The sequence below is a fragment of the Mus musculus genome, chromosome 15 (genome assembly GCF_000001635.26).
Source record: "Mus musculus strain C57BL/6J chromosome 15, GRCm38.p6 C57BL/6J".
NCBI lineage: Eukaryota > Metazoa > Chordata > Mammalia > Rodentia > Muridae > Mus > Mus musculus.
Genome location: NC_000081.6, coordinates 43,243,819 through 43,315,907, shown reverse-complemented (window position 1 = coordinate 43,315,907; position 72,089 = coordinate 43,243,819). Strand labels below are relative to the sequence as shown.

The following is a 72,089-nucleotide window of genomic DNA, read 5'->3' as shown; positions in this document are numbered from 1 at the left end:
CCACAAGAAGAAAAGTAAACAGTGAGATTGTGATTTTTCAGAGTAGCTTAGGTTACTTGTCTCAAAAATGATTTAATTAAAGTAAATTTTAAAAAGAACTACAAGCAATCCCACTAAAATCAAGACAAGGCTGCCCACTCTCTTGATGGTCCAGTTAAAGCAATAAGACAACTAAAAGAGATCAAGAATATACAAATTGGGAAAGATGTTAAGGTATCACTATGTATGGATGATATGATAGTATATATAAGTGACACCCAAATCTCCTACCGGAGAATTCCCACAGCTGATAAATAACTTCAGCAAAGTAGCTGGGTATAAAATTAACTCAAATAAGTCAGTAGCTCTTCTTTATACAAAAGATAAAGGGACTGAGAAAGAAATTGTGGAAACAACACCCTTCAGAGTTGCCACAAATAATATAAAATATCTTAGTATAACGCTAATCAAGCAAGTGAAAGATCTGCATGACAAGAACTTTAAGTCCCTGAAGAAAGAAACTGTAGAAGATACCAGAAGATGGAAAGATTGGTAGGATTTACATAGTGAAAATAGCCATCTTACCAAAGAAATCTACAAATTTAATGCAATTTACATCAAAACTCCAACGCAATTATTTACAGGCCTTGAAAAAGCAATTCGTAACTCATATGGAAAACCAAAACACCAAGGAGAGCTAAAACAATCCTGAACACTAAAAGAACTTCTGGAGGAATCACCATCCCTGACCTCAAGCTATAGTATAAAACAATAGCAGTAAGAACTACATGGTAATGATACAGAAACAGGAACATTGATCAATGGAATTGAATCAAAGACCCAGAAATAAACCCACATAACTATGACATTTGGTTTTTGACAAAGAAATGAAAACCATACAATGTAAAAAAGAAAACATCTTCAACAAATGGCGCTGGTCTAACTGGATGTCTTTATGTAAAAGAATGCAAATAGATCCATATTACATTGTACAAGACTCAAGTCCAAGTAGGTCAAAGACCTCATCATAAAACTGGATACACTAAATCTAACACAAGAGAAAGTGGGAAATAGTCTTGAACAAATTGGTACAGGGGACAACTTTCTGAACAGAACACCCAGAGTTCAGGCACTAAGATCAATGGTTAATAAATGGGACCTCGTGAAACTGGAACATTTTCTGTAAGGCAAAAAACACTGTTAATAAAACAAAATAGTACCTTACAGATTGAGGAAAGATCTTCACTAACCCTATATCCAACAGAGGGCGAATATCCAAAATATATAAAGAACTCAAGAAGTTAGACTCCAACAAAACAAATGACCCATTTTAAAAATGGGTTACATAAAATAAAATAAAATAAATTAAAATAAAAATGAGTTACATAGCTAAACAAAGAATTCTCAACGGAGGAATCTTAAAAAGTCAAGAAGTACTTAAAGAAATATTCAACATCCTTTGTCATCAGAAAAATGCAAATCAAAATGACCCCGAGATTACATCTTACACCAATCATAATGACCAAGATCAAAAACTCAAGAGACAGCACATGCTCGCAAGGATGTGGAGAAAGAATACTCCTCCATTGCTGGTGGGTTGCAAACTTGTACAATCTTGAAATCAATCTGGTGGTTTCTCAAAGAATTGGAAACTGTTCTACCTGAAGACACAGCTATAACACTCCTGGGCATATACCCAAAAGATATATGGCTCCACCATACTACAAGGATGCATGCTCCACTATGTTTATAGCAACTTTATTCATAATAGCCAGAAACTGGATGCAGATGCCCCCAAACTAAAGAATGGATACAAGAAATGTGGCTCATTTACACAATGCAATACTATTCAGCTATTGAAAACAAGGACGTCATGAATTTTGCAGGCAAATGGAAAGAACTAGGAAACATCCTGAGTGAGGTAACCCATACCCAGAAGGACATGCATCATATATACTCACTGATAAGTGGATACTACCCATAAAATACAGCATACCAATGATACACCCTACAGACCCAAAGAAATTAAAGGAAGGCCCAAGTGTGTGATTGAATCTCACTTAGAAGTGGGGGTATAAAATAGTCATAGGAGGCAGAGGGAGAGAAGGAATTGAGTGAGGCAGGAGAGGAGGAGAGGAAATAGGGGGCAAGATCAGGTGTGGAAAGAGTGCCAGTGGGCCAAAAAATGAATGGAAATCTGTAGCTGCCTGGGGTGGGGGATAGGAGGATAGGACTTGTCTAGGAAGACCCAAAGACCTGAGATGGGGGAGGATCCCAGGACTCAATGAGGGAGAACTTAGATGAAATGCCTAACAGTGGAGACATGGACCCTGAAGAAGCCATCTCCTATAGTCAGATAGGACCCTCTGTGGAAGGATAAGGACTCCAGCCCACCCACAAATCTTTTGACACAAATTTTGTCCTGTCTAAAAGAAATGCAGTGACAAAGCAAGAACAGAGTTGGAGGGAATGGTCAACCAGTAACTGGCCCAACTTGAGACCTATCTCATGGGCAAGCACTAATCCCTGACACTATTAACAATACTCTGCTATGATAGCAAACTGGAGCCTAGTGTAACTGTCCTAGGAGAAGTTCCACCCAGCAGCTGTTGGAAGCAGATGCAGATACCCACAGCCAAACATGGGATGGAGATCAAGGATTCTTATGAAAGAGTTGGGGGAAGGTCCTGAAGAGGACAGTAACTCCACAGGAGAACAAACAGAGTCAACTAACCTGGGCCACTGGGAGTTCTCATAGACTGAGCCATCAACTAAAGAACATACACAGGCTGGACCAAAGACCCTGGCGTGTATGTAGCAGACTTGCAACCCAGTATCCATAGCTGCCTTGTCTGGTGTGTATGTAGCAGACTTGCAACCCAGTATCCATAGCTGCCTTGTCTGGTCTCAGTGGGAAAGGATGCACATAATCCTGCAGATAATCGATGCGCCAGATTCAGGGGATACTCAGGGTGTACCTCATCCTCTCAGAGCAGAAGAGGAAAGGGAAAGAAGGTAAGGACTCTGTGATGGAGGGACTGGGAGGTGGCAGCATTTGGGATGTAAACAAACAAACAAATAAATAGGACAATTCAAAAAATAAGAACTACTATATGGACTACCACTTCCACTTTAGGTTCTGTTGCAGGAAATATTAAAAATGAACTGCCAAGTTCCCGCGCTCCATCTAGCTACTCTCTGCCCACCAGCTCTCTGGCGGGGCTGGAGCTCCTGAGTTCCCTTTGCTGCCACACCAGCCCCAGTACAACCATCTACCCCTCAGTCAGCCTCCACAACACCGAGCAACCCAGTAGAAACAAAACTCTCAAAACTTATAATTAAGTCAGATTTATATATATATAAATTCTCAATACACAAGATGCCCACACAATAAATTCAGGGCCAATTGATAATAGTACAAGCTTCCCACCTAGATTAGACAAGTTATCCCAATTATTGTACCCTTTATGATATCATAAAACCTGTGGCTATTTAAATCTTCCTGTCCATCCTCCATCTTGCTTCTTTTTACTCTCTGTCACTCTCTGTCCCTGCAACTCCTAGCTCTGCCTCCCTTTCCCTGTCCAATCACAGGCCTCCTGCTGCACTAATATTTTAATGGAATTGAACAGGGAAAAATCCTGTGACAGGGTTCTGTGCCTCCAAAACTTGTAATCTGGATCCTCAAGAGATATTTGCACACAATTGTCCACTGTAACATTATTAACCATAGTGAAAGTGGAAGAGCACTTAACATTTATAAAATCTTGGGTTCAGTCTTAAGCAGAGAAAAAAACAAAGTAAAAACAATCCATTGGTCATTGACACTTGAATTGATATATATATATATTGATATATATGTAGTATATGTGTATGTATATATTTGTGGTATATAGTGATATATATAAGATATATATGTGATATATATGTATGTATATATGTAGTGTGTGTATATATATGTGATATATGTTATATATATACATATATGTGTATATGTATATATATAAACTGAATGTTATTCAGCCTTAAAGAGAAATTCTGGCACATAATATAATATGGTAAACCTTGAGAATAATATTCTAATTGAAACAAGGCAACCATAAAACCCAAAGACAAATGATAAATAATTCTACTTGCATGAAATACCTAAAGTAATCAAATTCACATAATCAACAAGTAGAATGATGGCTTCCAGTGATCGTGCAGGAAGAGAAATGGACTTTTTATCCAGTAGCTGTAGAGTTTCAGTTCTGTGAGGTGTGCAAAGATCTGGATATTTGCTACACGATAATTTGAATATAGGGTACCTTATTGAGCATCACTTAATGTTTTTTAAACTTGCCAAAATTTCTACACACACACACACACACACACACACACACACACAGAAACCACAATAAAGCTGTTCAAAAATATTTTGTTATCTGTGAGTTTAGCAAGTAATTAAAAAAATGCCAAGCCAGACTTCCTAGCTACTTTCCACTTTTCTGACTTAGGACTTATTATAAACTCTAGTCATTAGGCTTTGCTGTTACAGATTGGGAAAGGATCTTTACCTATCCCAAATCGGATAGGGGACTAATATCCAATATATATAAAGAACTCAAGAAGGTGGACTCCAGAAAATCAAATAACCCCATTAAAAAATGGGGCTCAGAGCTGAACAAAGAATTCTCACCTGAGGAATACCGAATGGCAGAGAAACACCTGAAAAAATGTTCAACATCCTTAATTATCAGGGAAATGCAAATCAAAACAACACTGAGATTCCACTTCACTCCAGTCAGAATGGCTAAGATCAAAAACTGAGGTGACAGCAGATGCTGGTGAGGATGTGGAGAAAGGGGAACACTCCTCCATTGTTGGTGGGATTGCAAGCTTGTACAACCACTCTGGAAATCAGTCTGGCGGTTCCTCAGAAAATTGGACATAGCACTACCGGAGGATCCCGCAATACCTCTCCTGGGCATATATCCAGAAGATGTCCCAACCGGTAAGAAGAACACATGCTCCACTATGTTCATAGCAGCCTTGTTTATAATAGCCAGAAGCTGGAAAGAACCCAGATGCCCCTCAACAGAGGAATGGATACAGAAAATGTGGTACATTTACACAATGGAATACTACTCAGCTATTAAAAAAAATGAATTTATGAAATTCCTAGTCAAATGGATGGACCTGGAGGGTATCATCCTGAGTGAAGTAACCCAATCACAAAGGAACTCGCACAATATGTACTCACTGATAAGTGGATATTAGCCCAGAAACATAGGATACCCAAGATATAAGATACAACTTGCCAAATGCATGAAATTCAAGAAGAACGAAGACCAAAGTGTGGACACTTTACCCTTTCTTAGAAATGGGAACAAAACACCCATAGAAGGAGTTACAGAGACAAAATTTGGAGCTGTGACGAAAGGATGGACCATCTAGTGACTGCCATATGCAGGGATCCATCCCATAATCAGCTTCCAAATGCTGACACCATTGCATACACTAGCAAGATTTTGCTGAAAGGACCCAGTTATAGCTCTCTCTTGTGAGACTATGCCGGGGCCTAGCAAACACAGAAGTGGATGATCACAGTCAGCTATTGGCTGGGTCACACGGCCCCTAATGGAGGAGCTAGAGAAATTACCCAAGGAGCTATAGGGAACTGCAACCCTATAGGTGGAACAACAATATGAACAAACCAGTACCCGGGAGCTCTTGTCTTTAGCTGCATATGTATCAAAAGATGGCCTAGTCGGCCATCACTGCAAAGAGAAGCCCATTGGACTTGCAAACTTTATATGCCCCAGTACAGGGGAACGCCAGGGCCAAAAAGGGGGAGTGGGTGGGTAGGGGATTGGGGGGGTGGGTATGGGGGACCTTTGGGATAGCATTGAAAATGTAAATGAGGAAAATACCTAATTAAAAAAAAAAGAAAAGAAAGTTTCTTAAAGATGTGGTTACCACTTTAAAAAAAAATAAAGTAGTTTCTAATGTTATTGTCTGGTTGGTCTAATCATAAAGCAGGATTTAGTCGATATGCTAAATAAATTAAATGCCCCCCCCCCCAGTCTCACTACTGATAAACCTCTGTACATGTATGGTAGTAGAGATGATGTGAAAGTGGCTATTTCACCCAAGATTTTAATTGTTTTCTTCCCAGTTTATCATTATCATTATTAGTATTATTATGCATATTTATGGTTTTGATGATAAAAGTATTATAAATTTTTAAATATGTATGAAGCAAGTCAGATACATAGTCTTGGAATGCTAAAATAATCTTTTTGATTAACTGTGAACCACTCATTATATTTTAGAAGTTCTAATGTTATTAATCTTAGTGTTTGTCTTGGGTTTTATTGCTGTGAACAGATACCACGACCAAGGCAAGTCTTATAAAGGACAGTGTTTAATTGGGGCTGGTTTACAGGTTCAGAGGTTCAGTCCATTATCATCAAGGTGGGAACAAGGCAGCATCCAGGCAGGCATGGTGCAGGCAGAGCTGACAGTACTATGTCTTCATCTGAAGGCTACTAGTGGAAGACTGACTTCCAGACTGCTAGGATGAGAGTCTTAAAGCCCCTCACTGACTTTGACACACCTACTCCAAAAAGGTCACACCTCCAAATGCTCCCTAGGTCAAGCATATTCAAACATCACAGTGGTAAAAAATGAAAATACTATTATGTATATAAAGGTAATGATTTATTAAACAGGAACTCACAGAGACTGAAGCTACAAACACAGACTCTACATGGGTCTGAGCAAGGTCCTCCGCATAAGGTTGTGTAGCTTCATGTTCTTGTGGGATCCCAAAGAAGGGGAAGGTTTGTGTCTGACATTTTTGCCTGCATTTCAGACCCATTTCCTCCTACTGGGTTGCCTCATCCAGCCTTGATATGAGGGTTTTTGTTTTGTTTTATTGTAACTTGTTAGGACATTCAGTGGAGCTCTCTGGAAGGCCTGCTTTTCTTTTTACAAGAAAATAGAAAAGTCATGGATCTAAGGGAAAGGGAAGATGGGGGAAGGAGTGGGTATGTAATATGTAAAAGAATAAAAGAAAAATAGTTTATAATAATAATTTGTAACTGTTTTATGAAAATTGCAATTTGTAAGCCCCTAAAATGATTGTGGCAATTAAACTCATTATAGGAAACATTTCATATATATAATGCAAATGTATGTGGTTATGAAATAAGCTACAATAACAACATTAGATGCAATACTGCAGAAGCATTTCATATAGCTACATTATTGCCTCATTATTTCTGCAACACTGCAAAGAACAATAGTATATTTGATGTTGGTCCTGTTATTTCCCCCTGGCAAGAATCAGTTCTGGCCTGCTCTATCTCTCATTACTGTGATGACGGCTGTGTCCAGATGCTAAACACTCAAGGGGCGCTCCAATGCAGTGTTCAAGAATGAACACTTCATCCCCCAAGAATGTAACATTCCGAGAGAAAACAGCCCTCCTTCTGACACTAATAAAATTGTGAAGGTGTGTGATAAATCAGAGATCAAAAGGAAAGGCTTGAAATTGTTAAAGGTATATTGCACCTCATAGGGAGTCTCTGTTTTTCTCTTTTCAATACATAAAGTCACACATTATAACTGTAATAACAAAGCTTGTAAGCACACGAGCACAAACAACGATAAAGTGTTTAAACATAAATCAGACAATTGCAGTAATGAATGATCTTAAGAAAGATCTATTCTTTCTTTTTTTCTTTCCTTCCTTCCTCCCTCCCTCCCTTCCTTCCTTTCAGAGCTGCTGAGGAACAAGCCAAGGGTCTAACATATACTTTACCATTAAGCTACATCCCCAGCTCCAATAAAGCTACTCAAATAAAGAGCCAAAAAAAATAAATACCTAGAGATATATCTACCTAAGGATCACTTATGAAGTGCCTTATTCTAAGATGAGCAGAAATGTTTTGTCCTTTAGACAGCGGGCTCTTCTATTTTCTGTTTCTATTGCTTTGTTTCTCCTTCCCACCCATTTTTCAGGATTTCTCATGTCTTCCTAGTTACAAAATGGAGAGTATAGCATTTGACAGTCTCATTTAGCTGAATAAACATTCTTTAAAAAAGAGAGAGAGAGAGAGAGAAAAGAAAATCTGAAGAAAAACAAACCTAAACTCTATTTATATAAAAGACAAAATAGCCTCCAAATAACTTTTTCTATATTCTGTTTTTTTCCACTGAACAATCAGAATAATTTAATCAAAAGTATGTGCCAAATATGCTTTCTAAAATGCCATGTCCATATTTGCTAACAGAATATGAATTATTATATATACACACATACAATACCTAATAGTATAAGCTAAAATGTACTAAATCAATGTACTTCTTTTTCTAAAACGTGTAATTCCTAACATTTTTCTTTTTTTTAAAAAAAAAAAAAATCTGTGTTGAGTGTATGCTACATGCATGCATGTACTCCTGGAGGCCAGGAGAGAGCATTAGATTCCCTGGAAGTGCAATTGCAGGAGAAGGAGAGCTGCCTGCCATGTGTAAGCCTCATGAGGCACAAGATCAGCCAAGGACTTCTCCTAAGTACCTGCAACCAACAGATTCCACCAACAGAACATTCTGACTGCCCCAAGGGCCAGCCACAGCCCCCCTCCCTACAGAGTAAAAACCCCAAGCTCTGCACTTCAAATCCCACTAACCCCCACCCCAGATAGTTCTGTCCTCCAAGAAATACCATGAAAACCCTACCTTCTGCTCAGTTCTCTGCTGCTTCTCTTGTGTCTCTTAGCATCCTCTTATGTGTCTCCCAATAAATCTCTTATATGAGGTTTATTGTACAGTGTGACTTAGAGGTATTCCTTGGCTCCAGACTGCCAGAACACCTTTCCTTTCAGAGATGTAACACTTTGGGAAAAAGGCTTCCTCTCCAGAGCAGAACTGTAATACTTGCAGTGGGGAAAGCTTTCCCCCTCAGAACTATAACCCTTTAGGGGAAACCTGTGCCCTCAGAACTGTAGTACTTACAACATGGGTATGGGAGTTGAACCTAGATCCTCTGAAAGAACAAGTATCCTTTTTTTTTGCCTTTCTGATTTTTTATTAGATATTTTCTTTATTTACATTTCAAATGCTATCCCAAAAGTCCCCTATCCCCTCCCCTCCCCCCGCCCACCCTGCTTCCCTACCCACCCACTCCCACTTCTTGGCCCTGGCATTCCCCTGTACTGGGGCATATAAAGTTTGCAAGACCAAGGGGCCTCTCTTCCCAGTGATGGCCGACTAGACCATCTTCTGCTTCATATGCAGCTAGAGACACGGGCTCCGGGGAACTGGATAGTTCATATTGCAACATGTATTCTTAACTCCTGAGGTAATGATATCTGTCCAGCCCCTTCTTTTTACTTTCCAATGAGATATAACTGTCATAAAGTAAACAAGTATACATCTTTCTTTGCTTGTTTTTTGAGACCAGATCTTCCTATATAGTACAGACTGACCTTGAACTTGCTATTGTCTTGCCTCCTGAAAGCTAGGCCAATAGATATTTACCACCATATCCAGCCCAAAGTATCATATCTTTATGATTTTTTTAAAAAAAGTTTGTAACCATCAAACAATTGAAATACAGAAAACTTCATAACTATGTAAAAGACTCCTGTGAGTTGTTTTTAAACATGCAGACACCTAGACTACATTCAAAGATTCAATAGTGAGTCTGTAATAGGCACTTGAGACATGGCACTTAAGAAGCACCTCTACCCTGAAATGCCTTAAGAAACTCTTGTTTGTTTGTTTGGGTTTTTTTTTGTTTTTTGGGTTTTTTGTTTTGTTTTGTTTTTCAAGAAAGGGTTTCTCTGTGTAGCCCTGGCTGTCCTGGAAGTCACTCTGTCAACCAGGCTGGCCTCAAAATCAGAAATCCACCTGCCTCTGCCTCCCGAGTGCTGGGATTAAAGACGTGGGCCAAAATGCCTAACTTGACTCCTGGCTCCAGATGTCCATTAATCTCCACTTTAAAAATATTAGAAAATTTAGGTATTTTCCCACTGAGCACTGATGTATATGAAATTTAATATTCCCAATTTTCTGAGAAACTGCCAGATTGTTTTCCAGAGTAGTTGTACAAGTTTGCAATCCCACCAGCATTAGAGTCGTGTTCCCCTTTCTCCACATCCTCACCAGCATGTGCTGTCACTTGAGTTATTCTAATGGGTGTACACTGGAGTCTCAGAGTTGTATTGATTTGCATTTCCCTGATGACTAAGGACTTTGAACATTTCTTTAAGTGCTTCTTGGTCATTAAAAATTTCTCTGTGGGACTCTGTGCCTCATTTTTAATTTGTGTGTTGGTGTTGAACTTATTGGGTTCTTTATATAATTCAAATGTTAACCCTTTTTCAGATGTAGGGTGGGTAACGATCTTTTCCCAATGTGCAGGCTGTCATTTTGTTCTATGAATGGTATCCTTTGCCTTAGAGAAGCTTTTAAGTTTCATGAGGTACCATTTATCAGTTGTTGATTTTACTACCTGAGCTCTCGATGTTCTGCTATTTCTGTAGGAATGTGTGCAACGCTATTCTTCACTTTCTCTTCTATTAGACTTATGTATATATCCAGTTTTATGTTGGAATCTTTGATGGGCTTTTTGAGACAGAGTTTTCCTGTATAGCCCTGGCAGTCCTGGAACTCACTCTGTAGACCAGGCTGGCCTCAAACTCAGAAATCTGCCTGACTCTACCTCCCAAGTGCTGGGATTAAAGGCGTGCGCCACCACTGCCCAGCTCTGCCATGTGTTCTTTACCATGATATTCTTATCCCATAACTAAAGCTGTCTTCTATTCTTTTATGATGTTAATTTCAAGTATTTTGTCATAATGATAGAAAGTTGACTAATACAATATAATCTTGAATGTCTAGTTTTTAATTAGTCAGGGTTGTCTAGAAAAACAGAATCAATCTGAAAAAGAGAGAGAGAGATTTATATTTGGTTTATAAGGTTTATCAGTTTGGTTCATACATAGGAACCTGACTAGCCCAACAACAGCTATCTTCATGCTTGGAACCAAAGAAGCTGGGAGATGCCCAGGTAATATAGATAGAAGCCTCAGAATAAGTGAGGCCAGTGATGCAGCTCCAGTCTGAGGGTGAAGATATGGAAGTCTCTAGACAGTCCGTGGAGTGATTCTACACTGAAAGAGAGAAGAAGCTGTTGTGTGATATCTGCAGGCAGTGGTGATGGCAATCAGTACGCTTACTCAAAGCCATGTTGCATAGATTTCTCTTTCTTTTAATGTCTTTTTTTTTTTAATCCACAGCCCTAGCTTAATGGACAGTACTGCCCATATTCAGGGTTGGTCTTTCAACTCAGCTTCTATGCTAGTGTTCCTAGGAAATAGATCCACCCATAGGTTACTCTCATAGTTATTTCTCAATCCAATTAAACAGACAAATAAACCAACTCAATGGTAAGAAACAATTGGTGTTCATGGACATATACTGTGAAAAATGGCTGTATGTATAAAGGTAGCATAAGTATAGGAGAGTTTGTTAAAAAACAAAACAAAACAAAACATCATTTATAGTTTATTGTAGTCCTAAACTGAAAACTTCAAATTTTATCAACTCTATAGAAGACTGTGAATTGTATACTAATTTCTGCAAACATAAACACACTACACACTCGATAACATAAGCAAGTCTTTTAAATATAATATGAACATAAAATATAAGTCATCTAAGGATGCAGTGTGATTTCAGTTACATTTAGCTTAAAATAAAAAATAAAACCATAGTGTTTAGTTGTATGCACATAAGTAATGTGCCTATAAAAAAAAGAAAGCAGACATACTGGTTCACCCACAAGGATAAGACAGAAAGATCAATACAGGTTTTAGGATAGCCTGGGCTACAGTGAGATTAGCTTCATGAAAACAAAAAGAAACTAAAACAAAAAGAATTAATAAAAATAAGAAAAGAAATATTCACTACATTACAGTTAGAGTGGGTAAGCTGGAGAGGTATCTCAGCCTAAAAAGTATTTTCTATACAAGCATGAGTACCCAAGTTTGTATCCCCAGCACCTACATTTAAAAAATAAAAATTAAAACAAAAGTTGGGCCTGGTGCCATGCATCTGTAATTCAAATGCTGGGTCAGGAAGACCCTGGGTCTTGTTGACCAATTAGTATATGCCTTAACCAGCAAGTTCCAAGTTCAATACGAGGTTCTGCCTCAAAAGACAAAATAAAATCTAGCAAAACAATCTATTTTCAATAAAAGAAAAATGAGGGATTGATAAACAAGTGGAACTACAATCAAGGAAAATGTTGGCATCTGACCTATATACATGCGAATGTGCACGGGTGAATGAGGGTGAAGAGATAAGGGACCTCGGTAATGGGAAAGAACTAGCTGACTCTTAGGAATTTGGCAGGAGCAATAGGGAAAAAGGGAAAACAGGCCATTCCAGGTCCACTTGAGGATTTTTTTGTGCTAAGAATGGTAAAAAGCTATGGTCAATTTTAAGCTGAAGACTGTCAGGGTTTCATTTCAAAGTGTTAAGAGTGGATATAAGAATATAACTAAAAATAGTTTACAATAGCTTCAGATGAGATTCAAGTTGCATATTAAATAGGCTTCAAAAGTGCAATCAGGAACTAAGGAGATGGCTCAGGGAATAAGATTTGCTGTGCAAAAATGAGGACCAGTGTCCAAGGCTTGAGCACACAGGCAAAAAGTCATTTCTGGTGCTCATCCATTACCTAAGCACTGGGGAGGCAACGGCAATTACATCCTGGAGGCCTTGCTGGCCAGCCAGTCTTAACAGTGAGTTCTGGGGTCAGAGAGAATTGCTGCCTTAAAGAGAGGGAGATGGGGGCTGGGGGGAAGATATTCACTACTGGCCTCTGGCCTCTACATTTGTACTTATGGGTGCACATATGTATAACACACACACATACAATCACACCTCCACCAATAATGGCAAAATAAAATTATGTACAAAATGTGATGTGATTCTCAGAGATAGGTGATTATTTCTGGGAATTTCAAGAGTTGGCCATAGGAAGGAAAAGAGGAAAGGAATTCCAGATAGATAAAAAGCACCACAGCTAAAAGTATCTTATATATCTACATGATACCCACAGGTACAATAAATACAGTGAGTTTAAAACTTAAAAGGAAGGAGGTCAGACCAGAGGGGAAAAGTTCACAGTCACAGGGGAGCTTACAGACTCTGTCATGGGGTCAGGATTGGTTCCATAGACTAACAAGTGTTGGGATTATGTTTGTATATTAGATGACCTATATTAGGTGTGAAGTGGATGGTGAACACAGCAGACATGGTTAGCAAAGAAGCAGGCAACTAAGCAGAAGGTAGTAATAGAGAAACAAAACACACACAAAAAAAATTTGCACTTGACAAATATTTAGGATGACTCTTTAATGCACTTGTCTGGAAGGCACTATATATATGACTAGTTCCGAAACTTATCCCAGCTTTAAATGCGGTTAATGTACATGGGATGTAGATGGAAAACTTACATTTCATTCCTGACGCAGTAGGACGACCTATCCTAGCTTCAGTAGCACCATATTCCGAATGTATATAAGTTAGCCCATCACAGTGGTCAGGCAGGCAGGATTTATTTGTACTCTTAGAAGCTTTCAAGACAGGTAACCCAGACATGGCGTATTTTATAAAAGAAACAGAGTAAGAGAAATAACAGATACAGAGGTATTCTGAATTGGTTAGTGGTTTATTTCAATTACCAATTCTTAAAGACTCTTCACAATGCTGATTCCTCTGAGATACTCCAAATTACTGTGGATTACCACTTTCCTCCCAAATAATGGCGTCGTTACATTCCAGGTCTAGTGTTAGGGACAGATGAGGAAGAACAGTGACAGTTCCTTCCATTTCTTTACATCCGTCTAGTCACATAGTGGAGGGCCACAGAACTTGAAGGGAATTAGCTGTCAATCTTAGCTTTATATGAGGTGATAAGTGAAGAGAATGGGTTAAAGTCTTCCAAAGGCGCCTCTTCTCTGTGTGATTCTTTAGTGAAGATGACAGCAGAACTGAGTGAGGCTTCTGGAAATTCTCACATAGGCATTAGGTGTAATCAGTACATAAAGAGTTCCAGAAAGGTCCCTCTAGAGCAAGAGGATGAGGTCAAGAAAAAGTCATCCTCCAAAGATAATACAAGAAATTACTTTGCCTTAAGAACCAAACAAATAAAACTTATATGTTAGCTGTGTGTATACTTTTAAATCTAATCAGATCACTGTGTAGAAATGCTCATATATGTTAATATAGACATTGTTCATATTACTGCAGTATAATTCTTGCTTTATATCTCTTTCCTTCTGCGCTGCTGTGAATTCTTTTTCAGAGAAACAGTATTTCAGTGATTCTATCTTATGAATGTAGAGGTCTGGGACAGATTAAGAACTAAAAATGCATTGACAAAATGAAATAGAAATATAACCAAAGGAGGCAGATGTACTGAAATACAACCAATGGCCATTCCTGGCTTCCCACAGTACCAAGCTTGAGCTGCTTCATAACCCCTCAGTCCTGAAGCTTTCATGTTATCCACACTGGAGCCATGTGGACAATCCTTACATGATGTTCATCTGCCAGCAGAAGATGCAGTGTGTTCTTCTAACACTGAGGAAATGCTCCCAGGAGATTTAACCTCAGTGAGCTGGTCTCTTAGTCATAGCTGATTTTTCATATTGAGCCAACATCAATTTCACCACTAAAACAAAGTTTTCACTTCAGGAGTTCTGGTCTCTTGTTATTAACAGCCAATTCTTCATCTCCAAATGACTAGAAATCACAGATTCTTATTTTAAAGTATCACATGCATGCCCTGATAGAGTCTTTGAACGATTCTCAAACATTCATCATTCCGAATTCATCTCAACATTGTCTTCCAAGTTCCTACAATAACTCAATAAGCTCTGGACACACAGAACTTTTCATCCCAACTTTCCAAAATCCTTTACTATCCTCCAATATCAACATGGTCAGGTTTATCGCAGCAATAGGCCATTCTCTGGTGCCAATGTTTGTCTTAGTTGGCTTGCTGTTACTGTGATGAACAGCATGACCAAAGCAACTTCAGGAGCACAAAGCTCATTTTATCTTTACAGGTAACAGTTTACCATGTTGGTATTGGAGGATAACAAAGGATATGAGATGGGGGGCATCTATCTCTAAGATGTGCCAAAGACTTAGGATGGGGGAGGTGCTCAAGAATCTATGGGTATGACCTTAGCTGTGACTCACTACATTGGGGATGTGGAATCTGGAGAGGCCACCTCCTGTAGCCAGACAGGAACCCCAATGGAGCAATAGAGACACCAACCCACCCACAAAACTTTTGACTCAAAATTTATCCTGTTCACAAGAAAGACAGGGACAGGGCATGGAGCAGAGACTAAGGGAATAGTTAAACAATAACTGGCCCAAGTTGAGACCCATCTCCTGGGCAAGCACCAATCCATGACACTCTTAATGATACTCTGATGTGCTTGCAGACAGGAACCTAGCATAACTATCCTCTGAGAGGCTTCACCCAGCAGCTCACTGAAACAGATGCAAAGACCCACAGCCAAACATTGTACCAACTCAGGAAGTCTTTTGGAAGAGGTGTGGGAGGAATTGAGGGCCCCAGAGGGGATGGGAGCTCCACAGAAAGAACAACGGAATCAACTAACCTGGGCCCTTGAGGGCTCTCAGAGACTAAACCACCAACCAAAGTGCAAACACAGGTTGGACCTAGGACCCCTGCATATGTGTAACAGATGTGCAGCTGAATCTTCATATGGCTCACCAATAACTGAAGTGGGGCTGTCCCTAAAGCTGTTGTTGTGAATTCTTTTCCCCTAACTTGGATGCCTTGTCTGGCCTCAGTGAGAGAGTATTATCTCCAAATACAGTCACATGCTGAGGTACTAGGTTCTAGAATATCAGCCTTTCTACCTGGAGAGCACATAAGTCAGCTCATGAACAGGATTGCACCTGATTCAAGTCTTTGGGCTGGTCTCATTTGTGTTACTATATCAGAGTATAATAAACTAGATAATTTGTACTAAACCAAAATCCTGGTTCTAATGGCTGGGAATACAAGATCATTATGTTGTATTGGCCCATGTAGAAAGACAAAATCTTAAAAGTGAGCTAAAAAGAGTTAAACCTGTCTATTTTATAAAGGATACATTCTTGTGACTGGTACATTAATTATCCCATTCCTCCTGTCTTAGGGTTTGTATTCCTGTGCAAAGCATCATGACCAAAAAGCAAGATGGGGAGGAAAGGGTTTATTCAACTTACAACTCCACAATGCTATTTATCACCAAAGGAAGCCAGGACAAGATCTCACACAGGGCAGGAACTTATGCAGAGGCTTGGAGGGGTGCTGCTTACTGGATTGCTTTCCCTCTTGCTTGCTCAGCTTGCTTTCTAATAGAACCCAGGACTACCAGCTCAGGGATGGCATCACCCACAATGGGCTGGACCCACCTCCCTTATCACTAATTGAGAAAATGCCTTACAGCTGGATCTCATGGAGGCATTTCCTCAAGGGAAGCTCTTTTCTCTGTGATAACTCAAACTTGTATCAAGTTGACACACAAAACCAGGCAGTACAATGGCCTATTAATCACATTAGGTTTCATCTCTGAACAATGTCATATTAGGGTTAATCTCTGAAATGTCCATATCAGGGAACAAGTATGCAATACGTGAATTTGGCAACCATTAAGACATTGTTGCAGATAGGCCCAGGTAAGAAGCACATTTGGATGAACATTACAGTGGTCAATGTAAATATGATCAGACTCTCATAGTAGACAAAAGGGGGCATGGCAAAAAACAAAAACAAAAAAACAAAAAAAAAAAACAAAACAAAAACAAAAAACCGATGTAATGAGAATCAACAGAAAAATCAATGTTAGGAATCACTCTCTTGGCACATCATACTGAAAGTGTACAGTCCAATGGATAGAATCCATCTACCACCTCAGCACATAAGCTCTAAAATTTGAATCCACCCCACACTTCACCACAAAACCCCACATCAAAAAAATCTACAGTTTGGGGATGTAGTTCTGTGGTAAAGGACATGTGCTACCATGTGCTAGGGCGTGAGTTCTATCCTCAAAAGTACATCAAATAAATAATTATTCTGCAGCATAGAACTTAATTCAGCAACATAGTCCATGGCCTTAAGGACAACTTAGCCATAATGCCCTGATAGAGATTCATGTCTTACCAGTAGATATCTGATGCATGTTCCTCCTGCCATTAAGAATTTCTCAAAGTCGAGAGACATCTTGGTTCCTAGATTCCACCGAGACTAGTCTGCACAGGTGAGAGAGTGGACTACAGAAGCTAACAGCTTCTGTGACAGGCAGAAGCCACAGAGCTTCTGAGGCAGACCCCATTTCAGGCTCCAGACATCCGGGCACCTTCCCTGCCAGAGGAGAGGTGTCCACCCTGTCCGGGAGGGCTTTGCCAGAGCACCTGAGGGAGCCATCTTGGTTCCTGGATCCCAATGAGACTAGTCTGCACAGGTGAGAGTGTGGACTGCAGAGGCTAACAGCTTTTGGGACAGGCCCTGTTTTGGGCCTTCATCTTCTGCCAGGAGGCAAGTCTGAATGCCAGATATCTGTGCACCTTCCCTGAAAGAGGAGAGCTTGCCTGCAGAGTGCTCTGACCACTGAAACTCAGGAGAGAGCTAGTCTCCCAGATCTGCTGGTAGAGAATAACAGAATCACGAGAGGAACAAGCTCTAACCAGAGAAAACTATAACAACTAACTCCAGAGATTACAAGATGGCGAAAGTCAGACGTAAGAATCTTACTAACAGAAACCAAGACCACTCACCATTGTCAGAACACAGCACTCCGAACTCAGCAAGTCCTGGGCACACCAACACACCCGAAAAGCTAGACTCAGATTTAAAGGCAATTCTCATGATGATGGTAGAAGACATCAAGAAGGACTTTAATAACTCACTTAAAGAAATACAGGAGAACACTGCTAATGAGTTACAAGTCCTTAAAGAAAAACAGGAAAATACAACCAAACAGGTAGATGTCCTTAAAGAAAAAAAGGAAAACACATCCAAACAGGTGATGGAAATGAACAAAACGATACTAGACCTAAAAAGGGAAGTAGACACAATAAAGAAAACCCAAAGTGAGGCAACGCTGGAGATAGAAACCCTAGGAAAGAAATCTGGAACCATAGATGCAAGCATCAGCAACAGAATACAAGAGATGGAAGAGAGAATCTCAAGGGCAGAAGCTTCCATAGAAACCATCTGCACAACCATCAAAGAAAATACAAAATGCAAATGATCCTAACTCAAAACATCCAGGAAATCCAGGACACAGTGAGAAGACCAAACCTAAGAATAATAGGAGTAGATGAGAAAGAGGATTTTCAAATTAAAGGGCCAGCAAATATCTTCAACAAAATTATAGAAGAAAACTTCTCAAATCTAAAGAAAGAGATGCCCATGAACATACAAGAAGCCTACAGAACTCCAAATAGACTGGACCAGAAAAGAAATTCCTCCTGACACATAATAATGAGAACAACAAATACACTAAATAAAGAGAGAATATTAAAAGCAGTAAGGAAAAAGGGTCAAGAAACATATAAAGGAAGGCCTATCACAATTACACCAGACTTTTCACCAGAGACTATGAAAGCCAGAAGAGCCTGGACAGATGTTATACAGAAACTAAGAGAACACCCATGCCAGCCCAGGCTACTATACCCAGCCAAACTTTCAATAACCATAGATGGAGAAACCAAAGTATTCCACGACAAAACAAAATTCACACATTATCTTTCCACGTATCCAGCCCTTTAAAGGATAATAACAGAAAAAAGAAAAAAAAAAACAATACAAGGATGTAAACCACGCCCTAGAAAAAGCAAGAAAGTAATCCTTCAACAAACCTAAAAGAAGACAGCCACAAGAACAGAATCCCAACTCTAACAACAAAAATAATAGGAAGCAACAATTACTTTTCTTTAATATTTCTTAATATCAATGGACTCAATTCCCCAATAAAAAGACATAGACTAACAAATTGGCTACAAAAACAAGACCCAACATTTTGCTGCTTACAGGAAACCCATCTCAGGGAAAAAGACAGACACTACCTCAGAATGAAAGGCTGGAAAACAATTTTCCAAGCAAATGGACTGAAGAAACAAGCGGGAGTAGCCATTCTAATATCTAATAAAATCAACTTCCAAACCAAAGTATTCAAAAAAGACAAAAAAGAGGCACTTCATACTCATCACAGGTAAAATCATCCAAGAGGGACTCTCAATTCTGAATATCTATGCTCCAAATACAAGGGCAGCCACATTCATTAAAGAAACTTTAATAAAGCTCAAAGCACACATTGCACCTCAAACACTAATAGTGGGAGACTTCAACACACCACTTTCATCAATGGACAGATCAAGGAAACAGAAACTAAACAAGAACACAGTGAAACTAACAGAAGTTATGAAACAAATGAATCTAACAGATATCTACAGAACATTTTATCCTAAAACAAAAGGATATACCTTTTTCTCAGCACCTCATGGTACCTTCTCCAAAATTGACCATATAATTGGTCACAAAACAGGCCTCAACAGATACAAAAATATTGAAATTGTCCCATGCATCCTATCAGATCACCATGGAAGAAGGCTGATCTTCAATAACAACATAAATAATAGAAAGCCAACATTCATGTGGAAACTGAACAACACTCTTCTCAATGATACCTTGGTAAAAGAAGGAATAAAGAAAGAAATTAAGGACTTTTTAGAGTTTAATGAAAATGAATCCACAACATACCCAAACTTATGGGACACAATGAAAGCATTTCTAAGAGCAAAACTCATAGCTCTGAGTCCCTCCAAAAAGAAACTAGAGAGAGCACTCACTAGCAGCTTGATAAAACACCTAAAAGTTCTAGAACAAAAGGAAGAAAATCCACCTAAGAGGAGTAGATGGCAGGAAATAATCAAATTCAGGGGTGAAAGCAACCAAGTGGAAACAAGAAGAACTATTCAAGGAATTAAGCAAACGAGGAGCTGGTTCTTTGAGAAAATCAACAAGATAGATAAACCCTTAGCCAGACTCACTAGAGGGCATAGGGACAGCATCCTAATTAACAAAATCAGAAATGAAAAGGGAGGCATAACAACAAATCCTGAAGAAATCCAAAACACCATCAGATCCATCTACAAAAGGCTATACTCAAGAAAACTGGAATACCTGGATTAAACGAAGAAGTTTCTAGACAGATACCAGGTACCAAAGTTAAATCAGGATCAGGTTAATGATCTAAACAGTCCTCTATCCCCTAAAGAAATAGAAGAAGTCATTAATAGTCTCTCAACCAAAAAAAAGCCCAGGACCAGATGGGTTTAGTGCAGAGTTCTATCAGACCTTCAAAGAAGATCTAATTCCCGTTCTGCACAAACTATTCCACAAAATAGAAACAGAAGGTACTCTACCCAACTCATTCTATGAAGCAACAATTACTCTGATACCTAAATCACAGAAAGACCTAACAAAGATAGAGAACTTCAGACAAATTTCCCTTATGAATATCGATGCAAATATCCTCAATAAAATTCTCACTAACCGAATCCAAGAACACATTAAAACAATCATCCATCCTGACCAAGTAGGTTTCATTCCAGGGATGCAAGGATGTTTTAATGTTCAGAAATCCATCAACGTAATCCATTATATAAACAAACTCAAAGTCAAAAACAACATGATCATCTCGTTAGATTCGGAGAAAGCATTTAACAAAAATCCAACACCCATTCATGATAAAAGTCTTGAAAGATCAGGGATTCAAGGCCCATATCTAAACATGATAAAAGCAATTTACAGCAAACAAGTAGCCAACATCAAAGTAAATGGTGAGAAGCTGGAAGTAATCACACTAAAGTCAGGGACTAGACAAGGCTGCGCACTTTCTCCCTACCGATTCAAAATTGTACTTGAAGTCCTAGCCAGAGCAATTTGACAACAAAAGGAGATCAAGGGGATACAAATTGGAAATGAAGAAGTCAAAATATCACTTTTTGCAGATGATATGATAGTATATATAAGTGACCCTAAAAATTCCACCAGAGAACTCCTAAACCTGATAAACAGCCTCAATGAAGTAGCTGGATGGAAAATTAACTCAAACAAGTCAATGGCCTTTCTCTACACAAAGGATAAACAGGCTGAGAAAGAAATTAGGGAAACAACACCCTTCTCAATAGTCACAAATAATATAAAATACCTTGGCGAGACTCTAACTAATAAAGTAAATGATCTGTATGATAAGAACTTCAAGTCTCTGAAGAAAGAAATTAAAAAAGATCTCAGAAGATGGAAAGATCTCCCATGCTCGTGGATTGGCAGGATCAATATAGTAAAATTGGCTATCTTGCCAAAAGCAATCTACAGATTCAATGCAATCCCCATCAAAATTCCAACTCAATTCTTCAACGAATTAGAAAGGGCAATCTGCAAATTCATCTGGAATAACAAAAAACCTAGGAGAGCAAAAACTCTTCTGAAGGATAAAAAAACTTCTGGTGGAATCACCATGCCTGATCTCAAGGTGTACTACAGAGCAATTGTGATAAAAACTGCATGGTACTGGTATAGTGACAGACAAGTAGGCCAATGGAATAGAATTGAAGACCCAGAAATGAAGCCACACACCTATGGTCACTTGATCTTTCACAAGGGAGCTAAAACCATCCAGTGGAAAAAAGACAGCATTTTCAACAAATGGTGCTGACACAACTGGTAGTTTTCATGTAGAAGAATGAGAATTGATCCATTCCTATCTCCTTGTACTAAGGTCAAATCTAAATGGATTATGGAACTCCACATAAAACCAGAAACACTGAAACTTATAGAGGAGAAAGTAGGGAAAAATCTCGAAGATAGGGGCACAGGGGGAAAATTCCTGAATAGAACAGCAATGGCTTGTGCTGTAAGATCAAGAATCGACAAATGGGACCTCATAAAATTGCAAAGCTTCTGTAAGGCAAAAGACACAGTCAATAAGACAAAAAGGCCACCAACAGATTGGGAAAGGATCTTTACCTATCCTAAATCAGATAGGGGACTAATATCCAATATATATAAAGAACTCAAGAAGGTGGACTCCAGAAAATCAAATAACCCCATTAAAAATGGGGCTCAGGTTCCGGTCTGAGCAGCAGCGGAGTGGGTAGGGCGCACAGGCGGCTGACTACCGCCAGCTACCCACAACACCCGCCAAGGGATCTTCAGACTTCTGGTGAGTGGAACACAGCATCTACTCCAATCCAATCGCACGGGATTTGAGACTGCATTAGTTAGGAAAGCAGAAAACCCGGTCTGAGTAGGGGCACAAGCCCCTTCCAGTCCGAGCAGCACCGGAGTAGCTAGGGCGCACAGGTGGCTGACTACCGCCAGCTACCCACAACCAGCCACCTTCGGGGCCAGAGGACAGGTATCCGCAGGCCTGGGAGGCTTTTGCCTCAGGTTCCCTCGGTAGCCATCTCGGTTCCAGGACTCTGCGGTGGGCAGTCTGCAGGTGAGAGTGAGGAATACAGAGGCTAGCAGCTTCTGGGACAGGTGAGAGCTTCTGAGGCGGCGCCATTTTCGGCTCCAGACAACAAGCCACCTTCGGGGGCCAGAGGACAGGTGTCCGCCCGGCCTAGGGGGCTTCTGCCTCAGGTTCCAAGGGAGCCAACTCAGTTCCGGGTCTCCACGGCAGGCAGTCTTCAGGTGAGAGTGTGGACTACAGAGGCTAGCAGCTTCTGGGACAGGCGAGAGACACAGAGCTTCTGAGGTGGTGCCATTTTCTGCTCCAGACAACCAGCCACCTTTGGGGCCAGAGGACAGGTGTCCGCCTGGCCCGAGAGGCCTCTGCGGAAAGTAGTCTACACAGGTGAGAGTGCGGACTACTGAAACAATGGCATCTGTGACAGGCCAAAGCAACACAGCTTCTGGGAAAGATCCTGTTTTGGGCCTTCATCTTTGGCCAGGAGGAGGTCCAAACGCCAGATAACTGTACACCCTCCCTGAAAGAGGAGAGCTTGCCTGCAGAGACTGCTCTGACCACTGAAACTCAGAGGAGAGAGCCAGTCTCCCAGGTCTGAGGATAGTGGGTAACAAAATCACCAGAGAAACAATCTCTAAACAGAGACAACTATAACAACTAACTCCACAAATTACCAGATGGCGAAAGGTAAACGTAAGAATCTTACTAACAGAAAACAGGACCACTCACCGTCATCAGAACCGAGCACTCCCACTTAGCCCAGTCCAGGGCACCCCAACACACCCGAAAAGCTAGACCTGGATTTAAAAGCATATCTCATGATGATGGTAGAGGATATCAAGAAGGACTTAAATAACTCACTAAAAGAAATACAGGAGAACACTGCTAAACAGGTAGAAGACATTAAAGAGGAAGTACAAAAATCCCTTAAAGAATTGCAGGAAAACACAACCAAACAGGTAGAAGACATTAAAGAGGAAGCACAAAAATCCCTTAAAGAATTGCAGGAAAACACAACCAAACAGGTGATGGAATTGAATAAAACCATCCAAGACCTAAAAAGGGAAGTAGACACAATAAAGAAAACCCAAAGTGAGGCAACGCTGGAGATAGAAACCCTAGGAAAGAAATCTGGAACCATAGATGCAAGCATCAGCAACAGAATACAAGAGATGGAAGAGAGAATCTCAAGGGCAGAAGCTTCCATAGAGAACATCGGCACAACAATCAAAGAAAATGGAAAATGCAAAAAGATCCTAACTCAAAACATCCAGGAAATCCAGGACACAATGCAAAGACCAAACCTACGAATAATAGGAGTGGATGAGAATGAAGATTTTCAACTCAAAGGACCAGCAAACATCTTCAACAAAATTATAGAAGAAAACTTCCCAAATTTAAAGAAAGAGATGCCCATGAACATACAAGAAGCCTACAGAACTCCAAATAGACTGGACCAGAAAAGAAATTCCTCCCGACACATAATAATCAGAACAACAAATGCACTAAATAAAGATAGAATACTAAAAGCAGTAAGGGAAAAAGGTCAAGTAACATATAAAGGCAGGCCTATCAGAATTACACCAGACTTCTCACCAGAGACTATGAAAGCCAGAAGAGCCTGGACAGATGTTATTCAGACGCTAAGAGAACACAAATTCCAGCCCAGGCTACTATACCCGGCCAAACTCTCAATTACCATAGATGGAGAAACCAAAGTATTCCAAGACAAAACCAAATTCACACATTATCTTTCCACGAATCCAGCCCTTCGAAGGATAATAACAGAAAAAAACCAATACAAGGACGGAAACCACGCCCTAGAAAAAGCAAGAAGATAATCCTTCAACAAACCTAAAAGAAGACAGCCACAAGAACAAAATGCCAACTTTAACAACAAAAATAACGGGAAGCAACAACTACTTTTCCTTAATATCTCTGAATATCAATGGACTCAACTCCCCAATAAAAAGACATAGACTAACAAACTGGCTACATAAACAAGACCCAACATTTTGCTGCCTACAAGAAACTCATCTCAGGGAAAAAGATAGACACTACCTCAGAGTAAAAGGCTGGGAAACAATTTTCCAAGCAAATGGTGTGAAGAAACAAGTGGGAGTAGCCATTCTAATATCTAACAAAATCGACTTCCAACCCAAAGTTATCAAAAAAGACAAGGAGGGGCACTTCATACTCATCAAAGGTAAAATCTTCCAAGAGGAACTCTCAATTCTGAATATCTATGCTCCAAATACAAGGGCAGCCACATTCATTAAAGAAACTTTAGTAAAGCTCAAAGCACACATTGCACCTCACACAATAATAGTGGGAGACTTCAACACACCACTTTCACCAATAGACAGATCAGGGAAACAGAAACTAAACAGGGACACACTGAAACTAACAGAAGTGATGAAACAAATGGACTTAACAGATATCTACAGAACATTTTATCCTAAAACAAAAGGATATACCTTCTTCTCAGCACCTCATGGTACCTTCTCCAAAATTGACCATATAATTGGTCACAAAACAGACCTCAACATATACAAAAATATTGAAATTGTCCCATGCATCCTATCAGATCACCATGGACTAAGGCTGATCTTCAATAACAAAATAAATAATAGAAAGCCAACATTCACGTGAAAACTGAACAACACTCTTCTCAATGACACCTCTGTCAAGGAAGGAATAAAGAAAGAAATTAAGGACTTTTTGGAGTTAATGAAAATGAAACCACAACATACCCAAACTTATGGGACACAATGAAAGCATTCCTAAGAGGAAAACTCATAGCTCTGAGTGCCTCCAAAAAGAAACTAGAGAGAGCACACATTAGCAGCTTGACAACACACCTAAAAGCTCTAGAACAAAAGGAAGCAAATTCACCCAAGAGGAGCAGAAGGCAGGAAATAATCAAACTCAGGGGTGCAATCAACCAAGTGGAAACAAGAAGAACTATTCAAAGAATCAACCAATCAAGGAGCTGGTTCTTTGAGAAAATCAACAAGATAGATAAACCCTTAGCCGACTCACTAGAGGGCACAGGGAAAGCATCCTAATTAACAAAATAGGAAATGAAAAGGGAAACATAACAACAGATCCTGAAGAAATCCAAAACACCATCAGATCCTTCTACAAAAGGCTATACTCAACAAAACTGGAAAACCTGGATGAAATGGACAAGTTTCTAGACAGATACCAGGTACCAAAGCTAAATCAAGATCAGGTTAATGATCTAAATAGTCCTATATCCCCTAAAGAAATAGAAGCAGTCATTAATAGTCTCCCAACCAAAAAAAGCCCAGGACCAGATGGGTTTAGTGCAGAGTTCTATAAGACCTTTAAAGAAGATCTAATCCCAGTTCTTCACAAACTATTCCACAAAATAGAAACAGAAGGTACTCTACCCAACTCATTCTATGAAGCCACAATTACTCTGATACCTAAACCACAAAAAGACCCAACAAAGATAGAGAACTTCAGACCAATTTCCCTTATGAATATCGATGCAAAAATCCTCAATAAAGTTCTTGCTAACCGAATCCAGGAACACATCAAAACAATCATCCATCCTGACCAAGTAGGTTTCCTCCCAGGGATGCAGGGATGGTTCAATATACGGAAATCCATCAACGTAATCCAGTATATAAACAAACTCAAAGACAAAAACCACATGATTATCTCGTTAGATGCAGAGAAAGCATTTGACAAAATCCAACACCCATTCATGATAAAAGTCTTGGAAAGATCAGGAATTCAAGGCCCATACCTAAACATGATAAAAGCAATCTACAGCAAACCAGTAGCCAACATCAAAGTAAATGGTGAGAAGCTGGAAGCAATCCCACTAAAATCAGCGACTAGACAAGGCTATCCACTCTCGCCCTACCTATTCAACATTGTACTTGAAGTCCTAGCCAGAGCAATTAGACAACAAAAGGAGATCAAGGGGATACAAATTGGAAAGGAAGAAGTCAAAATATCACTCTTTGCAGATGATATGATAGTATATATAAGTGACCCTAAAAATTCCACCAGAGAACTCCTAAGCCTGATAAACAGCTTCAGTGAAGTAGCTGGATATAAAATTAACTCAAACAAGTCAATGGCCTTTCTGTACACAAAGAATAAACAGGCTGAGAAAGAAGTTAGGGAAACAACACCCTTCTCAATAGTCACAAATAATATAAAATACCTTGGTGTGACTCTAACTAAGGAAGTGAAAGATCTGTATGATAAGAACTTCAAGTCTCTGAAGAAAGAAATTAAAGAAGATCTCAGAAGATGGAAAGATCTCCCATGCTCATGGATTGGCAGGATCAATATAGTAAAAATGGCTATCTTGCCAAAAGCAATCTACAGATTCAATGCAATCCCCATCAAAATTCCAACTCAATTCTTCAACGAATTAGAAAGGGCAATCTGCAAATTCATCTGGAATAACAAAAAAACCTAGGAGAGCAAAAACTCTTCTCAAGGATAAAAGAACCTCTGGTGGAATCACCATGCCTGACCTAAAGCTGTACTACAGAGCAATTGTGATAAAAACTGCATGGTACTGGTATAGTGACAGACAAGTAGACCAATGGAATAGAATTGAAGACCCAGAAATGAACCCACACACCTATGGTCACTTGATCTTTGACAAGGGAGCTAAAACCATCCAGTGGAAAAAAGACAGCATTTTCAACAAATGGTGCTGGCACAACTGGTTGTTATCATGTAGAAGAATTCGAATCGATCCATTCCTATCTCCTTGTACTAAGGTCAAATCCAAGTGGATCAAGGAACTTCACATAAAACCAGAGACACTGAAACTTATAGAGGAGAAAGTAGGGAAAAGCCTCGAAGATATGGGTACAGGGGAAAAATTCCTGAATAGAACAGCAATGGCTTGTGCTGTAAGATCGAGAATCGATAAATGGGACCTCATAAAATTGCAAAGCTTCTGCAAGGCAAAAGACACCGTCAATAAGACAAAAAGGCAACCAACAGATTGGGAAAGGATATTTACCTATCCCAAATCGGATAGGGGACTAATATCCAATATATATAAAGAACTCAAGAAGGTGGACTCCAGAAAATCGAATAACCCCATTAAAAAATGGGGCTCTGAGCTGAACAAAGAATTCTCACCTGAGGAATACCGAATGGCAGAGAAGCACCTGAAAAAAATGTTCAACATCCTTAATCATCAGGGAAATGCAAATCAAAACAACCCTGAGATTCCATCTCACACCAGTCAGAATGGCTAAGATCAAAAATTCAGGGGACAGCAGATGCTGGCGAGGATGTGGAGAAAGAGGAACACTCCTCCATTGTTGGTGGGATTGCAAGCTTGTACAACCACTCTGGAAATCAGTCTGTTGGTTCCTCAGAAAATTGGACATAGTACTACCGGAGGATCCTGCAATACCTCTCCTGGGCATATATCCAGAAGATGTCCCAACCGGTAAGAAGGACACATGCTCCACTATGTTCATAGCAGCCTTATTTATAATAGCCAGAAGCTGGAAAGAACCCAGATGCCCCTCAACAGAGGAATGGATACAGAAAATGTGGTACATTTACACAATGGAATACTACTTAGCTATTAAAAAATGAATTTATGAAATTCCTAGGCAAATGGATGGACCTGGAGGGTATCATCCTGAGTGAGGTAACCCAATCACAATGGAACTCGCACAATATGTACTCACTGATAAGTGGATATTAGCCCAGAAACTTTGGATACACAAGATATAAGATACAATTTGTTAAACTCATGAAACTCATGAAGAACGAAGACCAAAGTGTGGACACTTTGCCCCTTCCTAGAAATGGGAACAAAACACCCATGGAAGGAGTTACAGAGACAAAATTTGGAGCTGTGACGAAAGGATGGACCGTCTAGTGATTGCCATATCCAGGGATCCATCCCATAATCAGCTTCCAAACCCTGACACCATTGCATACACTAGCAAGATTTTGCTGAAAGGACCCTGATATAGCTAACTCATGTGAGGCTATGCCGGGTCCTAGCAAACACAGAGTGGATGCTCACAGTCAGCTAGTGGATGGGTCACACGGCCCCCAATGGAAGAGCTAGAGAAAGTACCCAAGGAGCTAAGGGGAACTGCAACACTATAGGTGGAACAACAATATGAACCTACCAGTACCCCGGAGCTCTTGTCTCTAGCTGCATATGTATCAAAAGATGGCCTAATCAGCCATCACTGGAAAGAGAGGCCCTTTGAACTTACAAACTTTATATGCCCCAGTACAGGGGAACGCCAGGGCCAAAAAGGGGGATTGGGAGGGTAGGGGATCGGGGGGGGGTGAGTATGGGGGACTTTTGGGATAGCATTGGAAATGTAAACAAGGAAAATACCTAATAAAAAAAATTTTTAAAAAAAATGGGGCTCACAGCTAAACAAAGAATTCTCACCTGAGGAATACTGAATGGCAGCATCCTTAATCATAAGAGAAATGCAAATCAAAACAACCCTGAGATCCACCTCACACCAGTCAGAATGGCTAAGATCAAAAATTCAGGTGACAGCAGATGCTGGTGAGGATGTGGAGAAAGAAGAACACTCCTCCATTGTTGTTGGGATTGCAAGCTTGTACAACCATTCTGGAAGTCCGTCTGGCGGTTCCTCAGAAAATGGGACATTGTACTACTGGAGAATCCCGCAATACCTCTCCCGGGCATATATCCAGAAGATGTTCCAACTGGTAAGAAGGACACATGCTCCATTATGTTCAGTGCAGCCTTATTTATAATAGCCAGAAGCTGGAAAGGACCCAGATGCCCCTCAACAGAGGAATGCATACAGAAAATGTGGTACATTTATACAATGGAGTACTACTTAGCTATTAAAAAGAATGAATTTATGAAATTCCTAGGCAAATGGATGGACCTGGAGGGCACCATCCTGAGTGAGGTAACCCAATCATAAAAGAACTCACACAGTATGTACTCACTGATAAGTTGATATTAGCCCAGAAACTTAGAACATCCAAGATATTAGATACAATTTGCAAAACAAATGAAACTTAAGAAGAAGGAAGACCAAAGTGTGGACACTTTGCCCCTTCTCAGAATTGGGAAGAAAACACCCATGGAAGGAGTTACAGAGACAAAGTTTGGAGCTGATTCGAAAGCATGGACCATCTAGAGACTGCCATATCCGGGGATCCATCCCATAATCAGCTTCCAAATGCTGACACCATTGCATACACTAGCAAGATTTTGCTGAAAGGACCCAGATATAGCTGTCTCTTGTGAGACTATGCAGGGGCCTAGCAAACACAGAAGTGGATGCTCACTGTCAGCTATTGGATGGATCACAGGGCCCCCAATGGAGGAGCTAGAGAAAGTACCCAAGGAGCTGGGGGGATCTGCAACCCTATAGGTGGAACAACAATATGAACTACCCAGTACCCCCCAGAGCTCCCGTCTCTAGCTGCATATGTATCAGAAGTTGGCCTAGTTGGCCATCAGTTGAAAGAGAGGCCCATTGGTCGTGCAAACTTTATATGCCTCAGTACAGGGGGACACCAAGGCCAAGTAGTGGGCGTGGGTGGGTGGGGGAGCATGTGGGGGACTTTTGGGATAGCATTGGAAATGTAAATGAAATAAATACCTAATAAAAAAAAAGAATTTCTCAAAGTCTTCCATACTCTGCTACTACTTAAATTTGAACATCCCAACATCTATATGTTCAGATAAATGCTGTCAAATGTTAACTTTCCCAGGAAGCTCTTACTTTCTCAGGCAGTGAGTTATTTCCCTCTGTCAAGCCCCAGGAACACTATGCAAAGAGTATCCTCTCATGATGTTATGATGGCTTATTCTTTGCATAATGCACTCCTTTGAAACTATTCCTCGTGGGCTAGAATTAATTTTTTTCCTTTGTCCCTCAAGAGCTCAATATGGTGATCATTCAATATTCATCAATGATTCATCAAACATTCGTTAAATGTTCATTAAACATCTGGTGAGTTTGTAAGAAGCAAACTTTACACCTGACACTACCAGAGTGAGCCAGGTGAGGCTCTTCTTGTGTTTTCTCTGTAATATCTCTTTTCTGACAACACTGGAAAGAAACTATATCAATAAAATTAGCTTTTCAATATTTAGAAATTAACCTCTATATGTGTGTGTGTGTGTGTGTGTGTGTGTGTGCATTTGACTAACCAACAACAAAAATTCCAGAAGAAAAGTAACAGAGTTTCTAATTTGTCACAACTTTTATCAATCTTATAAGTCAAACCCAATTTAATTTTAAGGGACAAAGAAAAATCACTGTCTTCATGTCTTTTTCTTAAAAATTTACTAAGTGGCTATCACTGCCTATCTGATCAAATCAAGGTTTCCCAGTCCAGCTTTGAAGGCCTTTATAGACTCTCCACATATCACTCATCGAACCCACTAGCTGTCATCGAACCACACAACTGTCAGAATTAATCTTCCTGAAATATAGGACTATTTTCTTTCATACTCAAAAATGCTTTAAGGCTCCTCAGGACTTAAGATAAATTTCTAAGTGTTCACAAATATATTTGTCTCTTGTCCTTTTTTATTTTTCCTGGGACCGCAGCCTCTCCTATAGACACTGGTGTTCAGCTAAGTTTCCAAGTTCGTTTCCTCAGGTTACTCATTCATTTTCCTGTCTATGAGTCTCTCTGGTATGCAAGTGGTTCCTGGACCACCTTCAGTGCTCTCTTCTCTGTCTATTTTAAGATGTATCATACCCAGTCAGCCAAGCATTCTCTATCTGCAGTATTCCATTGGTAGTCTATTGGGCATCAGCCTGACTGATACTCTCTGTTCTGCTCATATTTCAATCGGCTGCTCACAATACTCTAATCTTCCCTTAGTTGTTTAGATCAGTATTACACCTAGTACTACCAGCATACAAACCCCATTCTTTTCACACTGCCTGCATCCTATATCTACTAGAAGATCTACTAGAATATCTTTCTTGTAAATATCTTCAAAGCATGTTTATATATGTTGCTGTGATCTTTCTCCTTTTGCCTTTTATGTTCACTATGAGTAGATTTTTTCATCCACAACTAATTGAAAGAGTCCATGTAAAGGTCATCAATAGGATAGGATGTGCCAGGAAGAAATGACCAGAGTCAAATATTAACAGGAGAAAATTGTTGTGGATAATTTAAGTAAATGTAAATAAATAAATGGCTGTGAACAATTTAAATACAAATGTAGGCTTTATTTATTGCCATGAGCTATCAGAGCTGTTTTACTTAACTAAATGCTTCTTGGATCCTCTGGTGCTTCCCTCCTTCATCCAGGTTATATTAGTTAGGGTTTTCTAGAGAGAGACTGGTTGAATGCGTGTTATGGTTTGTATACGCTCAGCCCAGGGAGTAGCACTATTAGAATCTGTGGCCCTGTTGGAGTAGGTATGTCAGTGTTAGTGTGAGCTTTAAGACCCTCATCTTAGCTGACAAGAAGCCAGTATTCTGCTAGCAGTCTTCAGATGAAGAGGTAGAACTTTCAGATCCTCCTGAACCAAACCTGCCTGGGTGCTGCCATGTTCCTGCCTTGATGATAATAGACTGAAACTCAGAACCTGTAAGCCAACCCCAATTCAATGTCCTTAATAAGAGCTGCCTTGGTCATGGTGTCTGTTTACAACAGTAAAACCCTAAGATGTGTGTGTGTGTGTGTGTCTGTGTGTGTGTGTGTGTGTGTGTAAATTGGATTTATTTGAATGGATTACAGGTTATAGTCTATTCCAAAAATGTCTGTCTCCCAATGAAAAGTCTAAGAATATAGTAGCTGTTCAATTAAGGCTGGATGTCCTAGGTGATCTTCAGTATAAGCTGGAATCCAGGAGAACTAGGTTTTAATGTCAGCGAAAGAATGAACTTGCCAGGGAGAACAAGGGCAAGCTAGCAAAGGGCTTAATCTTCTTTTTCTATACTTAGCCTGCCTAAAGGTCCAGATTAAAGGTGGATCTTCTCATCTTAGTGATATGGATTTAAGATAGGTCTTATCTTAAATAGCTTAATTAAGAAAAATCTCTCACAGATGTACCTAACTGCTTGTGATTTTGTTAGATTCCAAATGTAGTCAAGTTGACCACCATAAATAGCCATCACATATATTTCAGTGATCTAGTTTCTAGGCTTGATCATACTTGCCCCCATTTGTGTAAGGTGAATTACCTAGATTTAACCTCCCTCACCTCTCTTTCAAACACTCTTTCAGCTTAATTTTATGCATGGTTTTCAGTTCCATTAGTAAGTTACCCAGAGTTAATAGTGTATTGCTTTAGTACTGATCTTTGAGACCTAGTTGTAGTTTCAAATATGTACTCTTTCCACGTAGATGTCAGGCAGGCTATACTTCGTCTACTTATGTGTAAAACTAAACTCTTGGGTTCTTTCCTCCTTAAAACTAGCTTTTCTTTATTGGTACAAGAAGCGACAGAACTTCCAAACAAGAGAAATTATGTGCAAAGTTTGAGCCCCACCCAGAAGGCGTGGGGAGGGAGGGAGAGGCCACCACGCGCAACTGCTGCCGTTGTCATCAGCACGCTTGGGCGGGGCCACTACTGCACATGCGCAGTGCGGGGCCTGTCCGCCTCTCGGAGCTGTCAATAAAGTTTTAGCGAACAAGCGCTCCTTTCCCCCGGCAAGATGGCGGAGTACGACCTGACTACTCGCATCGCGCATTTTCTGGATCGGCACCTGGTCTTTCCGCTTCTTGAGTTTCTCTCTGTGAAAGAGGTGAGGAAGCTTTGAGAAGGAGGACGGCGTAGGGACGAGAGAGGCGCCTGGAGACGCGGGGAGGCGGCGGCAGGGCCTACACACGTGCGAGCCGGAAGCCGGCTTGGGCCGCCCTGACAGACACGGGCTGGGCCCTGGGACAGCAGCTTCCCGCGTATCGTAGCGCTGTCGGGGTGCTCGGGGCGGTGGGACTCGGCTGTGCGTCCGGAGGGGTGAGGTGACAGCGCGGGGTTCTGGCGACGCCGGGGTCTTTGCTTCCTGGCCCGAGGCTCAGGATCCTGCGGGCGGCCATGTCTGTTTTTGCCTGAAGCTGCGTTGGCTGAGCGAGTGCTTTGGGCTCGCCACGGATGCTATTGGAAATTTCAGTTTTCTTTTTAGAAATTGAGTCTATGGCCTTGGATTTGGGTTGTGTTCAGAATCCCATTACAAGATTCTCTTACATTTCAGGCATTCTAATTTCCTTGAAGTTGTGGATACTTTGCTGTGAATTTCCTGGTCATCGATAGATATTTATTTCATAGGAATGTAGCGTACTTTGTCAGATGAGAGTGAGGACCAAGAATAACCCACAAGCTGCAATGTAAACTTTGTTTTTAGTGTTGATGTTCAGACTTAACGAAGTATGATTCAGTCATAAATGTTCAATGAGATGTCCTAAGTATGTAGTTTGGGGACTTAATACGTTTCAGTCCTGAATTTAGGAGTTTGTTTGGGGGTACTGAGAAGAAGTATTGGATTAGAACTATTATGGCTAACTATATATTGGCTTTATGGAGAAATTGATGCATTTTACTAATTACAGTAAGTAAAGTGTAAGGCTAGAATTTTGTCTAGCAGAGTTAGTAAGTTGTGCTTTCTGGACACAGATTATAACAGGGAACTGCAGATTCAGGGGCAGGTATTTTGTGTTCACTGGCAGTTTTCTAAAAAGTCTAGTAAAACTGTTTTGATGACATATATACGCTTCCAGATAGCTACGGTTTATATGACAGGTATAGTATTTATATTCATAGGAAGTTTTCTAAACAAGTGTATTGTCAGCAGGGAACAGCAAAATTAATTTTCAATAAATGCTGAAGAATGTCTTGACAGGTGGGTCATGAGCTTGATGGATATATTCTTTTTGCATTGAATTTTGTAGTCTGCACACTAGAGAGAAAAAGTTCTGACTGTCTTTTGTTTCATTTTCTGAGTATATGATATATATATATATAGATAGACAGATACAGATATAGATATATACATATTGAAGTCTCTCACCTTGCTAGTGTAGCAGAGATATTTTAGATCTGCCTGAACTTAATATTTTTGTGTTTTTTAATGCATTTATGTTTTTAAGGGAAGAATGTGTAAGTGTAGATTGTTTATTCATAGGCAAGGCTATAACTGAGACTCGGGAAACATCTAAAAGAATGTTATTACCGGGGTAGTACGGTGGCTTTAATACTTCAAGAGGAAGACCGTTCCTAAATATTGAGACATAAACTATGAAAAATCCAAGCTAAATCTCCAGCATCTCACCATTGAAAAATGTAACCTTTTTATAGATTGATGTGTCTGTAAGGTAAAAATGATACATATCAGGCAAGTATTGACTAAATACTGTTAAAATTCAAGAATTTCTGTTAACCATTAGTGGGCAAAAAAAGTACTTTGAAAGGGGGAATTGAGTCTTGGAAGCTAGGTAATTAGGACAGAGGCAGTGGTCATGATGTTTGCCATTACTGATACATTTGTATATTGGAGTATAAAAGTTCCAGGAGAGAAAAACTGGTTTCTAATCTAGGTTCTCCACATGGCCTCAGCACTTGAAATAGTTCTGCATAAAGGCTTTTAATAATCATTGAATAGTTAAATGAATTATGAATTTGCATGTCACAGTTTATTGTGTGAAGTGTCAGGTTAGAGGGTGAGTGCCAAGATAAGAAGAGTGGGTTTTGAATTTGGGCATGGGTTAGGATCGTCCTCTGTCTCGATTCCTCTGCACTTCAGAGGTTTGTTTTGTTTTGTTTCTGGTTTTGTTCTTTTGTTTTTTCTATTTTAACCAGCTTCTCAGTCATTCTACCTCTCAGTGTAAGCTCTGTTCACCTGATTTGTCTGACTGTTGTGGAGGGGTTGTTTTCCCTTTGAGATAAGATCTTGCTTGCTAGGTAACCCAGGAGGGCTTTGAACTCCTTACCTGACTGTAATTTTCCCAAGGGCTGACTTTACAAAAGTATATCACCACCCCCAACTTTCTTTTTCTTCATATAAATGAAATTCACCAACAGGATTTTATACTTGTTTAATGTTTTGAACTCCAATCCCTTGATGTGACAAGCAGGCTGTCTACCACTGTGATCTATATTCCAAGCTGTTTTTAGAAACAGAGTTTCCCTGTGTAGTCCTAGCTGGTCTAGAACTCCCTACTCCAGAGGTCGTCCTGAGTATTAACAAATGTATACCAGCACCCCTGGCTTCACGAACTAATTCCTGAGTCATCTTTCCATCTGTGAAAGTCACTGGCCCTGTGACGGCAGTTATGAATACTGACCATCAGTGCTGATGGTTAATTTGTTGTAGTCTACCAGTTTGTTCATCCATTCTAGTACTAAACGACTGTGTACTGTAAAGATTTTTGGGAATTATACTTTAAATAGATGTACTCTTGTTTTAATATCTTACAAAGTTGGTGAGTCAAAGCATGTATGATGTCAGGAAATAAAAACCTTTTTTTCTTTTTTGGGGGGGAGGGTGGGTTTCAAGACAGGGTTTCTCTGTATAGCCCTGGCTGTCCTGGAACTCACTTTGTAGACCAGGCTGGCCTCGAACTCAGAAATTCGCCTGCCTCAGCCTCTGCCTCCCGAGTGCTGGGATTAAAGGCGTGAACCACCACGCCCGGCTTAAAAACCTTTTTTCTTAAATGACTGTGTTCTTGCTAGTAGGATTTGAATGTTCTGTTTAGTCTTCATTCACACTAAGACTGATACTCTCAGGTTTTTTGTTTTGTTTTTTTATCATAGTTTTTATATATACTTCCTTTTGATTAATGAGAGCTTATGTTGTTTTGTTCATTTGATTATCTTGATTTGTTAGTGACTATTAAGATGTTTTACCCATTTCAGTTGGATTGTCATTTGTTACTGTTTTGTTGGAGTTTTATATCTAATTTGGAACATTCACGTTTGAGTCTGTGTTACATGGTTGTGAATTCTTACTAGATCTTTCTTTCCTTTGCAAGATTAAACTCAGGACATGAGTCTTATTTGGCTAAGTATCTCTCAGGTTCCTAACATATCCTAAGTAGCCTTCATGTTTGTGAGTCTATATGTATAATGTATTTCCTGTGAGTTAATATGTGTTTCCAGAACCCTTTGCAAAGCAAAACCTTGTCATGAGGTTGTTGACTTACAAAATTGGTTCTAGTTTAATTTTAGAGGTACAGATGGAGAAGCATTTAAATGGTTGCAACTCTTAAATGAGACAAATATAAAGGTAAAGGAGTGGCCACATCAAGGAGTGGTGGGTAGTCATCATGGGGATGCAAAGGATAGTAAGGAGGTAAAATATTTAAGAGCCTATTCCTAATTACCTGGGTGTGGAGAAGAAGAGAAGGTGTGGATACTTTTGTGTATTGCATATCTTTCCTAGAACAAGTAAAAGATTGCTTGATAAAACAATAATTGAGATCAGAAGTAAATGGGAATGACATTGATTTTCAAATATTTGTGTAGACAGGATATTTTGTGTAAATTGAGTGCTTCCTATATTGGTTTCTTTTCTTTTACAGTGTGTGTGTGTGTGTGTCTGTGTCTGTGTCTGTCTGTGTCTGTATATGGACAAACTCACGCAGGTGATCCTGGGTGGTGAATCAATGCCTTTATATACATATACACTACACCAGTGTTCTTCTACTGACCTGTATATCTAGCCCTATGACGCTTTCTTTAAGTAAAAATGGTGGGTGGGGGGCCCTAGGGTGCATTGGTTAGCACAGCACATGCATGGAGGTCAGAGAACAAAGGAGCACTTTGTGAGGTCATTTCTCTTCATTTTTGTGTGGCATTCAGGGATTGAAACCTGTTCTCCTGACTTCCCAACACATACACAGACACATACTTTTTCAAAATAGTTTCGTGAAGTATGGTTTTTAAATAAACTGAAGAATTTAAATATTCATTAAGTTTTTTTTTTCTTGCAGATTTATAATGAAAAAGAATTATTACAAGGAAAATTAGATCTTCTTAGTGATACCAATATGGTGGATTTTGCTATGGATGTTTACAAAAACCTTTATTCTGATGATATCCCTCATGGTAAGTTTGTTTTTCATTTTTTATTGGTTATTTTATTTATTGATATTTTAAATGTCATCTCCCTTCCCAGTTTCCCCTCCATAAACCCCCATCCCCTCCCCCTGCCTCTATGAGGGTGCTCCCCAACCTGTCCACCCACTCTGTCTCGGCACTCCTGCATTCCCCTACCCTAGGGCATCAAGCCTCCACAGGACCAAGGGCGCTCCCCTCTCATTGATGCCAGATAAAGCAGTCCTCTGCTACATATCCAGCTGGAGCCATGGGCTACATATACCACCTGCCATGTGTACTCTTTGGTTAGTGGTTTAGTCTGTGGGAGCTTTGGAGTGGGTCTCGTTGGTTGATACTGTTGTTCTTCCTATGGGGTTGCAAACCCCTTCAGTCCTTGCCCTAACTTCTCCGTTGGGGTCCCTGTGCTAAGTCAGATGATTTGCTGCGTGCATCCTCATCTGTATTGGTCAGGCTCTGGCAGAGCCTCTCTCTCAGGGACAGCTATACCAGGGTCCTGTCAACAAGTGCTTCTTGGCAACAGCAGTGGTGTCTGGGTATGGTGTCTGCTGATGGGATGAATCCCTAAGTGGGGCACTCTTCTGGATGGCCCCTTTCTTTCAGTCTGTGTTCCACTCTTTGTCCCTGCACTTCCTTTTGACAGGAGAAATTCTGGATTAATATTTTTGAGGTGGGTGGGTGGTCCCATCACCTCATGGTAAGTTTTATTGTTAGAACTAAAACTTGACAGTAGCTGAAAATTTATGTTTTATGATACGTGGAAGAACTGTAGCCAAAGACATTTAGTGCTTGTGTTCTTAAAGTCATTGGATGAAAAGGCATAGGAAGGTTACAAAGATGCTAAGGGGTGTTTTCTTCCTGTGAAATCTGAATGGACTTTAAACATGTTGATCAGATAGATATCTTCAGATCATAGTGTGTGCCATCAAAGTGGTACTCTATGTAAAAGTTGTATTAAATTCTGTCAAAGTTGTATTCTATAGGCTGTCGGCTTAGGATTTTCTGACGCTGCTGCAATTTTTTGGTCTCAATGAGACTTCTCAAGGTGTGGTCACTAAGACTAGCATCATGAATTAGCTTGGAAGAATTCCTTAGAAACACAGATTTTACACATAGTCCAGAAGTGTTTGATTAGGAATGGCTGAGGCCCTGAAGTAAAGTTGGGAAACTATTAGGAGAGTGGTTTCCAAACTAGTTTAGTACAGGAGATAATTGTTGACAATGAAAAGAACAGAAAACTGGTCCCTGAAGTATTACAAGCTGGGTGTGGTGGTACACACCTCTAATCCCAATACCCTGGAGGCATAGGCAGGTGATTTTTCTGAGATTAAAGATAGCCTGATCTACTTATCAAGTTCCAAACCTGCCACAGTTATGTAGTGCCTTGCCTCAAAAAATACTATAGCTTCCACCTCACCCCCGCCCCACCTCCCCCTGTGCATGGAACAAATTCTGGCTACAGCAGAGTGTTCTTTGTTTAAAATTGCTATTTTTCAGTATTTGATAACAGGTTCCTCCCATCCAGCAACCCCCCTTTTTTGGATATGAGCTTGGAAGGTTTTCTGGGGTTTTTTGATTATTAACATATGTCTTAAGCACAGAGGTTTATAGAGAAATGTGTAGGGAAAGAAAAGGGCAGCCTATGTTATGCCAGAGGTGGCTCATAGAGTAAAGCGTTGGCTGCGGACGCCTTATAACCTGGATTTGCTCCCTGGAGCCTCCAGTAGAAGCGAGAACCAACCCCAGTGCTCACAGATACTCCCCATCAGTCACCCAGAGAGTAGCTACATTTAACATTCAGTTTGGAATAAAAGCAGTGACCATGTGTGGAGAAAGAAGCACTGCTCTAGGTTAAGAGGGCTATGTAATGCAGACATTGTTGAAGTCAGTTAGCCTTTTTGAATTTGTACGCAGCAACTATTTAACGTTATTTTGTGATGCAAGTAAAGGGTTTTTTTTTTTCCTGGATTTTTGTATTTTTTTAATTATGTGTATGAATGTTGGCCTGCCTGTATGTTTGTACACCGTGTGTGTGCCTGGAGCCTTAAAAGGCTAGAAGAGGGCTGAAAGGGTTTGCAGCCCCATAGGAGGAACAATATGAACTAACCAGACCCCCCAGAGCTCCCAAGGACTAAACCACCAACCAAAGAGTACACATGGTGGACTCATGGCTCCAGCTGCCTATGTAGCAGAGGATGGCCTAGTCAGTCATCAATGGGTGGAAAAGCTCTTGGTCCTGGGACGGCTCTGTGCCCCAGTGTAGAGGAATGCCAGGACCAAGAAGCAGGAGTGGGTGGGTTGGTGAGCAAGGGGAGGGGCTGGAGATTTTCAGAGGGGAAACCAGGAAAGGGGATAACATTTGAAATGTAAATAAAGAAAATAATCTAAGAAAAACAGAAAAAAATCTGAGGTATTGTGCTAATAGATATTGTGTAGATTTTATCTTTATTTTGATGGTGGTATAGTAAATAGGATCTATGGAATTTAGTTTGTGAAATTAGTTTGTTTATAGTAAAAAAAGGTCTTGACTAGATTAAAATTATAGGCTACATAGTAATAATATAAAAACCCCTTAGTGTAGTGACTGCACAAAAATTCTAGGGTAGTAGTAGTTGAATAGGAACAAATAGGAGACTTGAAATGAAAGCCAGATCACAAGGGACATTTCCTGCCTATTTTCAGCACCACCCACCCCTGCTCTTCATAGTAGGTGTTGTTTTCCTCTCCTCAGTAGGTGGATGCGTCCCTTTTCCTTTATGTGCCTTTGTGGCTCTAGCAAAAGGAAATTGTGAATTTGAAGAAGTTGTTGAGTTGGTGGTTCCTGGCATGTGAATTGAAAGTATGAGGAATAAATAAGTGTGTATATTTGAATTAATGAAAACTTCTCTAGACAGTCTCATGGAATCGTGTGGTTTAACTTTCTAGTACTCATGTTTTTCATTAGCTTTGAGAGAAAAAAGAACCACAGTTGTTGCGCAGCTGAAACAGCTCCAGGCAGAAACAGAACCAATCGTGAAGATGTTTGAAGATCCAGAAACTACAAGGCAGATGCAGTCAACCAGGTAACCTGCTAATTTGAAGTCTTGTTCTCTTTGTTGGCCTAATGTAACAGTTAAACTCATAGTCTAGAGTAACATTCATGACAGTAAGTGATGGTTTCACTCTTTATCTTTTGAGGGGTGGAATTCCCTAACAATGAATGTTAAGACTTACTTTTGTATGTGAGTGTTTTTGTTTATGTGCACGTATACAAGTCTATTGTACTTGAAGCTCAGAAGACGGGGTCAGATCCCTTGGTACTGGAGTTAGAAGTAGTTGTGAACCACCAAATAGGTGCTCTTAGCATCTAAGCCGCCTCTCTAGTCCGAGTATTAATTCTTGAAAAGAAGCTTTCAAACCAATTATTCATACCTGCCATGGCAGCACCATATTCTCTGCCCCTTCTAATGAGACATTTGGCAGTATCTGGAGATTTTGAATGGTGAAATTTGAGAGGGAAGTATAGAGTCGGTGTAGAAGAACTAAACATCCTGTGCACAGGGCGCCTTTCCCTGTTTCCAGTGGATGCCTAGGATGCTTGGGGTGCTTTCTGAAGGAGAAACTTCCCATACCACATTCTCTTGTATCCTCTCAATGTCTGTAGCATCCCAGCTAAGATTATTTTATTTCTAATTTCTTTTCGCTAGAAACAGACTTTCTTGTTTGGTTTCAAAATAAGATATGTTGCCTTAACCTTATTTAATGCGTATGAGCTTTAGGAGTTACTAGAAATATTTAAAAGTAAAGTACTAAAGTAGAGTGCTGCTGTTGGGATATGACTTAGCTAACCTACAGGTGCATTCACTTCAGAATTGGTAGTTACTGTGCCATGCTGTAAGTTTCTAGAATGTGTTCAAGTCAAAATTGTAAGACATTGTGACTTGGGAAAGCATTACCTGACATCCCTAGAAAAGCTGCAGACCTGTACCTACATGCTATGGTATTTTGAATAGAAATGGCCCCCATAAACTCTTGTGTTTGAATGCTTGGCTCAGAGGGTGGCACTATTAGGAGGTGTGGCCTTGTTGAAGGAAATGTGTCACTGGAGACTGGCTGTGAGGTCTTGTATGCTCAAGCTAGGCCTCCTGTGGCATTCACTTTTGCCTGTGGATCAAAATGTAGAACTCTCAGCTCCTTCGCTAGCACTGTGTCTGATATGTTTCCTACCATGATGATAATGAACTAAATTTTTGAAACTAAGCCAGCCCCAATTAAATATTTATAAGCACTGTATGGTTATGGTGTCTCTTCAGCAATAAAACTATAAGATATGTGCCATATTATACTATATGCATGTGCAGAAATACATACAGATACACAGATAAAAAGTTGTGTTCTAAGGAGAAAGCCATCTTTCTGTTTGAATATACATATATCTCCACTAGACTATTTGTTTACTTATAGTGTTAAAAAGCTTAGTTATAGCTCTTCTGCCCTCGTATCAGTATCTAGAAAGTGAAAGTTGAAATAATCCAGATGTTAGACTAGAACAGACATTTTAGGACATGGTAAGGCACTAAAAGATTGGAAGCGGGGTCTGAAGAGATGCCTTGGCTGCTGCAGAGGGCTAGAGTTTGATTTCCAACCCAATTCAGGTGACTCGCAACTGCCCTTAAGTCCAGCTGTAGGGCCCTATGCCTCTGGCCTCTGTACATACCTGCAACAATGTGTATAGTACTCACACAGGCACACAGACACATAATTAAAAATAATAGAAATAAATCATAAAAGATTGGAGATGATGAAATTAGGGTAAGAGTAGAAGGCACGTATGGCGTGTTTACCATAGAGTAGAGCAGTGCCTTTCTTAAGGTAACAGGTGCTGCGCTGATTGTTTGTCAGCTTGACACAAACCAGACCAGTCTGGAAAAGGGGAACCTCAGGAATTGCTTCCATCAGATTGGCCTGTAGGCAAGTTTGTAAGGCATTTTCTTGATTAGTGATTTCTGTGGGGCCCAGCCCAAGTGGTGGTAGGAGTAGGGGGGCAGTGTCAGCCCTGGGCAGGTTGTCCTGAGTTGTATAAGAAAGCAAACTGAGTAAGGCATTGGGGAGCAAGCCAGTAAGTGACATTTTTCAGTGGCCTTTGCATCAGCTTGGGCCTCCAGGTTCTTGCCTTGAATTCGTGCCCTGACTCCCCTCGGTGATGGACTGTGACTGGGAAGTGTAAGTCCAGGGAACGCTTTCCTCCACAAGCTGCTTTGTTTGAGAATGTTGAGTCACAACACTGAAAAAACTAAGGCAGAAACTAGGTTGAAAACAAATGAGGGGGTTAAGTGTTGCAAAGTCATAATCTACCAATCTCCTTACATTTTAGAGTATTTGAACTATTTGGTAGTATTTGTATTTCATAGACATTCTAGAAACAGCCGGAAGACAGTGGAAGTTGGAACTTTGTGCACATTTCGTATTCAGTAATTTAATGTTTGGGGGCCCCTCCGAGTTAGGTTGTCAGTGAAGTTATGCTTCCAAAGCATGCCTCAGGGCACTGCATATTCCCACATGAAGAAGCCTAAGAAGGCCCTTTCCCTTTTGAGAACGTGAAAATCAGCATCTTGCCTTCCCCTCAGTGTTCCTGCTGTACTTGTCTCTTACGAGTTCATTAGGATCTTGAGTTAATGCAAAACTAACTTAGGAAAGTTAAGTTGGGCTATTTGGTAGCTTGATAGGGTTAGTAATTGCGTGCACTTTGTAAACTTTGTGACGGGCATCTTCTAAATTTGGTCTTAAGTCAGAGCTTAGGAAATGTGAAAGAAAATTCAAGTTTGTAGTAACCTTATATCAAAATTTGACATGTGCTATTTGTTTTATTCTACAAGTTATATTTCTGCTTAAGTATTAAGAGATTTAAAGTGACTTAGGATGATAACTTAGAAGATAGAGCTGCACATTTTGTGTTCTTCAGTGAATAAAGCATAATAACACTCACTTTTCCAATATTAAGGGATGGCAGGATGTTATTTGACTACCTGGCAGACAAACATGGGGTAAGTTGTTTTTGTTGTTGTTGTTGTTGTTGTTTTTAAACATTAAAAAATGGTTATGTTCTGAAAAGTTCATTAGAGACTAATGCTGTGCATAAATAGTTTGGCATAAGAATATAATTCTTAGATTAACTTAACTAAATACAACTGGTATGGTTTTAAATGTAGTTTTTTTGTTTTTTTTTTTTTAAACCTCAGCCGTGATATCTCATAATCCTCTTTTGATAGTAAATCCCCACAGTGCTTGTCAGTTTGTGAATCATATAACAGTAGCTCATGTTAGCGGCAACAGAAGACCAAAACCTAGAGAAGGTGGGGGAGGGGGGTTCCCTCTCTCTTTTTTTTTTTTCCTCCCTCTTCCTGAGCCTCCAGGACTCTGAGATTTTTGAGAACAGGATATTGCTTTGTAGGGCAAACTGTCTCCAAATTTGTGGTGCTCCTGCTGCCCGCTTTCTGGCTTTAGGGTTATATGCATGTTTCTAACTCACGATTTTTTTCCATGTGGGTCTACTTAAATAAGTGAAGGCGAACTAGAATTGAGTTAAATTTTTTCTTTTTACAGTAGAGAACATTTTGGCTACCTTAGGGAATGCAGTAGCCCTTGACATTTTCATAGCTTTCATTAATTTACAAATTTATAAGTAAATGTTACTTATTTTTTTGTACACATCTTTGATTTCTCTTTTGTTAGCATAGAGAATTTCACATTGTATATAATCAAACTTAACTTTTAAGTCTTAGCACCCACTTAATAATTATGTAGATGGCTTGCTGACCAGCACATAATACTCTGTGGTTTGCTACATAATATTTAGTAGTTTGTTGTTTGAAGTCTTAAGTTTTTTTTAGATTTCTTCAGTTTGATTTTATTTACATATTAATTCTCAAAGTTGATATAATTTTGAGGCTAATTTTCATAAAAGAGAGGTTTATTGTATGTGTTCTTTGTGTAAGACCACAAAAAACCTTGGAGGTGTATGTGTGCGTGGTAGTTGACTAGATTAGTCAACTTAGTAGACTTAGAGCAGACTTCAGTTACAGTCCAAGCTTGTTTGGTAGTCAAATTGCTATCAGCACACTTCAGAACTCTTGAGATCAAAACTAAGCATTAAATTGACAGTTCCACGTGTGTGTATGTGCACATACACAGTCATACATATATACAATCAAGTGTTATGGTATTATTGGTGATAATTGTTGGGAGACTTTAAAAGAATTGACTTGTTCACTCATCTAGAAGAGTTAAATGAACAGAATTATATAACTTAACTGTAGAAGGTTTTTTTTCCCTCCAGTTTAGGCAAGAGTACTTAGATACACTCTACAGATACGCAAAATTCCAGTATGAGTGTGGAAATTACTCTGGAGCTGCAGAGTATCTTTACTTCTTTAGAGTTTTGGTAAGTACCTGTTTGTTGTTTATTTATTTGGTTTCCTTTTCCTCTTACCTTCTACTTCCAGAACTTTGATTTGAGTCTGTCTATTAAATTTTACAACAGTCATTTGCAAAGGAGAAAAGTAATTTAGGTTAAAAAAAACTAGGGGCAGTGGCTTTGCAACAAAAGCCAAATAGGATACCTTGTTAAGGGCCTCAAAATGTATTGAGAGGGCTGTGAAGTGGAACAGAGTCACATACTCATACAGCACAAACCTGGCAACCAGTTTGATCCTCAGAAACCACTTCAGGGTGCAGAGAACCAACTCTACAAAGTTGTCCTCTGAGTTCCGCACTTAGGCTACGGCAGCCTGCATCCATGCACAAAAGTGTTTTTAAATACAACTTAAAAACAAATTTAGAAAGACTTTAATTTGACCTTGAAATCCAAAAATAGGAAGCTATTAATTTATAATTATATGAATTGTAGTATTAGCAGAATTCTGTCTTATAATGGATTTTTGTGGTGCCGTAAGCAGAATGAGTGACTATAGTTTAGTGCATGTTCCTAGTTCTGAACAACTGGAATCCTGTTTTAAGATGCTATATTTTAATACTGACCTAATTTATATTTACCCACATTCCCATTAATAGAAAGTGAGGAGAAGTGAGGTGTGGAGACACTCCAGCCGTGTTACTAACTGGCAGTGCAGGCTTTTGGGTCACTGTCTGGATTTGGTACTTTTACGGAGTGGAGAGAAAGGTGTATGAAGTCTGATTGAAACTCAGGCCTTCAACTTAACAACTTTTCTTGTTCTGTCTTCTTTCTAGGTAATTACAGTAGTAGGTACTTTCTAAAGTAATCAAAAGGCTCTTACCTAGCCTTTTATCTGAGAAGTTATAATTTATTACTCACTGGATTGATGAACAAGTTCGCAAAGCCAGTGGTTTGTCTACTTTATCCTAGAAGTTAAAGTCTGGTTAAGACAGGGACTTTCTGTCTTCCAATCTTACATTTCTTTATTTTCTGTTGCTTTTTTTCCTTTAGTTTTCTATGTCACAAAGAAAACCACTTGGACCATGTTGTTTTTGGTGCCTTCAGTGAAATCCAGCTTACCTGTTTGGGGTAGTTCAAAGGGCGGATCGATGTTACTCATCTCCTACACTAAAATTGCACAGGGAACTTTTTAATACTACCCACCATCCTTCCTTCAAGGAAACAGATGTTTTCTCTTTATTCCTAAGCTAGATTTAAAACATTATTTTTCTTTTCCCCTCATTTGCAATGAGTTTTTCACTTATGGATAAGCTGTGATTTGCTTGCCAGTGTACTGAAGGTAATCATTGATGTTAAACTTGGAGTGACTTATCAGAAAATTCCATCGCTTTTACCTTGGATGTTACCAGAGATTTAGGAGAGCAAAAGTTGATTACTTTGAGAATATAAACAGCTTAAGCTAGGATTGTAAAGCCAGAAGCCTGGTATGATTACAGGTACATGAAAAGAGCCGGTTATTCATATCATTTGTTACTGCTGGGAGTGAATTTTGAGAATGAAGATTTAGTGTCATGTTAGAGTCCCAGCACAGTAAATTTATTGTTGCTGGTCAGTGAGTGAACGTGCCATTTTCCTAAGACATGGAAACTTAAGGTAACTGCTGGAAATCCAGATATTGAAACTCTTCTAGTATATCCACGCTTGAAAGCAGGTTGCTATGAAGAGCCAACTGTAATGACATGGAGTTCAGCCAGGGTAGTGCACGTGAACCTTTAGGGGGTTACAAACCTTCCTAAGCTTTACAAAAAGCTTTTATCTGACCACGTATTGCATATTCTAGTTTTATGAGTATCATAGTTATGTAGTATGGCTTTATAATTAGTCTAAAAATTTCTACAATAAATGTATCTTATAATTGGAAGTTTTAATATTTACTTTGAAAAGTTACGACATGTATTACTCTGTCTTTAAAAACATTCAATTCTATGCTGTTTCACTATTCCTAAGATATCCTATATTGGAATTCAAATAATAAAATTTCTTAAAATTTATGTAGTATTCATTAAAAAATTGTCTCATTTTATACCATAAAAGATTTGAGCTATGTAGAAGCTGTTTTCTTTTGGCATATTGTTACTTAGTGCAAAGAAAAGAAGACTAGATGTTAATTATATTTTCTTGATTTAGATACAGCCATTAAAAATCTCAGGTGTTTAAAAGTTTAGTAGCAAAAATGAAAATCTTGGTTTTGATTTTGATGAAAATGACATGTTTTAGTTTAGTTATTTGTGTTTTTTCCATTTCTAGATTTTTTTTTTTCTGGCGGTTGGTTTCTCTTTTAAATCTATGGTTAAGGAAACATAAGCTATGAAAGAGCCATTGTAACTATGGGCTGAGATTAGAATTTGACTCTCCAAATGACCTATTGTAGGTCAGTGTTTATAAATTAAAGCTGTGTGACCCTAGATTTATTTTTTAAAGACTTGGTGGCTTTTCGAATATGTTGAGGAATGTCCGTTTGGATGTGAGACTTCTTTGCACTTTGCTCCAAAAGTATGTTAATTAAAATGAAATAAGGAGAATTGGTAGAAACGTTTGAATAGCTTTTGTTTTAAAAGTTGTACTGAATTTTTATTAAAGATCTGTCCTCACTATAGAACCCTTGGTTTATCTCTAAAATGTGACCATTAAGGAACTATTGAAGTAAAAGTGATTTTAAAATTACCATTTCTTACTATATTTTTTTAAAGTTTTTTTTTCTCCCAGTTAGAATTGAAGATGTATTGACTGTCAATGGCATATTAGAACCTTTAACAGCACTTTCCATCATGCACAGACACCTTGGGTAATGGTGACTTTAGCATCTTGGCCACAGTTTTGGCTCTGATATGCCTATTGGCTGTCAGTTTAAAGGGTATCTCGTTTATATTGAGTCCCAAGCATGGCTTATACTTCACTGTCTCTAATTGAAATATATATTGAGTCAGTTGTTTTTTAGTTCTAGGTAGACAAAGTAAGTGTATTAAATTTGATAGCATATTAGACTTAATGAAGTTTGTGTGTCAGGTGGGGTAGGTGTTTGCACTTAGGATTGGTGCATGTATATGCAAAGTAATGATGGATTCCCTCGACCACTCTGTGCATTATTCCTTTGAGACAGTCTTTAGCAGTACCTGGTATTACTCTAACACGTAATCCCCACTCCCAGCACTGTGGATGTAGGTAGTTGTGCATATTTAAGTGTGGATCATATTGTAGGTATACTTCATGATAAAAATTGGAACAAGTAGCTTCTTGCTCATTTTTCAAAATTTAATTTATAGATATTATTTCTATTATTTGACTGCTCTGAGAGCTTGCTAAATGCTTTCCAAAACATTTGTGAAAATTACTGCAAATGATAATAATAATTATGTCAAAGTGCTGTATCACTTCAGTAACCTCACATTTACTGAGATCTTAGCACGTGTTGGGTAATATACTTTTTGTCATGTTGAAGCCATGCGGAGGCAAACACAGGTGGCTTTGCCGCCTGTGGTAGCAGTGGCAGAGGCGAACACTTGGCTGGCTTTCTAATCATACTGTACAGTTAGATTTTAATATATAATACACATTACAGATACATTCTGTTGTATAAATGCTTTGGTGAAAGTGAATTCAGAATTTCATTTTGGAGTCAGGAATATTTTCTTCTCAGATACCCTCCCTTGCTTTTGCTGCTTTGACACATGGTTTTTTTCAGATTCATTTTATGTGTTCCCATTGGTGTGCTGTAAGGGAATGTTCTTTAGCAGTTTTTGTCATTAGTTTGGTAGTTACTTACAACTTTGAATGGAATTTGTCAGTAACTTCTTTTATAAACCAGTAGGCCTGTATTATACATTTTCTTTCCTGTCATATTTTTGTATTATTTCTTTTCTTGAGTCAGGTCTGTTAAGTGGTCCAGGCTGTCCTCAAGCTTGTGATCTCATCTCAGCTTTCCTAGTGCTGAGATAGCAATGTGCTCCTGGGCCCTCTTTGAAGTACTTTTTTTTTTTTTTAGGTATTTTCCTCATTTACATTTCCAATGCTATCCCAAAAGTCCCCCATACCCTCTGTAACTCCTTCCATGGGTGTTTTGTTCCCAATTCTAAGAAGGGGCAAAGTGTCCACACTTTGGTCTTCGTTCTTCTTGAGTTTCATGCGTTTAGCAAATTGTACCTAATATCTTGGGTATCCTAAGTACTTTTAGTGTCTGTTTTATCTCATTTTGTTGCGAATGAGATTTAGGAGCTTTGGTTTCTTACTCCTTCAGTTCATTAACATTAGCTTCCTTTGACTCTAAAGTGATGCGTAAAGTAGTCACGGGTATACGGAATTTGATTGCATATGTATTATCTGAAATAGATTATGCTAAAGTGATGCTGCTGTTTGCTAGCTTTAAAATCGCCTTTACTTTATAGTAAAGACCTGATATTAAAAGCCTAAGTATTTTTAAATACGTTATTTTGAGTAATTTACTATTGTGTTTCAATAAGGCCTGAAAATAATGAGTTTGTAGTAGAGATATAACTTGGATATGTCTTTAGGTAGGCTAGATGGATGGCATAAAATGTACCTTTGTTCTTATTGTATAATATTGAGGCTATTACTAATTATTCATATAGGTCCCAGCAACAGATAGAAATGCTTTAAGTTCGCTCTGGGGAAAACTGGCCTCTGAAATCTTAATGCAGAATTGGGATGCAGCCATGGAAGACCTTACTCGATTAAAAGAAACCATAGACAATAATGTAAGTTACATGTTTAGATTGAGTCTCTGAAATTTCTTTGCACTTGTTATATTTTCTGATATGGAACAACACTGCACAATATAAGAGGGGGAAAATAAAAATCATATTTTGAATTTTTTTTTATGTTTGTGGTTCTGCCCTGACTGAACACTCACTTGGAGGATAACTTCCCTAACCTTGAGGTGCTCACACTTGGTTTGACTCTTGTAGCTACCGTGGCACTGAAAATGATACTGCCCTGTCAGTGCCTCCTACTGCAGAAAGTTATTGCAGAAGACGGGTTTTACCCAGTTAGTGTCACCCTCCCACCCACTAATTAAGGACTGTTTGCTTCTGTCCTTGCTTTTAAAACATCTTTGGATGGGTTCAAGCCTTTATCATAAAATATGGTTAGTATCGCCTTAGAGTAGAGCCTTGTAGTTAGTTACACTTCTGAAATTGGTGTTTGTTTGCATGTCTGTTTTTCATATACTAATATTTCCTCTGTGTAATTTTCTTAATCCTCCAGTCTGTGAGTTCTCCACTCCAGTCTCTTCAGCAGCGAACATGGCTCATTCATTGGTCTCTATTTGTTTTTTTCAACCATCCAAAGGGCCGTGATAACATTATTGATCTCTTCCTTTACCAACCACAGTAAGTTACATCATTGTTTAATTTTACTTTTGATATATGATTTTTATGTGGTACGTGTGTGTGTGCGCGTGTGTGCGCGTGTGCGCGCACATGTGCTTGTGTTTGTTAATTGGAAAGCTTTATGTGTAGCTGTTACTGTAGGTCCTTCCGAATTGTTCTTAAGAATGGTCTCTGAACTAACAATATAGATATCATGTAGACTCAGGGCTTACCGTAGAGGATTAAGTCAGTTTGTATTGAATTCTCAGGGTTCTCCGTTATCTAGTACAAAGCCAGTCTTCATTTCTATGGGTTACACATTTGTGAGAGAAAAATTCCATCATTACTGAATATGTAAAGATATTTTATTCTTGTAATCATTCTATAAATAATACAGTAGTAACTGCAAACAAATCTATATATTACATATTACAAGTAATTAGAGATTAAGTTATACAGGAGTGTATGCAAACAATATCTTACTTTTTATAAAGGACTTTGATAGCCATAGATTTTGACATTTGGAACCAGTCATCTGTCAATACAGAGGGATGATTGTAAATTCAAGTGTAAGGAATAAAGGAATAAAGGCCTATGCTAAATTATTGGAAAGGAAAAAAGGAGAGGTGGGTGATTATATTATGGGAAAATCTTTTTTGTATTGACTTGCTGTCTTCAGCTTTTGGTTTGTCTTGGGTTGATAAGAAATGGGCACACTGCTCAGTGAATTTTGTGAATGACACCATTCTGTTGGCCAGAATTAATTTTATTTTTTATTTATTTTTTAAAAGTTCTCCCTATGTTACTGAAGTTTTTTTATGTACCTCAGTCTTACCTAAAATTTGATCATCTTTCTTCAAATCATGGATATATCACCACACTCAGCAAATCTTTAATTTCAAATCTTTCAGATATTAGGATATGTGTTTGTATATATGTGTGTGTATGTGTGTGTGTATCACATGTGTACATATTCATGTTACAACAAATAAAGAGATAGATTGTGACTATAAGGCACAATAGAAATGAATTGATTTAAAATGTGTAACATTGAATTTGTAGTATGGCTATGCTAGTAGGTATATCTTCATCACCAGACTACAACCACTAAATATTCTCAACTGGTTGGAGAACAACTAGAAGAAAGTTAAGAAATTTAAAACATTACATCACATCAGAGTTTGCTCACAAAGACTAATGGAAGTGATATTTCAACAGAGTTTCCCTTTAGTTGTTTTATTAACAAGGAGAAGTCATCCATCAGCCGGGATTCGGTTGTGTTTTTAGTTCAACAGAAAAGATACACAACCAGTGAACTTGTTGGATGCTAGGATGCTTTGATAGCTCAGGTCAGGGCTCTGGTGACTTGCTTAGGAGAAGGTAGATGTCTTCTAAGTTATGGCTGTCCTTAGGCTACTACTGTCGTCACATGCTGCATGATATTAAATTTCACTTGTGCAGTCTAATATTCAGTCTGAAATTTCAAAGTGAAACAGTGCTTTCATGTAAAATTTATGTTTCAGTAAAGTCATTTAGATGACAGCATGGTATGAATCAGAACTTGCAGCTTTGTACATTTTCCGTTCTGTCAAAAGTTAAAACAAGAAGCAGACGTTCCTAGCTGCAGGAATTTGTGACAGATACTTTTAAGTCACATTGCAGTTCTAGGATGTTGCAGTCCTCACTGCACGCACAAAGGAAAGTCCCATGCCTCTAAATTCATTCAACCCAGTTCCATTGAAAGTGATGCTGTAATGTCGTCACATGCAATCTAAAGACCATTTAACTGAATTGTGTAAGCAATAAAGTGCTCCCATATGCTTGTCAATTGATGACAATATTTAGTTAAAAGAATCTATGCAAGAAAACTGAGTTTAAGAAACTGATTATAAAGACCTTCCAACATCTATGGAGCAATGATAAGTGACTTCCTAGGCTCCTGACGTGAGTTTTCTAGCTCACTCCTAATTGGCAATAGTGATGGTACTGTTGTTGAGTTTCTTGTCATCGGATTCTGCTGATTTTACAGGTTGTTATTCTCTCGTACTACTTAAATGTAATTCTTAAATGCTTACACTCTTAGGCTAAACGATGTTAGATGTTTTCTTTAGTTCACACTGAACTATATACATGAAAAATTGTGGGAATTTAGTGAATATTAAGTAACTGTTGTATTTTTACCTTAGGTATCTTAATGCAATTCAGACAATGTGTCCACATATTCTACGCTATTTGACTACTGCCGTCATAACCAACAAAGATGTGCGGAAACGCCGGCAGGTGCTGAAAGATCTGGTGAAAGTGATTCAACAGGTAAAAATAAACTTAAAGCAGTCAGACAGTAGGTGTGATCTCTAAATGCTGGGGTAGGTCTTAGGGGAAAATAAGTAAGGTGAGAGGGAAGTCTACATGAAACTAGAGAGAAATTAGCAAGCCCTGAGCTTACTTTTGCAAAATCATAGGTGTCCTTATGACCAATATGGTATGAGTGATTAGTGCTTGGTGGAGCTGCTTGTTGATGGGTTGTGGAGTTGCTGCCTGTTCCAGATGGTGACCATTATCTTAATGTGGCAAAAGCCCCTGAAGTTTGGCTTATGGAGCTTCTCACTTGTAAATAAAACAAAACACCGAAAAAGCCCAAGAAATCAGATGTAATCTAAGAATGCATTTATAATTTGGACATGTGACAAACTTAATGTGTTATCTGAGGTAAGGGTTCGATTGGGTGCTTTGAGAAGATGATATTGGATTAGCTGTGAGTTGGCATTATGTTAAACAGTGCTTAACAAGATCTAACTGGACATTTGGATTACTTTTTTAGGAGTCTTACACATATAAAGACCCAATTACAGAATTTGTTGAATGCCTATATGTTAACTTTGATTTTGACGGGGCTCAGAAAAAGCTGAGAGAATGTGAATCAGTAAGTATGAATTTTTACTAAGCAATTTATATTCTTAAATTTCAAGATGTAGTAAAGTATTGAAGTAATTGAATAAGAAAAAATAAACTAAATGGTATATTATTGACAGAATGAAGACACCTAGTTGGTATTGTCTCCTTTAGGTTACAGAAATTAAAACATCAGCTATCTGAATTCATCTGATTCTCCTTAATTCTGTTTCTCTAATCTGGTTCATATGTACATGCATACCACAAATGTGGTCCCCTTATTTATAGATGGAATTACTTGTAGAAAAGATTAAATTTAACATTTCATATAAACTAAGCAATTTATTACAGTTATGTTTTTATACCTAAATTTTCCTATTTAGTTAAAAATAAAGTTCTTTCAGAGCAAGTCTGGAATTCGATATGTAAACCAAGCAGTCAGTGGATTTATGGAGATACATGCGCCTGCTCTGTCTCCCAAGGGCTGGTGTGAGAGGCCTGTACCATCACGCTCTGATGCTGGTTTTTGGTTTTGTTTAATTTTTAAAGAAGTTTCCTGTTTTTTAGTGGATGTAGGCACACATGTGGAAGTCAGGACAACTGTGCGGAATCTTTGTTGTTGTTTTCCTGTTACATGGCTTCCAGAGGTTTAATTCTGTGTTAGGCTTGCATGCTGTGTGCTTTATCCACTGAGCCATCTCCAGCCATGCCACAACTATTTGTTTATTTATTTGCTCATATTCCCAACATATTAGGGGTTAGGCGAGGGTGTGTACACAGTTTGCTGTTTATCTTAAGGTGATCCTAGGCTCACGATCACTATACCTTAGGTTTCTGAGTGGAGAGACTGAAAGTGCAATCCCATCCTCAGATAGTTTTGTCTTTTAAAATCAAGTTACAGGAACAGAATTCCCAGTTTAGCTAAGAGCTTGTTTCTCTAAAAGAAAAAAATGTAAATTGTTTTTTAATTAGTCAAAATAGGAAACTAAAATCTTCCTTGATAGTTTGTGTCATTATAACCATATGAACATTACACATTACATATACATTCCTTTTAAAATAATCTCTTAATTATTACTGTCTTTGACATAGGAGCTGTTCATTGCAATGTTTCCTAACCCTGTCTTGTTATAGAAAGTTCATTCCCTTAGTTCATTCTTTATTTTTAAGTTAGCTAGAGCATGTTGTACCAAAAAAAATGTATCATGGAAGTTACTCTGTTAACCTCAATCATCAATAAAACAAGGAGACATTGGTAATTCCTGGAGTTTTTATTTTTTTCCTGTTATTCTTTATTTGTTTTAATTATTTCGGATTTGGACGTGAGCAACATTCTAAAGAGTACTATGTTGTAGGATTTTTTTAAGATAGTGAGTAAAGCAATGAAGTAGACAAAGTGAGTCAAGTGTTTAAGAACAGTTGTCATTTGATTGATTTTTGAATATATGCTGTGTATCTAGGTGCTCGTGAATGACTTCTTCCTGGTAGCGTGTCTGGAGGACTTCATTGAGAATGCCCGTCTCTTCATATTTGAGACGTTTTGTCGTATCCACCAGTGTATCAGCATTAAGTAAGAGCACACAGATTGCATGTATATTTTCTACCTTTAGTCTCTACAGATTGCCATTTATTATAATGTTACATGTAATGAAATTTCAGTTAATTCTATTTATTTCTCTTTTGAAAGAAAATAATTTGCTAATAATTTATGAAATTTTTAACATGTTTGAATTTTTAGAAATGTTTAGTCCTTATTTGGCAGAATATAGTTTTCTGGAAATGACAAGTTGAAGCCTTTTTCAGCTTATTTTCAGTTACCTTTTTTAAGAATAAACAGTGTTGTTTCATTATGAACGGATAGGTAAAATGGTTTTCAACAGGGTCAAATGACTTAGCCCTTAGCAATTGGAAATGTTGTTGAAAGACCACTACATTTGGTAATAATTTTGTTAATTAAGTTTGTTTATTAAATTACATATTTAAATTCTTATATAGTAAGCTTCTGTGACATCCTAAAATGTTGAAACATGGAAAGCTTGTGGTGAATTTTAGTTGAAAGTTTCTCTGTTGTGTGAGAAAATAATTAGAAAAATTGTGAAATGTACGTGAGCTATTAGAAACTAATTTCATGTATTAAACTTTCAAAAATTATTAGTGTCTTTTGGCCTCAGATGAAGTCAAATATAAAACATAAAAACTTGGTACTTTTAATCTTTGCCTCTGAGGAATTGTATGCAGACCAAATTCTGTTTCTTAAGCCATTTGGTTTTGGTAGGAGATCCATCCATACTTGCCTAATTTTAGTGAATTGTTCTTGAAGTGGTTGTCCAGAGTTGGAAGTGGAGTGTGATCAGTGGGCTTTTCTTATGGGAATTAGGACTTTGTTGTAGTTTGCAGGCATTCTTTTTAAAATTGATTCTCTTCTTATTCTTTCTTGTGCAATTGATTGTGTGATTAAAAAGGACAGGCAGATCGCACATTAGATGGCAGTACCTGGTCTTGATTGTTCTTTGTTTTTAAAATTTGTGTTTGAGGCTTTTCTGTGAGAAAGGAGTGTTGAGTATTTGGTTTTCTCCATTTCCTCGTAGGCTATGGTCGCCTGTGTGTTTGGGGTTGACCAGAACTTTTTTAGTTCTCCTTGTTTTTGAAAGCAAATTTAATCTTTGTAAGTGCTAATCTTTGTAAGTAAATAAATGTATTCTGAACAGGTCAGGTCACATGGCTTCTTTTCATTTTACTTCTAAGGTACCTGGGTTAGGAGTTGGTGCTAATTCCAGCTCTTTATCTTTATTAATGGGTACTTGAGTTCATTATTATGTTTCTTAAGTTTTGAGTTTACTGTGTTTGTCAGTAAAATGGACTAAGTATTTATCATGTCTACTCTTGTAAAATGTGTAGTTGGTAAAGGTAATAGACTAGGAATACCTCAGTGAATGTTGATGTTATATCTATGTTTGGTTGGCTTGCTTTTTGTTACTATCCAGGATCCAGACCAGGCCTTCTCATAATTAGCGGTGGGCAAGCACCTAACCACTGACCTATGTACAAAGCTCTTTCCTGTTTACTGTATATATGTTTCCTTTTTCTTGGATCTCTTCCGTTTTTTGCTAGGCTGTCTCTAAAGCGTCTTAAACTAAATTTCTAGAGGGGTTCCAAAGCCCTGGGTTCTCCTACTTAGTTCTTGAATTGTACTTACTTAAAGTTGATCAGACTTTTCTTTGCCTGCCTTAGAAAAATTAAAAACACTTTTTTTCTTTTAAGGACTACATAGATAATTTTCCTTTTCAAAATAGTAAATGAGATCAAGCACATTGAGGTTGTTGTGGAGCTGTGTTTTCAGATGTAAGTTTTGAGCTTCAAGGACTCTTAGAAAAAACTTCTAATCCAATACTGTGCATCTATAGAAAATTTTAAGTCTTGTCAGTTGAATAAGCCTAGGAAAACGTAGAGCTTTCTGTGGTTCTGATGGACATGCTTTGTATCTTCATTGTTTTACCTGGGTCACTAGTAACAATACATGCATTTCAGGGTCTAGAACCACAGCTTTCAAATGTTGAGTGTGCATGTGTGTGCTGGCCTGCATGTGAACAGTTTGGAGAATATCACATGCAGTCTTACTTATAGATGAAATTTTGTATGCATGCAAATTGGGCCTTTTTCAGGCTGTTCATATACATTTTTGATGACACTCGAGACTTGTAGAAATATGACTCTGTGTACTCTCCTGTTACTTAGCTGGAAACTTAAAGGTTTGATGTAATCATGGATTACCAGACTTAGGCTGATAGTCCTCTCATACATTGTAGTGTTCCGCACTAGGAAGTGTTTTGTTGGGAACAGTTTACATTTTTAGATATAATGCTTGTATAAATTGATGAGTTAAAATATATCGGTTGAGCTGAAGAGTAAACATGAAATCTTTGTCAGCTGGTAACTGTATCACAAAATCTCTAGGGTTTTTTGGTTTTGTTTTGTTTTGTTTTTGACACACACAGTTGTGATCTGGACACACATAGTTGTGATGTGTAACAGAGCTGCTGTGCCGTGCTTGAGGGCTGATTATTCCAAAGCACAGCCAGAATGGAAAAAATCATACCCCATCACTTAATTTTTTATCCATGTAAGTTATATCTCTTTAGAGTAATGAAGTTATAGACCAGTAACATTCTATCTTTAGTATGTTGAATATAGAAAGCTTTTTCATGTGTTGGAAAGCTGTTTTACTGAATTTGAATAATAGCAACTGAAAGTAATATGAGATATTTATAGTAAGATTTTACAAATGCAGCAGATCTCTAATTCAGACTCCAATGATTTATAATCCATTTAAATGAACAACAGAACTAACCTTTATCTTTAACAGTACACAGGGAGAAAAAGCACTTATTCTGTGATCTAGTTTTCAAACTTTGCTGTATATTCAAGTCATCATGAGAAGTTTTATATATATAGCAACTTAAATAGAATTGGTTTTTCTGGCTTCACCCAAACCTTTTGAATCAAAACAGAACCAACAATATAGCTTTTCAAAGAAGCATTGCCAGTGTTAGCCAGTCAGGATCAAGTACTGAATATCCTCACAGGAACTGAAGTGTGGAAGAAGAAGCAGATACTAAGTGCACAAATACATTCAGGTTTAAAAGTTTTCACTAATGTCTTAGTGTTACTTTTCTTATGCTGTGATGAGGCACCGTGGTGGAGACAATTAAGAAACCATTTAACTGGGGGGCTTGCTAGCATACAGTTTCAGAGAATGGCCATCCTGATGGCGAGCGTGGCACTAGGCAGCAAGGCATAGTGCTTAAGCAGTAGCTAAGAGCTTCCAGTTTACCCTCAGGCATGAGGCAGTGAGAGCACTGGGCCCAGTGCTATGCCCTTTGAAACCTTAAAGCCCACCCACCCCTAGTTACACACATTCTCCCACGAGGCCACACCTCCTAATCCTTCCAGAAGAGTCAACAGTCTAGGAACCTAACATTCAATTGTGGTGCCCATTCTCATTTAAACTACTTTAGTAGATACTTGGAGAAATATGGAGTCATAGGAAAAATTATATGAATATATATTGTATATTGGAAAGCCCGGAGAAATAATTGAGATGAAAGTTTTGGTCAATCCTAAATTCTTTGTACCTGACACTAGACTTTCTGTAAATGGTTAGTGCCACATTATCTTTTTCTTTTTCTTAGTCCATGCTGGCCTGTTTTGACTTTCTAATTAGTGTATGTTCATATTCTTTCTAATTTCTTCCTTTTTTTCTTTTGTGGGTTGGGAAGATGTGTGCATTTCTGGCTTCTTTTTCATTCAAATGGATGTATTTCAGTTGCTGAATACAATACCTTTATAAGGCTCATTGTTTATTAAATAACTTTATACTTGCGATTCAAAACATTCATTCTTAATACACTGTCTAACATAAATTATGCAACATCTGTCAGGAAAGATAGTGTGGTGGGGGTTTAATTTAATATAGCTTACTATGTTGTGAGATATATGTGTCTGACATTTAAAAGCTGTTGTAAAATTGTTCTTGGACTAGTTTTCAACAGGAGATAAAACAAAGAATGGAAGCAGTATTTTGAATGCATAAGATAAACATGTTGGATTGTACACTAATAATTTCTCAGGGGGATAATTTGTCTATTTCCAACTATTTTTGCGTTGTTAGCATTACAACTCAGTCTGCTTCGTTTATTAAATAAAATTAGACCTTAACATTTTCCTTAAAGTTATTATAACCACATAAGAATTTATATTTAAAATCACATTTATTGGGAATAAAGAAATATAGTTAATAGATAGTAGTTTCAGAGGCCATTATCCTCTCATTTCTGTGTTAGTTTTAATATAAGGTTATATGTTTCAGTTGTTACATTCAGCATTTAGTGTTTCTGAGCTTGCTGTGTCTGCCGGCTCTCACAGTTAACAGTAGCTTCTATTTAGCCGATTCCTTTAGTTAGTTCTCATAGCATACTCTTAGAGATACACAGGCCTTCTCTTTCCATGTATTGGCTGCAGTCTTCAGTGAAAACCAGACCACAGATTTCCATATCGTAACACTTACTCAGTAACATTGGAAATAAATTATGCTTGTCAACTAAAATTTGGAAAACCAAGTTATGAGATAGTTATTAATATCACATGTGAAATCCTGGATCAAAATCTGCAGTAAGATGGACAGAATAATGACTTGGGGGTTTACAGGAGAGAGAGAGAGAGAGAGAGAGAGAGAGAGAGAGGCGGTCATCAAGACCTGGTATTGATGACTTGATAGATAATCAATGTGGAATCAATAAAACACAACTTAGGTCACTAGATCAAGCTTTATATCTAAGGCTTATAAGTGGGGCCACCCGTATGGATCAATTCAAAGAAACAAAACAAAACAAAAAATCCGGTTTGTGCTGGAAGCGTGAACAATCTTCTTACTTAAAGCAACTGAATTGAGCGTTTGTCTTTGCTTCATGTTGATGATTCTTTGCTTAGTGTACTTATTAATTTTTGTTTCTGTATAACAGGTAAACTAGTCAACTTAAAAGATATATGAAGCAATTTCAGAGAAAATATTAAGGTCCTTTTGAAATGATTCCAGACGCAGTTAAGATTTCTAATACTATGTGAATCTATAATTTCTTTCTGTTTAGATTAGAACTAGCCTGAATCTTTGTATCTTCAGATATTCTGTGTTTTGATTCATTTTACAGCATTTTCTAGGGTGACCTAAGTCGCCTTTCTCTTTCAAGCTTTGATTAGTACTTTTATTTTGTTTGATTGATTTTTTTTTAATTTTTAATATTTTGAATGGGTTTATTAATATAGATACTCTTTTAAAATAATTTTACATTTATTATTCTCCTCAAGAGTGAACGAGAGAGCACGTGAGTTTCACCGTGTGTGCATATGAGGTGAAAGGAGCCTTCTGGATCAGAACTTTCCTCCCACTGTGTGGGTTCACGGATTGAACTCTGGTTGTCAGGTCCCGCAGCAAGGCCCCATACATGCTGAGCCATTTTGCCAATCAGTGTTTACATTTTTTTAGTTTTGTTCTTAAAGTGATTGGTAGCTTGGATAACCCAAGGTGCCATCAAATAATGTGCTAGTGCACGATTAGAACTGATTTCAAGTTGACTTTGACTCCATTCTATTAAGTAAAGGATCAAGAAACAGTGGAGACAGTGGGGTTATTATAGCTCAGCCCACAGATGTTTATGCAACGCCACTGTGTGTAGTAGTCATGTTAGGATGTGCATTTAAAGAGAAGCAGGATGTTGATTCTAGTTAGAATTAATTAACCTCCAACAAGACCATAGCTCCTAATAGTGCCACTCCCTAGGCCAAGGATATTCAAACCACCACAAGCACAAATTAGGCATAAAGTGTCATTTTCTTTTAAAATCTGAAATTAGGTGTTTCCTCATGTCAACTCTAGGCTAGCATTGTTAACCCTGTTGGGTTTCTCGGATTTTCTAATGATGGAGGAAGAAGAGGATGAGGAACAGATGGTGGTAGTAGTTGGGGATTATATGATACCTATTCCCTAAATCCTTGAGAGTTAATCTTTGCCATAAGCATCAAAGCCAGTTCATGTTTCATTGAAAGAGTGATAGTGAAGGAAGAGGGCTGATTTGCTATGGATGTTAATATGGTATTCATGATGGAGGATAATAGGAAGCTATAAACTTCTGTTGTAGCTAAAATGGAGGAGCCATAACTGGATAATTAAGTTTGAATGTTTTTTTGCTTTTTGCATTATAAGATAAATATTTTGTAAAGATGTGAAAAAGAGCTAGGAAATAAACTGATCATAAGGTTTTAGGGTGAAAGAACTGTGTAGAATAGATTAAAGGCTCAAGATACAGATCATTTGGGTAATAACTGGAAAATAGTTATGGAGCCTGAATCAGTTCCTGGCTTGAATGGGAAGGGATCAGACAATTAAGTATTGGTTTCTTCCTTTGTGATATACATGATACTCTTTCTGTATGCATAGGAAATAAGCCATCTGAAAAAGGTACATATTATTTGGCTTATTGCATACAGTCTCCTTTGGAGACATGTAGTCAGCAAAGCAAAGTGATTAAGAGAGTCGGTTAGTTATAAAAACACATAATCATTGGAAGATTTATCAGGGTCCTTTTCTATTTGAGCACCATGTAAGAGACAGGTCAGTATGTGAGGAATAGGGGCAGCCTGTGCAAAGACCCTAGAGATGAGAGTGTTTGAAGAACATTTAGTATGACAGCTGATGAAAAGTGACTTTCATGATGAGACTTTTGGTGAGAAGCTGTGGTTTAAAAAGTAACTGAAGTAATGAAGTAATTCATTAGAAGTAATGAAGTACTTCATTAGAAGTAATGAAGTAACACAGAAGACTCAAATATCAAATAACCTTTTGAAACCTTTGGTTTTAAACTGTTAGTTTATTTACATAGCTTATAAACAGTTTGCATTATAAGTTAAAAATTTAATGGTGCCAACTACATAATTGTCTGAAAATTGGGTTCTCTGCTTTTAAACAGCAGAATATGACCAGATATAGTGACACATGCTTGTATTCTCAGTGCTTGGGATGGGGGTAGACAGAGGCAGTAGGCTCACTCCAAGTTTGAGGCCAGCGAGAGTTAAACAGCAAAATTCTGCTTCCAAATATTAAGTAAATAAGCAAAATGATAAAAGGTTTTAAACAAGTTGTTTCAGTTCTGCTGAGATGTTTTTTAAAAGCTTGCGTCATAAGTAACAGCTTCTTCAGATATTTATTTAGTGCAGAGGAGTTGAAATAACCGTGAAGTTACCGGAAAGGTTATTTGCAGGATTTTCCCCATTTTGAAAACAATGCCTTTTAAGGGGAGGTCTCTGGTATAGGCCTCTAATCCCAATGACTCCGGGGGTGGGGGGGGGGGCTGGAAGATTGCAAATTCAGACTCTCCCTGACCTAAAGACCAAGGAGTGGCAATTTAATTGTTTCAGAAAGTACCAAACAGATTTAGAATATAGCACTGTCTTAGGGTTTTACTGCTGTGAGCAGATACTATGACAAGGACATAGTATAAGGACAATATTTAATTGAGGCTGGCTTGCATATTCAGAGCTTCAGTTCATTATCATCAAGGCAGGAGAATGGCAGCATCCAGGCAGGAGTGATGGAGGAGGAGCTAAGAGTTCTACATCTTCATCTGAAGGCAGCTAGGAGAAGACTGGCTTCCAGGCAGCTAGCATGAGGGTCTTGAAGTACACCTCCACAGTGACACATCCTCCACAAGACCATACCTCCTAATAGTGCCACTCCCTGGGCAAGGATATTCAAACCACCACAAGCACAAATGTAGAGTACTTATCAAACTTATGCAAGGCCTGTTTTCAATCCTGTTGTAGACTATTTTATTAATAGTCTTAATTTTTACATTTTGCACAGATTTTTCTCTTCAACAATGAAAAAGGGGTATGGTAGAGCGTATGCTCTTTCCTAAAAGATATTTTTGATTAATTGAATTGGTAACACTTGGGTGAAAGCCTTATCGCTACATAACTGCTTGTATAGCTGCTAGTGACTTAAATACATTTAAAGATGGGCATACTGTTAGATCCTGAATTTCTGTCTATAGTATCCCAAGAAACTGTTTTGTTGAGGAGTTGATAGTGAACATTGCTGACTTCCAGTCTTATTGAAAATATTCAAATTCTCTAGACCAAATCAATGATATTAAAGAATGAACAGTGTATAATAATTCAGGTAAAGATAAAGGGCATTTAATAATAATATATGTACACTAATGCATTCAAGTATAGTGTGTTCTTATTATCGTGTGCATATGTACTCTTTGTCAGTTGGCTGATTGACAAGTAGCTGCTCGAGTCCTAGCCCTTTACAACCTGGTTGTAAGTTAGGAAAATAAAGGATGCAGATCCATTGTCCAAGGGCATTTTCCATGGTGTCAGCTGGTATTGTCTCTCCATCCCTTTCATTGGCATTGTTGGTTACATGTATAATAACTGCAAGCAGGCCCCCCACCCCCAGAGCTCCATCACAATCATAAATAGCAGCCTTAAGCATTTTGTCAGTGTCATAAAACTCTTCTTTGGAGCACTCAAGATCATGTTTTCAAAACCACAAGTTTTATAAATGCAGAATACAGTAATTTTTGTCAAGGATCTTTACAGTCCAGCTGGTATTATGAAGGTAATATAAGACAGGCATAAACAGGAATGGTATATATTGTTAAGAGTCTTGTATGTAAGAATACTTGATCCAGAAGTAGTTGAAGTCTATACAAAGTATGAGTCACATTATGTACAAAACACTAAGCTTTTATATCTCTCATTAGTATGTTAGCAGACAAACTGAATATGACTCCAGAAGAAGCTGAAAGATGGATTGTGAATTTGATTAGAAATGCGAGGTTGGATGCCAAGATTGATTCTAAACTAGTAAGTACTATATTGGTATGGTACATGCTGTATAATAGTTGCTGACTATTTTTATAATTCAGGAGAAATTTTAATTAGAAATTTTATTCTATGAAGCTTGTTTTTTGATAGATACATGATCTCACGGTGAGGGCTGGCTACCTTGGAGCTCACTGTACTGAAATATTCTGGCCGATTGCCTCTTCGCTGGGTTTATGGGCACACACAGTACTTGTCTATGAGTCTTTGTTAGGCTGAGCCTAGTGGTGCAGGCCTGTCATCTCCCCTACTTTACTTTAGGCTCTGAGGCAGGAGGATTGCATGTTTAAGGACATCCTGGACAAATTAACAAAATACTGTGTCAAACTGCAAAAGTAAAACCAGGATGTGACTGTAGCTAAAAAGTTGTTTGTTCTGTGTCAGAACCCACTCCAGATACTGTATCCCCCACCAAAAAATATTTGATGACAGTTGTTTGAATATTGGTAAATAAATATTATCATCTCAATACAGTGTATAAGTGTGCAACGGTTATGTGGTATTGTGTTGTGCTCATGATTACTGAGGCACACCAAGCACTGACTTTACTAGAATAACTTTTTTCATTTCAGGGTCATGTGGTAATGGGCAACAATGCAGTCTCGCCCTACCAGCAAGTGATTGAAAAGACCAAAAGCCTTTCTTTTAGAAGCCAAATGTTGGCCATGAATATCGAAAAGAAACTTAATCAGAACAGTAGATCAGAGGTAAGAATCAAACAGTTTCTGTTCTGTCTGGGATTTAGCAATAATGTACCTACTATTACATGAACTTTGGGAACATAATCAGTATTGTTTAGCATTCATTTTATATTTCTGTTTAAACTTAAAAACAGTGTTCAAAAAATTACTAAACTAAAACTAAGTTTGTTTTAGATATATTTTACTCAGTAGTCAAGAAAACAAAAAAAAATTACATTTCTAATTATAATTGGGTTTAGTTCTTTTATTCTTTTGTGAACTTCCTCAGGACTCTCATCATTTTGATTCTTTTAGATGATAATTTACATGTGCTTGAAATGTGTGTTCTCTTTCTAAATCTAAAGCATTAGTTCTATAAAAAGTACTGCTTTTCCTGCTGATCATACATCAATTTTAATTTTTTTATATGATGTCCATAACTGTCTAAAAATATGCCCTTCTCTTTTAGTAGAGGTTCCTCATTTTTGATGTTCAAAGAACTTGAGTGACCTTATAACTTCAAAATTCCAAGTCTTCTTTAATTCTCCTTGGACACTGACTGCATGTAACTGAGGGTAGAAAGTAATTAGTAACTGGAGTATTTAATGACTCCATTGAATTAAGGTTTGAAAAATAGGTTAAATTACAATTGTATTTTCCAATGAACTCTTGTAGAGCCGTGTGACAGTACTGAAATATTAGGGGAGGAGGAGACCTGTGATTGGACAGGGAAAAGGGAGACAGGGCTAAGAGCTGTAGAGACAGAGCATCTGAGAGAGACAGGAAGGCCAAGATGGAGAGGGATGTGAACCAGCGTGGCTTTAACCAGCCACAGGAAGTAATGATACCATGAAGTTAGAATAATTGGGATAAAGCTTTTATCATTATCAATTGGTTTTGAAATTATTGTATTGATATCTTGTAAACTGAATATTTATTGGTACATAAGTCTGGTTATGGTTGACTACTTTAAGTTTTAAGAGTTTTGATTCTTCCAGGTAAATGGGTGTTGTAATGACTGACCATGGGGTGGACGGTTTTTTTAATATTTCCTGCTGCAGAGCTTAGCCTTGAAAGTATTTCATATGATAGTTTTTTTTCTTGTTTGTGTTTTTCCTATATATTCAGAATACATTTGTTGATTATCTTTCCCATGTTTATTGGTTATTGTTATGCTTTATCACTCTTCAAAAGATACTTGTACCACTTCCTTTTCTGTTAGTGTTTTCAGATTTCATTTCATCTTGATTCTCTCTGCATGTGTTTTAGGCTCCCAACTGGGCAACCCAAGACTCTGGCTTCTATTAAAGGATTATAAAGAAAAGAAGAAAAAGGAATAAGTGAAAGACACAGTAGCCATTGTGTATAAAGGATGACATACATTTTTAGAAGCAATTAACATGTTTGCTACAAATTTTGGAGAATTTGAATAAAATTGGCTATGATTAATTTTTTATTTTGCTTGAATTTCCTTTTGTGCAAGTATATTTTATTAACTTTATTTTAAAACAATTATATATTCCCAGGAAGTTGCTAAAGTAGTACAGAAAGATCCATATATAAACCCCATTTCCTTGATACTATAAAACAGAACAAACCAGGGTTTTGACATTAGTACGGTACATATAAATGTTTCTTTTTAAATTGGTGTAGATTTGTGTCAACTCGTGGTTAAGGTACAGAACTATCATTAACTCACACTCTTGTCAGGTGTGTACATAATGTAACCACTGATCTGCTCCTCATCTCTGAGAATTTTATCAAAAATGGAATTTGAATTAGCCTATCTGGTTGACAGTTTTTATATCTGCAGTTGTAATGAACAAAAATATTCAGACAAAAATAAAAAATAAATCTGTATTGAATTTAACATATAATGAACACAAAGACATATAGGTGAGTAGTGTACTCCTTTATTACTAAACAGGATTCCTTTTGTTTGTTTACCACATAGCATCATGATTTTGGATGTTTCCAGTTTGGTACTATTACAAGTAAAGCATTTTAAAATTTTTTATTAGTCTTTCTAGTTACAGAGAGTAAGTGGAGTGTAGGTTGAATTTTATAAATTCCCAGAATGTTATACACAAAGTTATCTAAGTATAATTTCCCCACTGGGTCACATTGACATAGAATGGATTAGCATGTTTGTCTTAATGTGCGTATTTTACTTTGCTGTTGAGCTGCCACACTTGGTAGGTTTTTTCTTTTTTTCTCCCATGCTAATATGCTAATGCTACAAAAAGGAAAGAGGTTTTTTTTTTCTTTCTTTCTTCTTTTACCATTTGTCAGACCACTGTTAAAAGCTGTTGAGATTCTAACATAGTTATATTGCATAGCCCACTTTAAAAGCATGGAGAACTAGCAAGAGCAGGATGGCGTTTCTCTAGAATGCCGTATAGCATCTTTTTAGGCCCTGGAGTCCTTATGTTCTGTTAGAACTGTTCAGCTGCCATACAGAAAGAACCACAGCTTATCTTTGCTTAAATGAGTGCTTATGATTACCTTGTAATACAATTTTATTCTAAAAAATAGCCAAGTGCCAGAATTGAGGTTTCTGACTCTGGTCTTGACACTGGCATTTCTAAATAGGAGTGCAGATGTGATGAAACTAGGGTAAGCCAAATGCTGAGGGCTGAATTTTGTTTGTCCTAGGAAAATAAAGGAATATTTGTAGCACAAAATAACAGTTTTTGGAGAAAGCTCCAGAAAATGAACCTTTATCAAGTTATCAATAGCAAAGCGTGGTTCATTATAAAGGAGGATAGCAAGCACTTCTTAGATGCTTTCATCAATAGCCTCACCAAGACACATTAATAGAAAATATTTTTTCACAGTTACTCAGTCTAGCAATTAGCTTATCAGATGTGTCCTAAGTGGAAAGGATGTAGTTACTGTTAACTATCTCTCTGTTCTGGGCTCAAACCCTCAGGGAAAGAAAGCTAACATTTGAACACTTTAGGCAAGCCTAGAAATGTGGAAATGCCTGTAGTGTTTCTATTGGTAACAAAGCACAGTCAGTCTAGTGTGTGTATGTTAGGGTGTAGAGCAGAGAACAGTTCTGTCAGGTTGTGGTCCGGTATCAGTGGTTCTCAACCTGTGGGCCATCACCCCTTTGGGGTTAGAAGGACCGCTTCACAGGTTGTATATCAGATATTTATTTACATGAAAAATCACAACAGTAGCAAAATTACAGTTACGATGTAGAGGGTCACCATAACGAGGAATGGCCTTAAAGGGTCACAGCATTAGGAAGACTGGGAACCACTCCCACATTCTTTCCATTTCTGTTGACTAAAGGTTCATTAGGACCCTGGTCAGGGACAGATGTTTCAAGTGAGCCCAAAAAGCATTCTGTGTCTGGCTACTAATATACATTCTGTTTTTCTTGAAACATGCCAATATTAGTATCACTTGGAAAACCTAATTAATGGCCATTTTTGCACATTAATAGCATCTGTTCATTATTAAAATATATTCTTGGACTACAAGACTATAACCTTATATAAAAGTTACTTGGCTGTGGATATAACCTTAAACCTAACCAAAAGGTAAAGTCTTCCAGTAAGATGCCAAGTCAAAATAAATTTTAATTTCATGTCTGTGCCCTTTATTATGCATTTATTATTTATTTATTATTATTTATTATGCATTCTATGCAGTTGTAGCTGTTTTTGCATACACATCAAAACACATTAATAGAAAATATCCACAGTCATAACCTGGATATTTTCTTGTGTATTTACATTGTTTTCTACTTAAAAACGAATGAGTGTGTGCTATTTTAAAGTAAGAGCTATACAAATGTTTATGTGATGTATATCGAAGTGTGTATAGGTATATGCACAGGTCACCTGTTAAGAGAAATCAACATCTATCTAATAACCACTTTCATCTGTTTTGCTTAAGATATAAAAACCTTAGTACCTAAAGGGTTACATTTTTTTCACCCCTGAAAAGTAAGCACTGCTATGACACATAAATAAGTAGTTTGTTTATAACTGGGGTTGTATCTTGAGTATTTCAGTAATAAAGTTTGGTTTTCAGTGCTTCCAGTGTTAAGTTGAAATGACACTTGCTATTCTGTAGCTTGTTTCACTAAGCTTTAGTTCATAGCTTCTTACTGGCTGTGGTATTGTTTCCTCGGAGATTCCATCCTGTAGGAAGCTCTGATCAGGAAGGCAAACTATTCAAAACAGCTTCAGCAAAGTTTCTGAAACTGAGCAGATTCACTAGGCCTCTGCCAGCCTAAGCAATTTACTGAGAGTCCTCTTCAAATGGAGGGAAACTGAACTGAACTGAACTACAGAGAAGTCTCTGAGACCAGACCAGCTGCAGGTTTAGAACAACCAAGCCACCTAAAAGGATGCTCCAACCTGTTGAGTTGCCTGCAAGCTGTGCAGTATGTTTCAGGTTCCCAGCTTGTGTGCTGTCAAACATGCTAGGGTGGGCTTTGGTGATACAGATGTCTTTGAGTTGTTTCTGCTCCTGTAGGTAGCCACTCACCCACATTTGTGTAAGTAACCATAAAAACTCATTGATTCATCCAGTGAACTTTGGTGGTATCCGTACTTTGGTTTGTCTTGGGATTTCTATGTGGGGTGAGGGTGTGTTGCATCTCCCCAGGAAAAGTTTTGTCACACAAGTGTTGATAAACAAGCTTCCAACTTCTTGGTTATGTGGAGTTTTTTTTTGAACAGTTTGAATATTGTGCTTAGACCAGTGGAAGCTGTGTGTACTGTGGTTATTGCTATAGAAGTGATTATCTTTTAATAACATCTGCTTTGGGTTTTTTCCTTTTCTTGCATTTTTATTTTTTCTCTACCCCATTATTTTCCTTGCACCATTTAAGCAGCCCAGTGTTCTTAGAATGGTTATCCTAGAAAGTTTGACATGCATGTATTAACTTGTAACTTAAAATTATCTGCACTATCCAAATACATGGAATGTTTTATTGAATGAAACTCCCATCTTATTTTGACACACAATACTCAGATGACATTGGGATTTCTCTAATTGACATTTTTTGGGTTCACTAATGTCTGAATATGAAAATTTTTGAAGTGATTGGAATTAGCTGTGATTACCAATTGGAAGATAACTTTTGTACTGTTCTCTTGTTGGAAAGATCGTCTTTGGATATTCAATTCCCAAATTTCTGAAGTTTGTTTCCTCAAATTATCTGGTGAGGGCAGGGTAGTGTCATTTTGGTTATTTTTTAAAATGTGTCTTCTGGTCCTTTATAGGTCTTTTCATCTCATTTGCTAGTAAATATCCATTGAATCTCTCATTTTGGTGACTTCCCATACCCCATGGTCTTATTTATAAAGTCTTATTTTATACAGCTAGATGAAGGTAGTCATTGAAATGCTGGTCAAGTGCTTTTAATGACCTATGTAATTAGGATGACCATTCTCAAGCTAGCTACCTGGGGTTTAGAGTTTAACTCTCAATTGCATTTGAATGCATTTACCCACTATAGACATGCACATAATAATTAAAACTACAGAAAAGTAAAAGTGCAGACTGTTTAAAGCTTACATTTTGTGTACTGAATATGCTCTGCTACCTTCCTTGTCTAAGCTGTCACCAGTTACTTTTGTGAATATTATAACTTGGCTAACATTCCATTGTATTTTTCTAGATTAAAGTCTGGATTCCTAAAAACACTGTTTTATGCCAGCCATAACCCCGCTGCTTTCAAACCATTGATGGGTGTAGATTAAGAAAGCATTTTAAATCATCCTATTCTCTCTGTGTGTAGGTATCCTGTGTACATACTGGTAATTGTGCCCCTAAACGATTTTTATAACCTGCTGTTTGGTACTGACCTACTCTGCAGAAGCGTTCTCTCTTTCTGCATTAGGTGCCATTCTTCTGGGAATCAGGTTTGTCCTTCTCCAGCCTCACTAACCATGCAAACACTTCTAGTTTACATTTGACTTTTTCTCTGGAATTCAGATTTCAAAGAACAATTTCCTTCCGACAAAGCTGGTAAAGGCTGCCTTGTGTTATCATACTTGCAATTGCACTATTTTTGTTACTAGTTGTTTGTTCCAGAATAATACCTTGATTGAGTCTATATTTATTAGGCTTTAGTAAATTGCGGAATTAAAAATGTTGATTAGAAGGTTTTTAGAAGATCTAAAACTGAAAACTTTACTTATCAAAAAATTGGTTTTCCTGTGTAATCTTGTGATATGGCTATTCTGTTTGCCTGAAGTAAGCACCAACATGAGTAAATAGTTGAGCCTCAATAATCAAAGGGGATAGGGATATAGGCAACTGTAAAGTCCTAACTGAGCATATGCAAGGCCCCAAAATCAACCCCCAAGCCTGCAAACTGTATATCTATTTATAGATAGAAATATAATTAGAGCCTGCTTTCTACACCATAAACAGAAAGCATCATTTAGAGTTACGAAATATTGCTGTTAGGTGGTTTTATTTTTTTTTTTTCTGGGGCAGGGGCAGGAGGCTATTACATGGAGACTTGTCTCATGACATTGTAGTTTATGCAGAGTTTTAAAACATATCTTTATTTTGATCTTTGCTCTTGGGAATGGTAGAAGTAGGAGTGGAAAGGTCTTCAAAGCTCTTTTCCTTTTATCTCCCCAGTGTTAGTGGAATAGCTAGACAGTGTACACAATCTCTTAGCTTCCAAATTGATGGTATGTGGATGTATCTGGCATTTCTTAGCCTCCTCCTGATCTGCAAGCATGATCACTGTTGTGCTCCTAAAGTGGTAGATGTGGAAACAGAGGGCAAGGGTACTGTTACCCTTAGATATCTCCCCTGTTTGCTTTGAAGAGCGAGTCCACTGCATGCTTCTGTGCCACTAACACAAGAGCTGTTCAGAGCTACATCAAGACAGTAGTAAAGGCCACTAGTAAAACTGAACTGTAAAGACGAGCAATAAGAAAATAGCCAAGGTCAGGGCCAACCTGTCCGAATGAAATGTTTGAAGCCTCCAGTGAAACTTAAGTCACTTCTTAAGAAACTGCTGAAGTTCAATTGTTTTTGTATTTTCCATGCATGAACTCTGATGCATTTTTAAATCTGAGATCAAGGAAGTTCTGGAAAAACTCCTAACTTACTGGAGAAGGAGCACAAACACTTATTCCCATTCTTCATTTTCTGTAACAAACTGTTCAACTTAGAATCTGCACAAAGGAATACTAATGCATCTTCTATTTTGGTTCTAAAACTGACTCCTGTATTGCCTTCCACTTAATCTGATGTGGTTGGTAGAGTGCAGGGGTGGGGATTGTTGAGCTCTCTCTCTCTCTCTCTCTCTCTCTCTCTCTCTCTCTCTCTCTCTCTCTCTCTCTCTCTCTCTTTCTCTCTCCCCCTCGGTCTTGCTCTCGCTCTCTCCCCCTCCCTCTTTCTGTGTGTGTGTGTGTGTGTGTGTGTGTGTGTGTGTGTGTTCTAAGATAATATGAATTAGTGATAGAAGAGAATCAAAGCCAAAGGTGTGCAAATGAGCAAAATGTAATAGGATCAAACACACACACACAAAACTATTTCATCAGGATTTACAATGTGGAAGTTCTGCAGGAATAAAATATTGAGATGCATTATTTTAGTGACATTTTTAAGTATTACTTCTAAATGGAACTATAATTCTTGTAGGTGTTTACTTGTTTACCATAAACAGGTGTTATTGAGAACATTAAAGCAGTCTGATG

At 38.3% G+C, this 72,089-nt stretch overlaps 1 protein-coding gene across 1 annotated transcript; it reads left to right on the top strand.

Moving 5' to 3' along the window:
- The first annotated feature begins 33,171 nt into the window (after positions 1–33,171).
- Eif3e (eukaryotic translation initiation factor 3, subunit E) lies at positions 33,172–65,868 on the top strand. The gene is made up of 13 exons (NM_008388.2): positions 33,172–33,305; positions 37,486–37,600; positions 40,554–40,671; positions 43,590–43,632; positions 44,925–45,029; positions 49,649–49,774; positions 50,283–50,407; positions 52,573–52,699; positions 53,208–53,309; positions 54,739–54,848; positions 63,601–63,703; positions 64,294–64,428; positions 65,671–65,868. The coding sequence occupies exons 1-13, from the start codon at positions 33,216–33,218 to the stop codon at positions 65,707–65,709; spliced, it is 1,338 nt and encodes a 445-aa protein (NP_032414.1). The 5' UTR covers positions 33,172–33,215; the 3' UTR covers positions 65,710–65,868.
- Positions 65,869–72,089: the final 6,221 nt, after the last annotated feature.

Bases quoted from the DNA above. Each gene is read 5' to 3' on its own strand.
- Eif3e (NM_008388.2), top strand. From the start codon at position 33,216: ATGGCGGAGTACGACCTGACTACTCGCATCGCGCATTTTCTGGATCGG. The intron at 43,633-44,924 runs GTAAGTTGTTTT...TTTTCCCTCCAG, and splicing joins ACCTGGCAGACAAACATGGG to TTTAGGCAAGAGTACTTAGA. The intron at 49,775-50,282 runs GTAAGTTACATG...TTAATCCTCCAG, and splicing joins AAGAAACCATAGACAATAAT to TCTGTGAGTTCTCCACTCCA.